The sequence below is a fragment of the Periplaneta americana genome, chromosome 13 (genome assembly GCF_040183065.1).
Source record: "Periplaneta americana isolate PAMFEO1 chromosome 13, P.americana_PAMFEO1_priV1, whole genome shotgun sequence".
Lineage (NCBI taxonomy): Eukaryota > Metazoa > Arthropoda > Insecta > Blattodea > Blattidae > Periplaneta > Periplaneta americana.
This window is the reverse complement of record NC_091129.1, coordinates 34,776,364-34,848,452: the sequence shown is the minus strand read 5'-3', so window position 1 is coordinate 34,848,452 and position 72,089 is coordinate 34,776,364.

Here is a 72,089-nt window from a genome sequence, read left to right as displayed (position 1 = left end):
TGTATATACTAGACCAGTCATGTCAATTGATGCCCATAGGCGCATTAGAGCCCAGGAGAGCCTGAGCGCTTTACAGCAGAAAGGAAAGAGACAGACAAAAGAGGTAGTATATGCCGCTTGGTCGAGCTATATACAGGGATGGCCAGCACTGATTCAGTAGATAAAGGGAAGAGAACTTATTAAAACTGTATCCATGTTAATTTTTAGATTTGCCTGAGAAGTAGCCTATAAGTGCATTATAAGAATGTAAGTTTTAATTTTAATGCTCATTTTTCACAAGTTCGATTTTTTATTAAAAAGAAATATTTTCTCAACTTCTTTTATAGAAAAGTGAAATTTTCAGGTATAGGCCTATTTATTTAGTAGCGTTACAGAATGTTTTCGTAAATCTAATATACCGTAAATACGTATTACTGAAGATAGTGTATTGAAAATTTTGAAAATATTAGCATGGAAATTGTTTCTAAGGAAATGAATTAACAAAGCAACTACTGTTACATCATAAGCAAAAGATACGTGCCCATGTGTTGTAAAAATATTAGCTCTATAGCTCAGCAGATTTCGAGAAAATAATTTAATATTCTGATGATAGGAAGTTGCTCACAAATTTAATATCACCTTAAAAGCATAATGCGATAAGAGTTTTGTTATGTAACATTAGTTACATTTAAAACAGATACAGTACCTAGGTAACTTTGCTTTGTACTGTAATATTGTTTTGATTAGTTTATTGATTACTTTTATAAGGCTAAAGATACCATCAATGTAAATTCCAACTTATCATGTCATACTCAATATCTTTCTTTGGAATATCACTTTCTTTATGAATGATGTGTTTCATCCACTTAATACAGTATAATATTATACTACTATGGAATTTAAGTGAATATTCCTTCTTAACTCTCTATTATGTTATTAAGATTTAAAACACAAGTGCAATATTAAGAAATCAGTGTTAGTATTTTTGTTTTACAGACAATATAGATAATATTAAACAGAAAGAAGCCATATAAAAATAACGACATAAAATTTGACGTTCCGTTTGAAGTTTGTGAACCCACTGTTTTCTTAATCCAACAGGTTGCTTATTCATATACACAACCCTTCCTCTTTCCATACCTGGCGCTTGCTGCCAGCGTACGACGTCAAGGTCAGAAAAATGCGCTTGCTTTGACATCACTGGTCTATGCTTACCTGCTTACAATACTACCTGCTTATCAGCGTATTCCGAATCTCACCGGTCCGGTGGCATCAATGACATCACGTTGCAGCGAAATAAGGAACAAAACTGCTGGAAGGATCGATGGCTGTCATGGCGACTGTACAAGTTGTTGTCTGTGCTACGCTAGCAAAATTTTGCGAAATTTTCGTACTCCCATCTCGTTCAAAGAAAAGATAGCATAAACAATTTATTTCTTGAACCGGTAGTAATAACTGGTCCGTTGACATGTTCGCTCATAAGCCATTAACATATTGTTTTTACATTGTGCTCATTACAAACAATACAGCAGAACTAAAGCAGAACACACCGCCATTACACAACAGTGCACGATGTTATTGGTCTGCTAATTCCCGCCCTATACAAGAACCAATCAGATTCACTGATGGCGGCTGATGGAGACTGCCACCACCTCTGCAAGTTAATGGCACCGGTGCGACACCGGTGGAGCATCAATGACGTCATCGGTGGAATTCGGAACACCGTGATGCCATCGGATTGCTCACCGGTGAGATTCGGAATACGCTCTATGCATCCGTGGCTAACGAGCCACGTTATGTATTGACGTGACGTAATAGATGTACCAGAAGAAACTACGCCATCCGCTGTACGTTTGGGAACAAAAATGCGCTATCTGCTTATGAGTTTTATGTTGTCGTAAGCTTCTTTCAGATCTGCCATTTCCCGTGCAATACATGTGGGCGTCCGTACAAAATAATCTGATATAACTGTCTCCGACTAAAATAAACATAGTTCTGCTCAATCGTGTGAACAGCGCATAAAGGTACTTGTTCGGAATGAAACAGAGGGCAGAAAATTCTCACTAGAAGTGGCTTTAACAATCAAATTACCTCCTAAGTAGCACGGTTAAACCTGCGATTTATCTACATTCCTCTACACCAGGACTACGACCATATTCCGGAAAGTGTAAGAAGCAGGGAAACACGAGGAATGTGGGAAACGCAGGGGAACATGCCGGAGAATTATGAGATCAGACCCTAAAGAATTCCTTACAATCTTTAATTTTTCTCTGTGCCTGACATGTCACTTTCGGAGCTAGTCTTATTACATTTAAGGAAAAGATCAGAGTGACAAAGAATTATATACAGGATGTTCATAAAGTCCCCGTACTCAAAGTTAATACATTTTTTCTTTCACATTGCATTAAACATAAAAAACCTAATGGATATACAGTATACATACATATATATATTATTCTTTCTTTCTTTTTTTCTTTCCTTACTTTACCTACCCATTTCCATCCATCCATCCATCCATCTACCCACCCACCCACCCACCCATCCATCCATCCGTCCGTCCGTCCGTCCGTCCGTCCGTCCGTCCGTCCATCCATCCATCCATCCATCCATCCATCCATCCATCCATCCATCCATCCATCCATCCATCCATCCATCCATCCATCCATCCATCCATCCATCCATCCATCCATCCATCCATCCATCCATCCATCCATCCATCCATCCATCCATCTATCTATCTATCTATCTATCTATCTATCTATCTATCTATCTATCTATCTATCTATCTATCTATCTATCTATCTATCTACCTACCTATCTACCTGTCTCTCTACCTACCTCTCTACCTACCTACCTACCTACCTATTACTATTACATACACAAAAGAAAAACATTTTAAACTCATTGTAGGAATTCTGCTATCTCTGAGGACAAAAATACACTAATTGACTAATATAACAGTAAACCATTTTCCGCGCATTACTTTCGGGGAGCTCTAAGCAAGTGCTGAAAATGACCACCACTGTCTTGCAAACACAATTCCACGCGCCCATGCATGTTCCGCGACACTTCTTTTTAACGTTGCTTGTTTTATTTTGGCAATACGAAGAGAAATTTCGTCTTTGAGTTCGGGCGGCTCCACTTAGTGGACGATTTTAACAAGATACAGGTGCAACTTAGCTAGTTTCAGAGCTTTATATGTGAGTACATTGTTCTTCTCAATGGTACGTGAATAGTCATCGTCGTTCTGTGGAGTGCAATAACGACTGCTGTGTTGCAGTGTTGAGTGGAATACCCATTGTTGACGGGTAAATAAAAGTCACGTCATTGTTGTTGTTTAAAAGTTAAAATATTTTAAAATTCATTTACCTCATTGCACATATGCGCATATTTTACATAGGAGAAGCACTGACTTATAAATGCTTCTCCTACAAAAATTAATTTTTATGACATGGGCTTCTTTTCCACTGAGCCCTTCAATTTCAAAATATAAGCTAATTCCAGCTTAAGGTTCAATAATAATAATCTTTATAACAGAACTTACAATAACAAATACAACACAATTAAACGTTCAACATTAGTGCATTATGCAACGAGCCTATAATTATAGTAATTAAGACGTGAGTATGTTTGTTTATGAAACGAGCGCCAGCGAGTTTCATAATTTTCATACGAGCGTCTTAATTACCGTTATAGACAAGTTTCATACGACTTTTTATGCTCAACCATATTTCTAACTTGAAATTATTCAGAAGTATACATTTTATTCGTATCTGACTGAAGATCGGAAGTGACCTGGTGCATAGCTCGTAAATTGTGAGATGTGCGCAGACGCGAAAGTATTGATTTTTTCCGAGGAACAATAATGTCATTGACCTTGATGTAGTCTAGAGAATAACATGAACTATTTTGATATAACCTGGAAATTGATTTATAATTAAAAAACGAGATGAAAAATTGGATTTATTTGAATATTATTTACAATTATCGCTAATTATTATAGTAACAGAACATAACCTTATGCGACAGTATTGGATTTCCAGCCTCCGTAACGTTTCCCTCGTTCTCTTTCGATTGCATATCTGAGAATAATCGAAAACCTGAACTTTAATGAATAGGTGTAATTTAATGACATGCATTAAAGGACTGCTACCAGGTATATAATTACTACATTTCGACATGGTCGAGCATAAAATATTTAGTACACTACTTTTTCACTTATTAGCCCTCGTAAAGTAGTAACACACAAGGGGAACTTAAGTTTTTTTATTCCATTTCATTCCTAATCTCCTTCCCATCACTATTAATTTTGGAAATGAAGACACATTAGTATTTTCCCATACAAAAAAATCATATTAAAGTTGATTTACTTTAATTTTAAAGGGATGATTAAAGATTAATTCAATGGCTTGCAGATTCCTAGTGGGCCTACTCATGCACACAAATCTTTCCTTATCTTATTTAATCTTAAATATATTATTTGTTTAAATCGCATATCACAAAATCACTTCGCCGTCTCAGTCTGTTTCGCCTGAACATCTGAGTAGTAATGAACTCATCTCAACCAATACCGGTACAGTTTCGTAGAGGAAATGTGAAGTCTCCACTTACAAATACACTCATAGCCTATAACTGCGTTATCCAATTAGCTTCCTAAGAATAAAAACTGCGAGTAAAGAAACCGGGAAAGAACCGTCATACGAGTATATTCTCTGCTGACACTTTTCCTCTTAATAACAATGAGAAATATGACAAAAAAATGGAAAGTCACATTTAATTCTTGTTAGGAAATATATTCTTAAGAAAATATTTAAATGATATGTTAAATATAGGGCTATAAAAAAAACTAACATAGAAGATGAAACGAAAGAAAAAATTTAGTTTTGAAAGGAAAATATAGAAATCCCTGTAAACAATGAATTTAGGATAAATCACCTCTATGTTTCAAGAAGGTACTCAAAGGGTATAAATCTCTAAGGTTGGCAATACTGCATGAAAGGTTGAATAATGTTGTATGGTATATCGTTACCATAGTCTTAGTCCTTTACCTACAGGTTTGTACAGGGACATCATTTTATTTTTACTTCAATTTTTATTGTACCTGAGTTTTTTAATGTACTTCACTCCCACCCCTTCTACTAATTAAGTTCAACCGTCCTCCACACAGATCCAAGACAGCATAGGCCTATACAGTCATAGTAGCCTTACGGTCATAGTAAACAGTACGTTCCAAAAATATGTTCGCGTTTTCCAGTGACGAAAGAGCTTTCAATATTGCATAATTTTCGCACAGGCACTGTCGTCCAGTTACCTATGTCGTATTCGGTTTCCCCCACCTGCTTCTATTCGCCTCTCTGTAAAGGCGAGTGGCTGGGCTGTCTTAGCTCTTTTCTGAGAACATTAATTTCTGTTAGGAATAGGACGTCTACGTAATATTATACTCATACAACTGTTTAAAATAACTTAAATAAAAGGGCCTCGTTAAATAATTAACTCTCACGTGATTTCCGCCCTTTCTACGATCCTGCGACATAACCACTTGGACGGACAGTAGATAGCATGTCTGAGTAATTATACCTTTTCGGATCGGGCAGAATGAAGATTGACTTTACAGTACGTAAGGTACTCTTTTACAGAGAAGGTACAGAATTAGTTCAACATGAGTTACTAGTACGAAGGACGAAACAGGTAATTGGAATTACACACATTAGAACTGATGCCTGTATCGAAATGAACGGCCACCATTTAAAAAAATTTGTTTAAATATCCATATTATGATTATTTTTCAATTTAACTCATTCTCTATAGTGTACGCTAACGTGCTGTAGACAGTATAATATACACTGCATAATGAATACTTCCGCATGGACAGCTCAGTTCGTGAGTAAAAACACTCATTGTTAATACTGTACTGTATTTTCATTAAACAAAAACCTAATGAAAATTATCAATGTCAAAAGCGTGATATTTCCTAGTTTACGTAAATGGATGAACTACTTTTCTTCCCTCCTATACCTAGTAAAGTGATTTGTTTGTATATTACGCCAGTATCATCGAACTCCAGTCGTTGAAGGGGGTAGCAAACGGTGTTTCAGGTTCTCAACCGTTGATCCAAAGGCATAGCCAGGTTAATATTAGAAATGTTAGTAAAAATAAAATGATGTCCCTGTATTTGAGCATTTGTTTTGACATCCGATGGTCTATATGTTTAAAATACTTACTTCTAGTCTAATATTTTCTCTGTTTTTTATCTAAATGTGCATAGCGTACTATGCTTCTTAGGAATTTAATTTCAGCTGTTTATATTATCTGTCCATGTACCTTTGTCACGGTCCAAAATTCAAAACCATCAAGAAGGACTAGAACTCATAAAATTATGGTATAAAATGATTAAAGCTAGTTTTCATTTTTACCACATTATTTGAACATCATATCTTTAAAAGAAGATGCAATAAAAATTTGAAATATATATAAAATGTCATCCTAATTTTCTTCATAACCCTCTCTGAATTAATCCTGATTAACGTCGGAATTGTTCTACAAAATAACTTCACCACAACCTTCATTATTATAACTAATCCATGCGTGCTTGTACTGACGATTAACATTGTTAATAACCATCCTCTTCAATAGCTAATGATGTCTAGTTTGGTCCCTAGTATGGTGATATCGGTTGAATACACACTGAAGGCTAAACACGATGTTGACGAGCAACCTCTGCTGAAAAGGGGACAAATTTGTGTCGTGCGCACGCAATGTGTACATTGCAAAAGAGCTACCAAAATAAAAATTTACAGAGAAATATGTAACAAAATATGAAGAAATACACAGATTGAATCCGGGAACATATTTATATATATTGGACTATATGAACTGGTAATGGAAATTACGGAAAAACGGCGAAACGGATTTTAATTAATGGCCCCTCATTTTGAAGCTTGGGGTACAAGGATTTGCGGAAAAATAATAATTTTCAGTAAAATGTCAATTTTCCTACATAATTTTCCCATTTTTCAAAATCCATGTGTCGTTAGTTTTGAGAACTAGTAGCTTTTCGGAATAAAATAAAACAATAAAATAAAAATTATCAAGAAAGCCATGACTCCAGGATTGCCAACAGATTTTCTGACATCATAATGCCAATAGGTCGATCCTCATTTATCTAATTTACTGAGAACTTCAAAACTTATTACGAATCTTATATTATCATGAATTTACAGAGCTGATTGTCTGTTGTGTAATTTTTTAGTACAGTTGTATACAGGCTATTAAACACTATAAAAACCAAGAAGGTCTGTTGACATTAACACCATTAAAAATGGTAATTCAATGGTGTGAGCATTTGTCATTACACAGTAATACTATTATTCATGATATGAAAGTGAAACCTTTTGGAGTTATATAAGTAAACGTAGAGGATATCTTACATTATATCTTCATTTCTATAATATTCTGAGTAACGGCTTTATATATATATATATATATATATATATATATATATATATATATATATATATATAAAGCCGTTACTCAGAAAAAAAATATATATATATATATATATATATATATATATATATCTGTGTGTGTGTGTTTTACTAAGATATGTTACTAAAAGCTACAAAACGTAAGTAAGACATACATATTGTTATTAAAAACGAAATAATTTTATATTTACTTTCAGTTAATAATGGCGGTGGGTGTAGATAATTATGTGCGATTCTCTAATTATCCTAGGTAGAGGCATTAGTAACTGAGTCATTCTTTCTATTTTAACTGCGTCTTTAAAACTACAACAAGATTGATTTCATATTCGTTTGGTTTATTCGATCAGATTCGTGATCGCTGCCAAGTACATCATTTTATTGTAGGAAGAATAGCAGACCATCTCATAACTTCCTGACATGAGTTAGTTCATTTCCCGCAACCAGCAACGAATAGAACGCTGAAACAGCTAAAATGATTTTCTATGAATAATTTTACTTATGATATTGACCTCTGTGAGAAGTTTCAGACTTATATGACAATAACTGTTGTTCAAGGACTTTTTTTTTTTTGCAATAAACTGTTTAAAATTTTATAGTCGCGTAAACAGCATTAAAAAAAAACACTTCTCTCAATTCATGCACCGTATGTTTGGCCACACTTCAGTACATGGTTTAGATCATAATTATAATTACGATTATAAAAACAAAAAACAATGGATTTTCTTAAATTTTAAGCACCATTTCACCACAGTGTTCCCTTAAATGTTAGTTGCACCTATGTTGTCTTGTCTAAAATCAATTTCTCTTTTATCCAGAATAATGTCTATATCTGTGTTTGTGTTGTGTTTCGTACTGACGATTGACTTTTTTTTACTTATTAAACACTGTAATTCAATGCGATGTTCATTGTATAAAAACAGATCCTTGTACTTATCATTAAAAAAATCTTTATTGTACTCTTGCTATCGATCTGACATGGTCTGCAACGTTGTATGTGCTGTACACCCTTTCTTACTGTTGTATGAGCAATGTGCCTCAGAGAGAAAAGCGCCGCGCCTTTAGAGAGAGCTTAAAAAAGCTCGCGCTCGAAACTACTAGTAAGCACCGCATCACTACTGTATGTGTAGGCATATTTCATGGCTGGATTACAGGAAAGGTAAAATGGTCTTCAATACCTTGCAAATGTAAGACTGGAGATGTATGCGTGTACTGTAGTTAATAATATAGGACTTGTGTAAAATAAATACAAAGGGTATTATATTGAGTACTTCTAATTAATATGTGCGTTTCATGGTCTCACCTGCTCGTTGCTTCAAGGTTATATTTTAGTGCGCCTGAAGGTTCTGTTTTAATCGAAAGTGCTCTTCGCGGACGCAGCGCTCGTCGCTGTTACTACTTTCTAATTACGTGAACACTGATCGATATTGCAATTAATTTCACTTCCACTACCATAATTAGTTTGTAATAAAAATCTATCACACAAAATTAAACATGTAATCTCATTGGTTTCTGCAAGAACGCCTCCTCATTCATTTTTACTAACCTGGAAGAAATGCTTTATTTTGTGTCTTATATATCATCTAAGCACTTTCCAGGCTGTGCATAAGTGTTTTGTAACCTGCAAATTAATGTTAAAATAATTTATTTATTAAATAAAGATGTGATACGTATATAGTATGTAATGTTCAAGAACCACTATCACTAAGAACCTGATGATAGTTATTATAATTACTTGTTTTTTAATAAGAAATATCAATACTTAGATGAAGATGACGTATGCACAAATTCCTCCATGTTAGACACGGCAGACAATTAGAGAATACATTGACATACTCACCAACTAACTACAAACAACGACGTTTACATCTAGTATAATTCTGTAACTGCCAAACGAATTTTAAGACAACACCAAAAACACTATAAAATTATTGTATGAGTATCTTGAAACCTTTGTAGGCGAAACAGAAAAAAAAAAAGATTAATATACAAAGCGTGGTAAGTGTTCAACGACAATCGTTTCAAAAGATGAATATTGAACATATTATGAATTGAAAAGTCCTCTACCATCTTGTTCCTTTGCGCTTGGGTTTCCAAAAAATAATTATTTTATACGATAAATTCTAATCCCATTATCTTTTAAGCATATTTTATAAACGTCTTTATATTACTCAGTTCGACATATACTTTGCATTATGTTTCTGTAACGCTTTCGGTTTAAGGGTATTTTAATAATTCAATTATTAATAAATTACTCTAAGTAATGGATGTTTGGCAACGCTGTTACCAGACGCTTGCTCCAACCTAAGGCCTTATTGCCGTAGGGCTTGAAGGCACCAATCTCATGAGAAAATTGTGATGTAGACATGGTGGTCTACATAAAACCCTCACACTGCTGAGGAAAAAGTGTGCTATAGGTTGGAAAAAACGCTACCGTAATTACTGCACAAGGTCAATTTCTTGCTAAATTAAACTAAATAACGGGAAATGGTAAAGAAAAATTCTATTGCTTTGGTCATAAGGATTTACTCTATGAAGTTACTGTCACTGAACACCTTCCACCCTGCAGAGCAATATTTATGAAATGGAATGGAATTTACGGGGGGGGGCCATTGTAATCCACTGCGACCTGTTACGATTCACTGCACTAAACCTCAAGTATGCGCATTCCCAAACCCACGCCGTCTGATTATGCTAAGGTTCGATATGTACACAGGTTACGAGCAGACAACCCCTCTAGTCCCTAGGTCAGCTCCCTCCGTGTGTCCCAGCCGATGATCGGAGAATGCTATGGAATGTTGACGAAATGGAGAAATGGTGACAGAATGGGAATATATAGGGAAACGGGAGAATCCCGAGAAAAACCCAAACTACGACCTTGTCCGCCAGACCTGATCGGGATTCGAACCCGGGCCGCCAATGTGCCAGACCAGAGGTCTGACCACTCGGCCACCGCAGGAATTTAGCAGTATTGATTATTATATTTATTAATCAGTATTCTGTCATCGGAGTAGCCTACACAAAGGCTGCAGGAGTTCTAACCTGCTTGGAAGCCTCGATAGCGAATTCTAATTCCTCTAGCACATGTAGGCTATGTTTGTCCATTCGCATGTGATGTCCTGTTTTATTCGTAACAGACATCTATTTTACTTTCAACCTATCATCATGATTCAATTGCATGCCCTAAAGCAGCGGTCGACATTTCATGCGGCAAGCGGCAGCTTACGTCATACTTTTGCAGAGACAGTTTCTGAGGGAGAGTACATAGACAAGTAGTTGCAATTGGCGATCACCATGTCTGTTTCCAAACCATCAAATATAAAGAATGTAACAAAACGAATATTTGTAGAAGAATGGGAAGACAATTCTTTTGTTGTGCAATATGTTTATGTTCTAAACTACTTAAAGTGTTTCATATTATCACCATAAAGAGGCATTATATAAAACTCCATTGTCACTTGTACTTTGCCATAATATTAACACTGATTAAGAAAAAAGCGTTGCCGAATATCATTTTTTGATACTATAAAAATGTGAGACTTCGCAAAAAAAGCCTAAATAAGGGAAAATTGCTCAGATTTAAAAATTATCAAAAAATTCACTACAATTCAAAATATCCATTCCTGAGGTCATTTTGTGCTAACTTTATTTCAATGTATGTATGTGAACAATTTGTTTCAAATATGAGACACGTTAAATATAAAGCACGCTCCCGATTGGCGGACCAACATTTATTTGAGCAATTACAAATTGCAACTTATTAAGGAGAATCACATTTTACTTCACTAATTAAAATATCAAATCCATCAGAAGGATGCGAAGACATCACAATGTTCGGTTAATTTATTTCCAGACTATATGGACGACGTTGAGTTCTCTCCTCCCCTAAGCCTACTGCTTTCTACCACCCCTCGTCTTGCAAGGCGGGCTGCGTTTCATATGACGTCACCTACGTTGACGTTCTGCCGACGACTGCACTGAAGTGCTAGGTTCTAAAGGAATGATTATGGTATAATCTCGTAAAGATCGTTAACAACTCTCCAACGAGAAAACAGGGATAAATTCATGAAATTAAGTGTTCAAAATATACAAATAGCAAGAAAATGACTCATCCATATGAAATAAAAGAAAGTAACGAAAGAAGGAAATACAAGATGATAGAATGAAAGAAAGAAATAAGAAAGAAATACAGAAACATGAGTAAAATGAAAGCGCGGAAATAAAATTTGAACAAAGGTAAAATATAAAACTGGAAGACATTAAAGAAATAAATGAGCAACGAAAAAAAAAAATGGAAGAAGAGAGAAATATATACATCAAGCAAATAGAAGGATATTAACATACAAATAATGAATATGATAGAGAATGAATGAGTTTTATACAGAAAGAAGAACACTAAGGGAGAAAGGAAGAAATAAAGAAGAAAGGAAAAATTAAGGAGGAAATTAAGTTAGAAGAATGCAATTACAGACCGATTATTTAGTCCTGACAGCTTAGCGACGCGAAAGAGGGGAAGTAATAGGAGTAGTGGGAAGAGTTCCGGAATAGAGATAAGGGTGAGCGGTCGGTAAAGGAATGCAGTACAGCTTAACTGTACTGGAAACACAACGCTATACCGTATGCGTGACATCCGATCGCTCTGACTGCAAACAACAGACTAACCTGAACATCCCTTGGCGTAACTTAATGGACTCGCCTGACCAAGGCGCACATTGCCGGCGACTGTCAGGACTAAATAATCGTACTATAAGAGATAAAGAAATAAACTGACAAATAAGTAAAGTAGCTCAGAAAAAACAAATTTAGGGAAGGCAAAAATAAAAGACTTATGACGTAATTAAAAGAAGAAATGAGACGTAAAGAAGAAAACTGAGAGAAAATAGACCCACAACTACGGAAATAGAAGAAAAATGAAAAATAAATTGAGATAGAAAAGAGGGAATCCAGACAGAAAGAAGAAAACTACGAAAGAAAAGAAACTATGCAGAGGAGGAGAAGGAAATGGAGGGAGAAAGAAGGAAATTCAGGGAGAGAGGAAAAGGTTGAGAGAGAGGGAAAGTAAATTATACCTAAAGAGAAATTCAGGAGTGAAACAAGAACGCAGAGAGAAATAAGAACATTTAGGAAAAGGAAAGTAGACTACAAGAGAATGGCATTAAAAGATTATTCAAAGAAAAAGATAATAAATGAGAAAGAAAGAAATTAAGAAAGAAGATAAGTGAGAAAGAATGGACATTTGAGTTAAATAAGGAAATCAAGACAGATGGAATAGAGATAGTCAATACAACTGAAGAAGAACGAAACTGAGAGAAAAAGAAGTAAACAATTGAAAAAGTAAAAGACTGGGAAAGCAAAATAAATTGAGAAAGATTAAAATGATGGAAAGGAAACTGAGAGAGAAAGAAAAAAATTGTTAAGGAAAGAAACTGAGAGAAGACAAATTTGAGAAAACAGAAGATTAGCATGAAACAAAGAAAACAGAGAAGGAAAGGAGGATGTTGAGGAAAAAATAGAGTAACAGAATATTTAAGAAGAAATAGGGAAATTAAGGACAAAAGGGAGTTAACGGAAAAGGGCAGAAAGAAACAAAGAGACAGGAAGGCCAGAATTGAAGCTAAAATAAAGAATAAAACCAAAGTGACAGATAAAAGAAAGATAACAACAAAGGAAGGATGACTGAAAGGAAAATGGATGTCGATTATACAGCCTTCGAACTTCAAAGTTTGAATCAGTTTCTTTCGAAAGTCGCATAGAATGGAACTGTTATCTGTACAGAAGAATGACAGCGCTCGCTGTAACGTCTGTTCATCACGCTTACAGGAACCAACACTCCGATGGTGTCTCTGCGTCACAGGCTTATCAGTGCGCGTGGGGTGATACTTGGAAACAGGCTTCTCAGTTATTTCCAGGCTGGGCGCTTTTTATCCCCTCTCTCCTTCACTGCGAGCACCAGCTTAACCTCTTCGTGCCACCATCCCTCGTCTCTGGAGAGTTTGAGACAAGTCCAACTAAAAGTTGACATATATCTTCCTCTCGATTCGCCCATTATTTCTTCTTATTGAATTAGTTTCTCCATTTCTTTTTTTATCGGAAGTTGTTTGAAGGCCCATAGCTGTTCCATTGTGAGTATTCAATACTGTAGGTGATTATAATGCGACTGACATTTATTTCCTGCTTTTAATCATAAAAAGATGAGATAATGGTACGTCAGTAATTCATTCATGAAAGGAAGTAGCATTGGACACTAATTACTTAATTAGTATTGTTCATCATGCTTGTTACACACTAACGAAATATTTTTCTAACAATTCTTGTTAACAATAATAGCTCTTTCAGGTTTCTCAATGTTTAATATTTAAATTATCTCATTATTATTATTATTATTATTATTATTATTATTATTATTATTATTATTTCTTACCAATGTTTATTATTGTCACACTAACATTATTCATTCAACTTTCAATATTTACTTTCATGTTGTTTTATGGTCTAGATATTAATGTAATAAATATGTAACCAAATGAATTCTATTCGAATTAGAGTCTGGCTGGGCGGAAGAGAAGGCCTACTGGCCTTAGCTCTGCCAGATTAAATAAATAAATTATTATTATTATTATTATTATTATTATTATTATTATTATTATTATTATTATTATTATTATTATTATTCGGTTGAGCTTTTATCATCCAGTCTGCTGTCAAAAATCTGAAAGTTAGAATTTATAAAACAGTTATATTACCGGTTGTTCTGTATGGCTGTGAAACTTGGACTCTCACTTTGAGAGAGGAACATAGATTAAGGGTGTTTGAGAATAAGGTGCTTATGAAAATATTTGGAGCTAAGAGGGATGAAGTTACAGGAGAATGGAGGAAGTTACACAACACAGAACTCCACGCATTGTATTCTTCACCTGACATTATTAGGAACATTAAATCCAGACTTTTGAGATGGGCAGGGCATGTAGCGCGTATGGGTGAATCCAGAAATGCATATAGAGTATTAGTTGGGAGGCCGGAGGGAAAAAGACCTTTGGGGAGACCGAGATGTAGATGGGAAGATAATATTAACATGGATTTGAGGGAGGTGGGATATGGTGATAGAGACTGGATTAATCTTGGTCAGTACAGGGACCAATGGCGGGCTTATGTGAGGGCGGCAATGAACCTCCGGGTTCCTTAAAAGCCAGTAAGTAAGTAAGTAATCATGCATCTTAGAGTACGACATCCAAGATCTGCTCGAATCCATTTTCGATCTCGATTATGATGATGATGATGATGATGATGATGATGATGATAATGACAATAATAACACTGTATTATTATTATTATTATTATTATTATTATTATTATTATTATACGCAAACAAAACGAAGACCATGGTTGTCACAAGAAAAATTAAAGAAGGTAAATTTGCGAAGTCTAAATGAGGCAGTAGAGCAAGTGAACAGCTTCAGATACTTGGGGTGTACTCTAATATGCAGTAACATGAGCTGCAGCCAGGAAGTCAAAACTAGGATAGCAAAGACCAAGGAAGCTTTTAATAGAAAAAGGAGTATCTTCTGCGGAGCTCTGGAAAAAGAACTAAGGGGGATACTAGTGAAGTGCTTTGTGTAGAGTGTAGCATTTTATGGAGCAGAAACGTGGACATTACGGCGAAATGAAGAGAAACAAATAGAAGCATTTTATATGGAGAAGAATCTAGCGTGTGAATTGGACAGATAGAATAAAACATGAAGTTGTGTTGGAAAGATTGTGTGAAGAAAGAATGATGCTGCAACTGATCAGAAAGAGAAAGAGGAATTGGTTGGGTCACTGGCCGAGAAGAAACATCCTACTGAAAGATGCACTGGAATGAATTTATAATACACTTATATTACCGGTTGTCTGTGTGGTTGAAACTTGGAGTTTCACTTTAACAGAGGAATAGAGGTCAAAGCTATTCGAAAATAAGGTACTTAGAAAAATATTTCGAGCTAAGAGGGATGAAGTTACAGGAGAATGGAGAAAGTTACATAACGCAGAACGGCTCGCATTGTATTCTTCACCTGACATAATTAGGAACATTAAATCCAGACGTTTGAGATGGACAGGACATGGAGCACGTATGGGCGAATCCAGAAATGCATATAGAATGTTAGTTTGAAGACCTGAGGGAAAAAGATCTTTGGATAGACCAAGACATAGATTAGAAGATAATATTAAAATGGATTTGAGGGTGGTATATGATGGTAGGGACTGGATTAATCTTGCTGAGGAGGGGGGCCGATGAGGGCTTGTATGAGGGCGGCAATGAATCTTCTGGTTCCTTAAAAGTCATTTGTAAGTAAGTACTACTAATATGTTTGTGGATTTAAAATTTTCCACATGTTCTCATTCCTTAAATATGGAACTACAGAACATTTAAAATTGAGTACTACGGCCAAAAATCTAGGGTAATAGCCTTATAATAGAACAAATATAATTAGAACACTATTTGTTCATCAATAATAATAGGTATATGGTGTAGCGAGATGGGACAAGTTTCATCATCATCATCATCATCATCATCATCATCATCATCATATTCCAGGCAGGAAATTAGGCCATTGTTGGCCTGTTTCGGTTCCAGCTCTACAGGATAAAATAGACGTCGTCGTCGTCCTTGAGGCTGGTATTTTAGCATTTCTTGGGGTGTCCGGCCAGCTTCCATACGAGAAATGTGTTCAAGCCATCTGTTTCTGTATTCTGTAATTTTTTCTTCTAATGGTTGCATGTTGAGTTCTTGCAGTATATCATCGTTCCTTTTGTGGTCCAGAAGTGTGTATTCTGCAGTTTGTCGCAGATATTTCATTTCAGCTGGTCTTAATCTGTTGATATCTCTTTGTTTCAGAACCCAATTTTCGCTTCCATAGAGGAGAGTTGGTAGTGCAAGTGTTTTATATAGCTTTATTCTGGAATGTTTATGTACTAATCTTGGTTTTAGGGTATGGTTTAGCAGTCCTAATATTTGCAAAAATTTTAATTTTTCTGCTTACATCATTCTCTCCTTCGCATTATATATTACATCCGAAGTATGGAAAGGAATTTATCTGTTCTGAAATCATATTTTCAACAACAATTTTGCTTCGAATTGGGTTTGTACCTTTAAATGCCATTATTTTGGTTTTTTTCTGGTGAAATCTTCATGCCATGTTCTTCTATGATTTTATTTAGTTTAAATATACCCATCTGTAAATTTAAATTAATTTACTTCCTTAATTTGGAAAGGTAATATTTTATTCACACAATAGAGGAAGTGCTTTTGTTCGGAACAAGTTAACAAGCGCTATCTGTGATGTGGACGAAGTCTGACTGATGTAGCTTATGGTGGTAATAATAGTGGGTGGCTACATACCTTCACACTAATATTGTGCTTTGGTAATTTATCGTATTTTCTCTCAGCTAATAATACTTTTACGACTATGTGCGGACTTCAAATTGACATATTTTTAAGTTCTTTCTCCATTAGCAAAGAATACAATAAATGGTAATGGGACCCACACAACAAATGGATATCGTACCGACTGTTCCCTGGAATGTAGTCAGCACTTGGCGTTCTGCCAGTCACTACGGCTGGATTTATCGCCTGATGGAATTGTTTCATTCGTATAACGTCCTAATGTTTTGCACCGAGATTAACACCATTGATAGTGCTCCATGATGAACAGCTTCCACAGGGTGTAAAGTAATTAGTTCCCCTTGACGTCTCTCTCCTGAGGAGTGCGTCACGTCGTCAACGTATAATCATATTAGAAGTATCTCTCAGTTCGTCCAAGAGGTTCAGAAACTATCCATGATCAGGATTATCTTCTACTGTCATCCTCTGATGAGTTTAGTACTGAGAGGAATGCGGTTCCGACTAGTCTAGCGCGGTACTGGAGTGGGAGGGAACAGTGACAGCGGCAGCCTGGAAGGAAGTACAATCATACTGAAAACATTCGCCCAATTTACGAGAGCAGTATGCCTATTAGTTTTCTAACGTATTTTTGGCGAGATAGAGATACAACCATTCGTACTTACGTGTTCAGAGAAGGAAAGTATTGTAGAAAATTTTATTTATTTATTTATTTATTTATTTATTTATTTATTCTGGTGAAGTTAAGGCCATCACACCACCATAAATACAAATACAATAAAATAAATAAAAAGAAAAATCATAATACAACTTCAATAATATAAATGAAAAGAAGAATCATACTATAAAATTTAGTGATTAATAGAATTGAATAAAATGTGTAAAGTAATCAATTTAAATATACTGTACTGCTGAATTCACTTGAGAAGTAAAACTACTTGATTTGTATTTTAAGATATCATCAACAAATGATTTTCGCATGACATTATAAGAATCTGTTTTTCACGATACCTATCACACATATTCTAAAATTCCAATAGAATAAAACAAAAACTTTTCCACAGCATGTTTCCTAAAAAATGACTTGTAATGGTGAAATATTTAATATGAGTAATTCATATAATATTAACATAGCTACCATCAGGGAGATGTTTGAGCAAACATTGCAACAATATATTTAATATATTAATAACAAAACCATATAGGCCTAGGTATGAAATATTCACACACTACTACAAACTGAAAACTGCATATTTTTGGACGATTAATACTTCCCACTCCGCTCGGCTCGGCTTGGCTGTAGCAACAAAAGAATCTACCTGCAACCCCCCCCCCCCGCACCGATGGCAAGAATACCTAGCGCTAAACTCGTCGGAGGAAGATAGTAGTAAAGTTCATCCACAGCTCAGTTTCAGTTAACCGACGATTTCTCACCAAATCTGGCCGAAATTATAGTCTAGAGAAGTTTTATGAAATATTATAGTTAAGAAAAGGACTATAAAGCAGATTTCAGTATTCCATGCCTGGGGCCTGTTTCACAATGTTTACAATCTTTGTAAATTGTAAATTTTGCTTGTAAATTGTAAACCTCTGTTTCACAATCTTTGTGAACTTTACAAAGGAAATCAAATCTTTACAAATTAAATTTTGCTCACTTCAAAAGTATTCTGTTTCACAATGAAGGGTAATTTTACAAACGTGTAAACTTTACTTGTAAAGTTAGCACATTTTCTACAATACCTCTGAGATGTGTAAAGTTTGATATTGCAAAAAATTATGAATAAATACAATAAAGAAATACTTATTAAATTAATTTTTGAGTAGCTGGATAATATTAAGAATTAAACTAACGGAGTTTTGATGTTATTAAGGAGTTCTAATGACTCAGACGAAGATATTGAATTTAGGCCTAATCAAATGAAGACGTATACGTAAAATTATCCGGTCAAGAATTAATAACACGTTCGTATCATTGTATGAATTTAATGAAAGGTTTCCAATGAGTGCTGCGCTATATTTCAGAATACCGCGTAAGTATTTATTTACGAAGACTGTATTTAATAAATACTCGCACTTAAAAGGAAGTTCCCTGCACCAAAAATAAATAATTCAATAATGGAATAACGGCACTACTTACGCGGTATTCTGAAGTCGTTTCGAGTCCCGTTTCGCTGGAATCTCTCTACAAGCTATGTGACATCACATGGAAAATTGCTCTAACCTCAAAGCGAGAACTGTATTGTTTAACATTGGTTTAATATACTAGCTGTCAGTTCCGTGCGTTAGCAGATAAGCACGGAATTTCTAAGATATGTGTGCAAAAGTGTCCATAGCGTAGTTGATGTTATTAAAAGAATTAAATTCGTGGCAGGCTTTTGATCACAAAATTGTTATTTACTGCAGCACATAATTTTTATGCTGCTGCTGGGATCACTAATGTTTGTGAGGTTATGGATGCAACATTAATAAATACTGATTGATCAACACAAAAAATTAACCTCATTTTGTAGTTAGACATCGTAATTATTTTATCAATTGCATATTTGTACGTGGATTAAATCTGTTATTTACTTTTTTGACTGAATTTGGCGGTAACTTTGGTCATTTAAGTAATAGACGTATTGGTATACTCACATCACATGAAACTCCATTGTCGCCAATATATAAAAATCTAAATATTTTTAATTTTCTTTAACAATACTTTATATTTTCTGTTTGTGAAATATGAATCAGCAAGCTTAGAATAATCTATTTTATACATCTTGATTACACAACTTTTAACACTGTATCACTTCGGAATATGTATGATAAGAACTTTCTTGAGTTAAACATTAACGTACCTTGTTAACATGTTTCGACCTATTTTCGGTCATCTTCGGAACTGGTCGTTGTTGGTCTTGGCGCCTCTTGTTTCCTGTGTGGGTGCGTTCGTAGTTAGAGTCAAAGAGTGTATGTGTTTTGAAATTGAGTTGTGTGTTGAGAATATTGTTGGGATGTGTTTTCGTGCGTCTGTATATTTCATATTGTTCTAGTGTGTTGAGGTTCTGGCTTTTTGGTTGGATGTGCAGTATTTCCACATCTGTGTTGATGTCTCTGTAGGTGTGGTTGGCATTTGTGATATATTCTGCATATGTGGAGGTGTTTTGTAATTTTGTAATGGCTGTGATGTGTTCTTTGTAACGTGTTTGAAATGATCTGTCTGTTGCAAGTGTTACATTTGAGTTTGTATACGCCTGTGTGGTTGTATTTGTTTGTTTGTGTGTTGAGATGTTTTTGTAGAGTGTTATTTGTTCTGTATGCGATGTTGTAGTTTAATTTCTTGAATGAGGTTGCAATTTTATGTGTGTTTTTGTTTTCGTATGTTAGTGTGATGTATTTTTTGTGTTCTTGTGTTTGTGTTGTATTCTTCTGTTTTCTCGTGGTTTTGTTTTGTTTACGTATTATGTTGTCTATTATGTTGGGGTTGTCTCCGTTTTCTTGTGCTATGTATTTGATTGTGTTTAGTTCTTCGTTGTAATTCCTGTTGGTTCATTGGTATGTTGAGTAGTCTGTGTAAGATTGTTCGGAATGCAGCTTGTTTGTGTTGTGTGGGGTGGCTGTGTGTGTTGTTGTTGTGGGTTTTCTGTATACTTTGAATGTGTGTTTGTTGTCTACTTTCGTTATTGTGATGTCTAGAAAATTTATGGATTTGTTGCTTTCAATTTCTATTGTGTAGTGTAGCTTTGGGTGTATTTTTTTATATGTTGATGCAGGTTTTGGATCTGTCTTTTGTTTCCTTTGTATAGTATTAGTATGTCATCTACGTATCTGTGTCAATACATGATGTCTGCGTGTTTGATGTTGTCTTTGTTTAATGTGTATGTCTGTTCTATGTGGTGTAAGAATATTTTCTGCTAGTATGCTGGAAATGGGTGACCCCATTGGTAGGCCTTCGGTTTTTGTGTGTATTTTAGTACAAAATATAAAGATATATCTCGATAGTAGTAAAAATACAGCGACATTAGCTCTGCTCCTTAGCGATTTTTGTAAACTGTCGTTGGCGATATTCTGTAACCAATAATGCGTATTTCTAAATTTCTTTAGCTGATTTTGTAAAGTTCGTCAAACTTTACAAAGTAATAAGATAGCATTGTGAAACACAATTTACAAGCATTTGTAATCTTTTACTTGTTATTTGTAAATTGTTAATTTGTAATTTGTAAGGATTGTCAAACGGGCCCCTGCTGTGTTACACCGTATCGTCTCCTTCCTGCGGGGTTTAAGATTGATTTTTTTATTAAGCGGCTTTGCGGGTGCTTTGACTCTAATCAGTTGGCCCCCAGAATCCTCCTTTTGGAGAAACGCAATGAAATTTGAGATTATTAAGCAGTGCTTGCCTTTGTGCCGTGGGAGATAATAGAGAGTTCTTGCCATAACGTGTTTCTTGTTACAGTAAACCATAATGTCACGTGAGCGAATGCGGTAAATACAGTAGCGGGGTTTGCCATGAAAGTAGTTTTTCCCCAGTCAACTGTCACCGAATACGACAAAGACAAGTAAAACGGAAGAAGAGCATACATTTCGTATTTTGTATTCAATTTCCCATTTTATCAAGGATTAAAAAGCTACGCTAACATAACAAGGCTCGTACAAAAGACATTTCCGGTTTCGAACATACATAATTTACATTCTATAAATCTCAGGTGCATGAAAATAATACCAATAGAAACATAAACTTTAAAAGTTTAGTTCCTTACCTTAAAGATATTCAATCTGTTCTGCCTTAATAACACGGCACACATCAAGCCTATAATCAAGTTCCACGTAGGTACGCGGATTTTCCGACCCCCAGATTCTGAGGTTATGTCTGTTAATCTTGACGGAAATATGAAAAGTGGCTTCGTCAGAAAACACCATGGAACGAATAAATTCATTTATTTTCAATTAAGGTCTACATATTTATGCAGAAATTCCTTCGTAGCATTTTGTCCTCTGGTTTTAGGGCTTGCAACAACTGTAGTCGGTACGGATGAAATCGCAACCGCTTACGAAAAACATTCTCTTTATGTCAGGTTTAAAGATTTATTCATGTAAGTATATTAACATAATATAGAGACGTGAGATGGAAAATTTACCATTATATATTTTTCTAGAAAATTTTTCCGCCTTGCAAATAGTTGCTTTCTTCGCTCCTTACAACCTCAATATCCTCACATGCATTCCTCACTATATTCTCATCACTTATCAGCTTATGAAATGGAAATCGTCGTAAGTCGTCTAACCTTTGATGGCTGTGTTAGTACAGACTCCAAAACAACGCCACTGTCAAGTTTGATTTGCCGTGAGAGTACTGATTAAGAAATAAGCGCTGGCAATATCATACTTTGAGGACTTTACTAATCTGATCTAAACTGTCACAAGACTATTACCTCGACATGGGCTGATGAAAGTCTTTCATTTTAAAATAATTATTGTTGGCTGAGGAAAACATTATAACAATTATGTTATACGATTCCTGATTCCTCTTCTTCGTTATATCTGTGAACTCCTCACTTTATTTTTCATAACTCATTCACAGACACATCCAAATCAGCACCTGTATTGATTTGTGTTACTGAAACAAAAGCTGGTCTACTACTGAGGTACTGTATTGCCCTGACTCGCTCCCCTCCAACCTGGTTCACTCCCTCCAGGTAGGGGAATAAGAACTGCACATCGCACAGATACAGTTGCACAATGTGCGCGACTGCATAATGTGCAGTTTTGGCATGCCTCCTTTATACAGTGTGGAAGTGAAATAACCCTGCCGATTTTCAGAGTGAACAGCGCATATTGTAAGTAAAAAAAAGTGTCATACCATTTTGTTGGAAAGCTCATAGTATTCTCAGAAAAAAATATTTTTTCCTAAATGTTTAACACCCTCTTATTTTTATTTTTTTAAATTTCTATATATTGCCAGAGGCCATTTTCCGAAAGATTTCTGTTTTTTCAGGTTTCAGTTTTTCTGATTTCTGTTTACTAAACTAACACAAACACAACACCCATGCCCGAGGCGGGGCTCGAACCCACAACCCTTCGGACCAAGCCGTAGAATCATTGCATGCCTCTAAGGCTTGCGCCACCCGGGTCGGTTATTCGGATGCTATTGTTAGTAAGATCGTGATTTTCATCCATACCAATAGAAAATCTAATGATATATCATTTATTCTTCTGGAGTATTTCCATAGCGTGGACGGTTTTTGTGTAAATTTAATTAAAAAACCGCCAATTTCAAACCACAGAAGGATGCGATCAGTTTGCAGCGTTGTAGTCAGAAAGAGAAATGGAAGGTAGGGAGATAGACCTGAGTTCGTTTATCTCTTACATCTGTATTACCAGAAGCAAGAAACTGCGTTGTTGCTAGGCTGCTGAAATTTCAAACTTAATTTTCTAATTAACCGTGCAGTAAATCAAAAAACGTAATATAGGTTTTCTATTCATTTAAGTACCGTATATAACTTATCTGACATACTAATTTCCATATAAATTGGCTCAGCCATTATCGAGTGAAAAAGTAACAAACATTCAGATATAGAAAGAAAATTTTCAAAAATGCGATTTCCGATCTCAGAATAGTTAATTATATTTGTTAACACAAAATTGACTGAAAAGCCAAAACACTGCAATAGGCCTTCCATGAACGATGACGTAAGTTACGATCTGGGTTAAGAAAGGGCTCGATATCAAGAGTAGGAAGGCTATAAATCATCCTTTGACATGAGAAATCCGTCACAAGGGAGGAAAATATTGCTGTGAACAGAAGAAATTGTGTAAACGATGGGGAAACGTTTCAAAGAGGTGTTCTTATGTATTATTTACAGTGATAGGTCTACTTCCCACAGCATTACTCCACCCCGTTCAGTGTGTAATTTAGAATAACGTAAGTACTCATTAAGCTGGTCCTGGTAGCCGCAACGATTAAGCTTTGACGCTGCGGGTGGGTTTTAATCCCGCTCAGGCCATGGATGTGATGACTTGTGTCGTCATAGGCGGACACGTAGCGTCGTGCTGATCCCATATCACGACAATCCAGCCATTTGTGTGAATTGACAAACAAGGGTTATTTACTTATTTATATACTTACTTGCTCATTGACTTACTTAATTACTTACTTATTTATTTTCTTAGTTATTTATTTATTTGCTTCTTTAATTACTTGCTTAATTACTTATTTACTTATTTATTTACTCAGTTACTTATTTATTTTGTTACTTGTTTATTAATTTAGTTACTTATTTATTTACTTAGTTACTTGTTTACTTACTTGCTTATTTACTTACTTGCTTAATTACTTATTTACTTATTTATTTACTCAGTTACTTAGTTATTTATTTATTTTGTTATTTATTTATTTACTTAGTTACTTACTTATTTATTTACTTAATTACTTCCTTAGCTATTTATTTACTAAATTACTTCCATAGCTATTTATTGGCTTAATTACTTCCATAGCTATTTATTTACTTAATTACTTCCTTAGCTATTTATTTTCTTAGCTGCTTATTTAGTTATTTATTTTCTTACTTACTTAGGCCTACTTACTAGTTATTTATTTTCTTACTTACTTAGGCTTACTTACTAGTTATTTATTTTCTTACTTACTTAGGCCTACTTACTAGATATTTATTTTCTTACTTACTTAGGTCTACTTACTAGTTATTTATTTTCTTACTTACTTAGTCCTACTTAATAGTTATTTATTTTCTTACTTACTTAGTTATTAGTTTATTTATTTTCTTAGTAACTTAGTTATTAGTTTTATTAGTTACTTACTTATTGGTTTTATTAGTTACTTACTTATTTATTTGTTTCCTTAGTTATTTATTTGTTTTCTTAGTTACTCATTTATATATCTTCTTACTTATTTATTCTTTATTTTCTTATTTATTTATTTTCTTAGTTATTGATTTTCTCACTTCTTTACTTACTTATTTACTTAGTTACTTATTTATTCATTTATTTATTTATTTATTTATTTATTTATGGACATATTAGGCTAAGTCCAATTACAATGTTCAAGACTTAAAATTTACATGATTTATAAAACATAGGCAACGAAAACAAAACATACTCTTATTAAAACAGGAACAAAATATAAAAGCGAGAAAGGAAAAAAGAAATAGACAATAAGGTGTGAAAGTAGCTTGAAATTCACTAATAACATTATAGAGCCACTGCTGAACGAAATGAAAGCAGTGCTCGTTTAAAGTGAAGTAATTATTATCATAAAAGGAATGCTTGATCACGGATTAAGTTACGTACTTATATACAAGTACAGATGAAGAGGCGAGACCTGGCATGAGAGCTGTGCGAAAAGCGAAAGAATGAATTATCAGAAAGAGAGTTTGTTTCATGGTGGTTAATATTATACGAATCTACTGACACGTAATTTCATCTCAGACTAAAATCTGTCTTCTCTCTCCATATCCATTTTGTGATATAGCTACGGCGCAGTATAAAGTCACAGGGCAGGTCTTGCCTCCTCTACTGTCTGTGTAAGGTTATACACTTTTGGTTTACATAGTGTGATACCAACTATAGTCGGGTTGAATTTGAATATCGTTTGGGCCGATTACTTCGTTGAAGTTTCATCCAACTATGAGGCTAATATTAGGTAACTCCATGGCGAACCCTCGAGTCAATGTTAACATACTTTCTCCCTGCCATCAATTCCACCGACGCACAGTAGTCTAGAATGCAAATTTAGCGGGACGTATTAATAACTTTTCAGCTACCCAACAGATTTTTATGAAATTTTACACAGTAGTTACAGGTAGCATATATGTTTTGTATGCAAGCTCTCGTTACGTTGGTATAAGGGGAACTACCCCTTATAGGGGGGCGCATTTAGACAAAATTAGAAACTTTTCTCCTATCTGACAGATTTTTATGAAATTTTACAAAACAGTTACAAGTGGCATATATGTTTTGTATACAAGCTCTGATTACGTTGGTATAAGGGGAACTACCCTTATAGGGGGCGCAATTAGACAAAATTAATAACTTTTCTCCTATTTAACAGATTTTTATTAAATTTTACACAGCAGTTACAGGTAGCATATATGTTTTGTATACAAGCTCTCGTTACGTAGGTATAAGAGGAACTACCCCTTATAGGGGGGCGAAATTAGACAAAATTAGTAACTTTTCTCCTATTTAACAGATCTTTTTGAAATTTTACAAAGCAGTTACAAGAAACATATATGTTTTGTATACAAGCTCTCATTACGTTCGTATAAGGGAAACTACCCTTTATAGGGGGCGCAATTAGACAAAATTAGTAACTTTTCTCCTATTTAACAGATTTTTATGAAATTTTACGTAGTAGTTACAGGTAGCATGTATGTTTTGTATCCAAGCTCTCGTTATGTTGGTATAAGGGAACTACCCCTTATAGGGGTAGTTCCCCTAGGCAATTAAACAAAATTAGTAACTTTTCTCCTATTTGATAGACTTGTATGAAATTTTACAAAACAGTTACAAGGAACATATATGTTTTGTATACAAGCTCTGATTACGTTGGTATAAGGAGCACTACCCCTTATAGGGGACACAATTAGACAAAATTCGTATCTTTTTTCCTATTTAACAGATTTTTATGAAATTTTACAAAGTAGTTACAGGTAGCATGTATGTTTTGTATGCAAGCTCTCATTACGTTGGTCTAAGTGTAACTATCCCTTATAGGGGGGCGCAATTAGACAAAATTAGTAATTTTTGTCCTATCTAACAGATTTTTATGAAATTTTATACAGTAGTTACACTTAGTACATTTGTTTTGTGTACAAACTCTGTTTACGTTGGTACAAGCAGAAGTGCCCCTTACAGGGGAATGCTTTTAGACAAAATCTTATGGGGGGGGGGAATGTAACATTTTAGGTACTATTGCACCTTTTGGACACTCGGGAAGCTTATTTGGTACATAATTAACAAGCTGTCATCTTGAATTCCCTGAATTATACTGCGGAAGCAGATTCGGTTCACAGATATTGAAATAACTGCAACCGAGAAAAATTGCACTACTGCACCTCGAAAGAATAGTGCTCATAAATTATTACTTCCGCAAATCTGCGCACTTTAAGACTAGATTTAAAATAGAGGTAAATAGTGGAGGAAGTGAAAAGAAATATTTTTCGACGAACCAAAGGGTTTTTTTTTCTCTACCTTAGCAAAGCCTGCACTCAATGGTTATATATATATATATATATATATATATATATATATATATATATATATATATATATATATATATATTGTCCCGTGTCTATTCATGCTAATTTTACACACTATAATAACATTAAATGTAACAAAAACAAACAGTGTTACATACCTAAAGAAATACTTGACACGTTGATACCAAATGTGAATGGAATCGAACACTTACAATAGAGTTACAGCACAAGGAAAACGGCAGACTCGCGGCGCTTGCTGAGTAAGAATTCTGGGTGGCGAAATGTGGCATGTTGCCGGCTTCTTATCTCGCTATGCAGCCACCTCCGCTGATTAAGATAATCAATTGAGTGTTACTCGGTTATATAGGAAAAATAATTTCAGGGTTTAATTTCATTTTTTTACATGTCATTTTTCTGCATTTGTCCTCCTAAATATGGATTTTAGACCACTGTGCGACGGACGCACAGTGATAGCATTTGTGGATTTAGATGGAAAAAATTATTTTCGAAAGGTTTCTTGTCAAATAAACACAGATCAATGAATATAACGTTTTAAATCGCTTCTTGAATATTATACAGAAAAATACTATCGAATGTGTAGGCATTCACGTTATTTTTCAAGAAGTTGTAGTCTGATCTTATTTAATAAAAATATTAAAGAAAGTGGGACTGGAAATTTAATGAAATTGTAAAAACTACTTCGTCTGAAAATATACAGATTAAATTAGTTTGAATAAGTGGTCGGTGAACGTTAGCGATTCAAGTGAATAAATAATTTGGCAATATGGAAGAGTTCAACTAAGTAAACAATGTAATGGTCGGCAAAATTATTAAGGAATTCAGAGAAGCGATTGTTTAGTTAAATGAGATTAGTAAGAATAAGAAAAGGGGAAATGGTCCTAATAGAAATCTGCAAAAAACGTGGTTTCGTTATTTCCAAGAAAGACATCTTCTGTGTACTTAATAAGATTGGTAAAGCTCGGATGGGATTAATTTGTATCATGTTCTGGGGTAGTGCGGCTAGTGACGAGAGGTGGATTTTCTTGCTTTTTCCCCTATGGAATAATTAATCTCATTCGAGATTTGTCAGTCTTATTAAGTACACAGAAAATGCCTTTCTTGGAAATAACGAAACCATGTTTTTTGCAGGCTTCTATGATTTTCATTTCACGATACTTGGAATGGGAAAGGTTTTTAATGTACTCCTCCCAAAATGGCTCGATTTTCTTGGGCATTGGTGCTGTGAGACACCGTGCACTCTGACTATGAAATCACTAACTACTGGTCTGTCACTCTGACCACAGTTCAGTTGTCATGTGACTCCTGACGCACATGACGTCATTCAAAAATCGTTATCAGAGATCGGAAACAATCCTGTATATGTAATAGTCAGATGTTAAAAAAAAACGTAATTAGAATATGTATCCAAGGGAGTGATGGCACTGTATACAGAAATGTGAAAGGCCATCACGACCGATGTAAACTGGTGGAATGGAATGGAATATCATATCATATCATATCATATCATATCATATCATATCATATCATATCATATATCATATCATATCATATCATATATCATATATCGTATCATATTTCATACCATACCATACCATATCATATCATATATCATATCATATCATATCATATATCATATCATATCATATCATATATATTCCATATCATGCCGTATCATACCACCATATCATATCATATCATATCATATCATATCATGCCGTATCATACCACCACATCATATCATATCATATATATTTCACATCATACCGTATCATACCATCATATCATACCATATATAATATCATATCATCCCGTATCATACTCCATATCATATCGTATCATATCATATCATATTTCATATCATACCGTATCATACCACCATATCATATCATATATCATATCATATCATAGGCTATATCTATCATATCATATCATGTCATATTATATCATATATCTATCATATCATATCATATATCATATCATAATAAAATATCTACTTTCTACTTTACTCATACTCACTATTTCACACATGACTCGAACAGAACTTGATAAAATAATTAGAGAATGCACTACCGATGTGAATTAGAGCTGCCAGTAATTTGTAGACCTAACAAAATATTTCATTTCCCATTATATAATTTACATTAATTTCTAAATAAATGCCTATCGAGTAATATACGTAGGCCTACCGATATATATATATATATATATATATATATATATATATATATATATATATATATATATATATATATTCAGGATGAACTGTAAGTAATGTCATTAATTTTATGGAGTTATTCTTTGAGATATGTCAAACAAAGAAGTTCAATTCAATTTTTCTCGTTTTTGCTTCCTTTCCAAGATAAAAATTGTTTCACGTGAAACATTTCATAGAATATTTTGGGAAAGTCATTGATTTTATTCCAAATATGCTCAGTGAGAGCAGTATACAATTATAATAAATGATTGAAATAATTTTTGTTTTGTCCTTTAAGTGTGCAGAAATTTGATCCGGACTGATGTAAACTTTCGTTCTACATAGGAAGTTTACAATTTAACATTTGTTCGAATCTAGTTTCTGCACATTCAAAGAGCGAAACTAAAATTCGTTCAGTCATTTATTATATAATACACTGCTCACTTAATATGACTTAGCATATTTAAAATTAAATAAATAACTTTCCAAAAGCACGGTATGAAATATTAGATATGAAATAACTTTTTTTTATATCGAAAAGGAAGCAAAAACGAGGAAAATTATATTGAAATTTTCGTTTGAAATATCTCAAAGAATAACGCCCTGAAATTAACGACAGCATTACTTACGGTTCACCATATATATGTGAGTGGACAAAATAACGAGAAAAAAGTAGGTTTAATGTTTAACACACAACCACACTCTAGTATATACAGTCACGAAGCTCAATACGTAGTAAATATGCATCCATAGATAGTTGCTACCCACTAAGATCGCTAATATTGCCTCATTACAGACAATGCAAAATAGCACCTGCACAGTCTCTTGTTCCTAGCACCCTCACAACTAAAGCTTCGTGACTGTATATACTAGACTGTGATACAACCTAAAACCGTAAATTTACTGCTAAGTATATATATATATATATATATATATATATATATATATATATATATATATATATATATATATCCCAGTAATTAATTATCATGAATCGATTAAAATGACATTTTTAAACTTTGAAAATATCAATCTTACTTTATATAAACGTGGAGTTGTCACAATCACTATCACTTTCGTAACATTCTTCGGAATGTTGTAATGGTTCAAACATTATTTTGCAAACTATTATTGTTTCGTTCGTGTCATACGTCTGGGTGTGAAAGTCATAGTTGAAAAATTAAAGTTACTAATATGTCTGTGTGTGTGTTTAGTTAATTGCTCGATACGAAAAAAAATTCTGTTCATAGTATTTTATCCACGATGAAATATGGCTTTTCAGGTATAGCTCCCAGTAGAGATGACTTGAATAATTACAAGGGAAAAATTCCCGGGACAGGGCGTCGAACCCGGGACCTTATTCAAGTCAGCTTTACAGGGAGCTACTAATACCTGAAAAGTCAGTTTTGTATAATACACGTTACTGTTAAATAACAGAAAACCACAAATTTAAGCACATAAAGTGTGCACTCAATTTTGAGTCTCTGACATCTTATCAACCCCCTTGAGGTTGTTGTTCAGTCAACTGTCCGAAGACAGGTCCGAATCTTACAAGTGATACCAAGAGGGCATCACTTATGAGGCAACTAAGCCAAAGAGATAATGGGGTAGAGTGGCCAGTCCCTTTCTCTCTCCATTGTATACATCGCCAATTAGCTACGTATTGCACTAATCAGACTTCAGATGCATACAAACAATTGTTTTTCCTCCGACACATATCGTCAAGTGAGATATATAGGCTCCGTGCGTTGCAGGGAGAAATGCACCGCCGCGCTCTGAGTGGCGAAAATTGTAAGTTCTTGCGTACTACCGCGCGAGTATCAGCTGTCATCTCACAGTGTACTGCCACGGCAGATTTAATAATAACAGTGGGATTTCAAAGTATTTTCTATGACAATAATCGGCCAAATTCTTCTAAGAAAGGTCGTTTACTTGCAGAAAGTGTTCATGTATTAAATTTACAAGAAAAATATTTCGCTGGAATTTGCAAGAGTGTAATAACTGCAAATGTAATAAGACAGACATCAGTTAGCCTGAAACCTTATCATATCACCATAGAGGTAACGTAGTTATTTATGTATTATTACTATTTGTGATTGATGTTAATTTATACATTAAACGATGCTGACTTAAAAAGACGACCTCATGTTATCGTAGGTTAATGCTGCTAGAGAAGCGACTAATAGTTCCTGCGAATGTCCTGCTGGATCGTCAGGAAAGTGTAAACACATTTCCGCTGTTGTTTATGCAGTTAACTCCGAACGCATCACTTCGCGAACTGATCAGCCCTGCGAATGGTCTCGACCCCATATCTCAAATGCGGGGAAAGAGAAATATAGCAAGGGGAAGAGATTAGAAGAACTTTTTCCCCCAAAAAAAAAAGCAGAGGCTTCAAGTTGAAGCAATTGAAATTCCTGCACTGAAAACCCCATGTATACTGACAAAAATTTTAAACGAAGAGAAAAAATCAGAATCACTTAAAGTTGTCAATGAACTGCTGGGACATTTAATAACAGATATCACAGCTATTGTTGAGAATAATGCATGTAAAGGGCTAATTACAACATTATTAATGAAACAAGAAACTAGGCCTATAATAATTAATGAATGTAGTAGCAACATTTCTGCATTAGAAAATGATTTTTATGATAATCATGTCCTAATTGATAAGACCAGAGCAACTGAAATTTGTGTAAAAACCTTGCATCAATCAAAATCAGACTTATGGTTTACAGAAAGAAAAATAAGGATTTCTGCGAGTAGGGCACATTCAATTAAAACTAGAAAAAAAGATCATGAGAAGCTGGTAAATACCCTCATGAACCCAAAATTGCTTCATGGTAGGGGTCTTAGGAATGTAACTTTTGGAAGTAAATTAGAAAAAACTGCACTTGACAAATACACAAATTCATATGACAGAACAGTTGCTGGTTGTGGTCTTATCATTCACTTAACCCAACCTTGGTTGTGTGCTAGTCCTGATGGGATAGTAATGATGAATGGTAAGCCAGAAAGAGTATTAGAAATTAAATGTCCTATTTCATGTAAAGAAAAACCCATTGTCGGTGAGAATGGGGACATTAATGTATCCTATATTATAAAAAATTCACAAGGAAATTTGGAACTAAAACAAAGTCATATATATTTCATGTTGTATGATTTATCCGATAAGCAGGTTGTAATACAATGTTAAAATTGAAATATACCGTCTATACTTATCTATACTAGATAAGTATAGACGGTATATTTCAATTTTAACATTGCATACATATTTCACTCAGTGTCAACTGCTGATGTACTGTTGTGGCGTTGATTTCTGTGATTTTTTCATTTATACAGAGAATCATATTTCCATTCTTATAGAAATTCAAAGAAATGATATGTTCCTGAAGGGCTGTATTGAAAAGTTGCAACAGTTTTACTTCACACACTATTTAAAAGAACTGACATACCGTTCTAATAATGATCTTCAGATATCAATGGAGGCTGTACATTAGTCATAACACAACACATGTGCACAATGTCATGACATTTTTGAAGTATATTATACACTTTCACTCTTTGAATGCAGCGTTCAACGTGGATCCGCACACTAGCAATATTATAAGCATCATCAACTTGATCAGGTGTTAAGTGACCTTCATTCATAAAGGGTGGCATTACCAAAATTGCATTGCTCTCCTCCAATACAGTTTTTATTCCGGGAAAACCTTTAACTGCCATAATTTGATCTCCTGGTTCTATTAGTTTCAAAATTCCACAGTCATTTGTGATAAAACTGTCACTGGCTCTACCTCCATAACATTTGGAAATAAATGTTACCATACCACAAGGCGCAATTCCAAAAATAACTTTTGCAGTATATGCAGACTTATAGTTAGAGTACATATATACACGCTGACTGATTTCAGGAGGTTGTTCTGTTTTAATTTCAGTGCAGTGAATAATAGCTCTACAATTCGGATAATTATCTTTAAACACAGTAGGCAATGTTGCATTAACAGTATCTTTGCTGGGCCAGAAAACAAAGTTTTTAGTTGCTTGTGCAAGTGTAGGTAAAACAGATTGGAATATTCTAGAAATAGTACTACGGTGAACATTGAAAATTACAGCAAGGGCAACAAATGGCAAGGCTAACTTCATTTTCATTAAGAATATTAAAAGTTTATTTTCTTTACTAATTTTACGCTGGGTACTGTCTGACAGTAAGTTCAAAAATAAATTAAAAATTTCTGTGTTAACACCAGCCAGGACATTTAATTGTGATTCATCAGAAATTGAACTATAATAAAAAAATCCTCTTTTTTCATATGGGGAGTCAGACCCAGACAGTTTACTGGAACACTTAGGTTTGGCATATAATGCGTGGAAGGCTGCTATGCATGCTTGTGTGCTGACATTGTTTCCATCCACCATACAACTGAATTCAAACTTGCTTTCTTTGTCATAATTTCTATCTGTCTGAGTTTGGGCATCAGTTTTGGTGGTCACTAGGATAGGCCCACTATCTTCCAAAGGGTCTGATGTATCCGGCTGTGAAATTATTTCAGTTCTTTTCTTCAGTCTTTTAAATCTGTTGAGAGAGTCTGTTCCTGTTGACTCCCTTTTGTAACATTCAGGAAAGAAGCTTGGAACATATGCTGGACTAGCAGGATTTTGAGATTTACACCCTCCTATGAAATGTTCGCTACAGATTCTAGATGATTTGGAAGGTGTCCATAAAGTGCCGTCTGCCCTATAATAATAATTCGTGTAAATGTGACATATTAATGTAAACATATTGTTTAATGTTTAACAAAACAATAAAGGCAGATGATATTTAGAAAATCACTTCAAATAGATTTCATAAAATGTAGCTTTGGTTTCTATTAAATGTTTTGTAATTTCTGTTGTAATGAGTATAAATTATTTTTTGTTATATGTCTTCGTAATGTTATATCTTTAGGGCTATTACAATATTGTAATGTACTTTCATTTATATTATTTTTCTGTATTTGTAATTCCTTCTATATTCATAATATGATTCTGTAATTGTAAAATATGTATGTAATGATACTATGTTTCCGTATTTGTCATATAGGCCTATTTCTGTAATTATATAATACAGGCTATCATAAAGACTTTGCTATAATTACTGAATATAATGCGCCCTACTATTATGATGTGTTTACAAATATGGCCTACAGCTGCTTATTTTGTAAGTATAACATTAACGTGATTATTTGCATGCAACAGTTACTGTAGGTTTACTGTAAAATCCTCGATTACGATAAGTTCTGTAAAAACTTAATTAGGTATTAATTAAAATACTTAAATCCCAAATACTTAATTTAAACTCACTCTTTCCGATTTACTGCTATTATCCACCGTCTTTTCAAATCCATTTCGTGGGGTCGTGATGGAAAACTATAAAACTTCACATTTTGCTTTGTATTACAATATCTATTATTACAGCTAAAAACACAGCATATAATTTTGCTGGACTGCTTTGACATTTTTAAAATAGCAATCTAAAGGCAACACTTTATGAAAGATTAAATAACTGCGTATAAAATCACTCCTACTCGAATCTTCCAGCAGTCGGCTGTCAACACAGATCACACACAGCTGTTGAAGACAAGCCTACAAGTAGTTCTCGTGGTGTCCGCCTGCAGCAGCAAAGTGCTATACGCACGGAGCCTATACTGCCTGATAATAGATATAGGGTAAAGTTTCCTATTTCCGTGATACCCCAATCCCGTGATACTTTTAAAAAAATTGAATGTCAGTCAGAGCTTTGCCGTTGGACCTTAGCGCCAGACATATTTCTCGAAAGAGTTCATTTTTCACCTACTTTTAAGACGTCGGTGAACTTCCTAGCAAGATACCCAATCCCGTGACATTCAGTGAAAGAAAACGTATCACGGAATTAGGAGTATCACCCTACATATCAGCGAGAACCTCAATCAGAGAATCCAATTGAGGTATGTTGATAAAAAGGAATAATCTAGCCGTGGTCGGTAGAGCGTTGGCGCGCTCAGCCAAAGGTTCGATTTCTGGCCCTTGAACATTTTTCCCGTAAAATTATGCAGTAAGGAAAATAGTTAAAGATTTGATTTGCGAAGAATAAAAGTGAAGTATTTTTTCAAAGCGTTTGATAAGCATAATATACTTTTGTAAATTACAATAATAAACCGCTGCAGGGTCTAGTATAGATCGCATTACATCAAGTAGAGCGATCTATCAATCCGTGTGGAATGAGCAGTGAATAGTCTGAACCTCTGCCCGCTGGAAGTGTAGATCAGATTTCCCACAAAGATTCGTGAAGCAGAAGCAATCTGTGAATACAACTTCGCAAAGCGAATCCATGTGACAGATTGACATTGTAGCTATATGCTATACGAGTATAAAGCCTTCGTTTTTTCCTGAGCCGACGCATGCGAGTTGCGAGACCAGCCTCGCACGAATTTGGACTACACGAAAGATAGTGATAATTTGTAACAATATCTTGGCCGTGACATAAGTTTAATAATGACGTAAAGTTAGTAAATTTCAATACTGTAAATTTTGTAAATTTCAAGAAATATGTATGATCACTGAAAAAAATGTAAGGGGTTGATTGTAACCTATCTACTTGCTCATGTAACGCTTTCAGTATATCCTCAAAAGTTAAATATTTAGGCATTATTATTGACCAACATTTAAAATGGGACAAGCATATCTCCTTTCTGTGTAACAGATTGCGTAAAACAATCCTCAAATTTTCCATTCTACGCTATTATTTATCTGTTTATGTTATGCGTACAGTGTACTTAGCTCTGTTTCAATCAATAATTCAGTATGGTATTTTCGGTTGGGGAGGAATGGAAAAATCGACTCTCCATCCTTTAAATTTGCTCCAAAAGAGAGTTATCAAAATTTGTTTATATAAACCTTTTGATTACCCAACAAAATTAATTTTTCAGGAATTTGGTGTATCAAATCTAGAACAAATTTATAAACAAACATTGCTGATTTACTTCCATAAAAACCACAATAAATATAAATTTGATCCTCACGAATATCATACGAGACAAAACTACAGTTTCTTTCTAAATACTCCCACATGCCACACAACTGTGGATTAAAACACAGCAGAAATTTTGGACCCAAAATATATATTGCTTTAATTAGAGCTTACCCTGAGCTAAGTATACTTAACACACATAGATTTAAGAAACAAACCAGATTACTTACTTACTTACAAATGGCTTTTAAGGAACCTGAAGGTTCGTTGCCGCCCTCACATAAGCCCGCCATCGGTCCCTATCCTGTGCAAGATTAATCCAGTCTCTATCATCATATCCCACCTCCCTCAAATTCATTTTAATATTATCCTCCCATCTACGTCTCGGCACCTCCCCAAAGGTCTTTTTCCCTCCGGTCTCCCAACTAACACTCTATATGCATTTTTGGATTCGCCCATATGTGCTACATGCCCTGCCCATCTCAAACGTATGGATTTAATGTTGCTAATTATGTCAGGTGAAGAATACAATGCGTGCAGTTCTGCGTTGTGTAACTTCCTCCATTCTCCTGTAACTTCATCCCGTTTAGCCCCAAATATTTTCCTAAGCACCTTATTCTCAAACACCCTTAACCTATGTTCCTCTCTCAGAGTGAGAGTCCACGTTTCACAACCATACAGAACAACCGGTAATATAACTGTTTTATAAATTCTAACTTTCAGATTTTTTGACAGTAGACTAAATGATAAAAGCTTCTCAACCAAATAATAACACGCATTTCCCATATTTATTCTGCGTTTAATTTCCTCCCGAGTGTCGTTTATATTTGTTACTGTTGTCCAAGATATTTGAATTTTTCCACTTCTTAGAAAGATAAATCTCCAATTTTTATATTTCCATTTCGTACAATATTCTCGTCACGAGACATAATCATATACTTTGTCTTTTCTGGATTTACTTCCAAACCGATCGCTTTACTTGCTTCAAGTAAAACTTCCGTGTTTTCCCTAATCGTTTGTGGATATACTCCTGACATATTCACGTCATCCGCATAGACAAGAAGCTGATGTAACACGTTCAATTCCAAACCCTACCTGTTATCCTGAACTTTCCTAATGGCATATTCTAAAGCGAAGTTAAAAAGTAAAGGTGATAGTGCATCTCCCTGCTTTAGCCAGCAGTGAATTGGAAAAGTATCAGATAGAAACTGACCTATACGGACTCTCCTGTATGTTTCACTGAGACACATTTTAATTAATCGAACTAGTTTCTTTGGAATATCAAATTCAATAAGAATATCATATAATACTTCCCTCTTAACCGAGTCATATGCCTTTTTGAAATCTGTGAATAACTGATGTACTGTACCCTTATACTCCCATTTTTCTCCATTATCTGTCGAATACAAAAAATCTGATCAATAGTCGATCTATTACGCCGAAAACCGCACTGATGATCCCCAATAATTTCATCTACGTACGGAGCTAATCTTCTTAAAAGAATATTGGACAAAATTTTGTACGACGTCAACAGAAGTGATATTCCTCGAAAGTTACCATAGTTGGTTTTGTCCCCCTTTTTAAAAATAGGTACAATTATGGACTCATTCCATTGTTCTGGTACAAATTTCTTTTCCCAAATAGCAAGTACAAGTTTATAAATTTCGCTATATAATGCACTTCCACCCTCTTGTATTAATTCTGCTGGAATTTGATCGATACCTGGAGACTTGTACTTTTTCAGATTTTCTATTTCAATTTCGACTTCTGAAAGCGTAGGTTCGGGTATAAGTGGCTCAGCAGTTTGTATTTCAATTTCGTCCCGATCATTTCAATTTGGCCTATGTACATTTAGTAGTTGCGCAAAATAGTTTTTCCATCTGTTTAGGACTGATGGAGAGTCTGCAAGCAAGTCACCATTCTCAGCCTTGATCACGTTCACCCTTGGCTGATATCCGTTCTTAAATTCCTTTATACCCTTATATAAATCTCGAATGTTTTTATTCTTAATTACTATTTGTTTCTATCTAATTCAGTTTTTTCTTCAAGTAACCTCTCTTTTTATTCCTAAGCGTACGACTTGCTTCCCGTCTTTCATTGAAATAATTATCTCTCATCTCCTCAACTGGATCCTGTAACAATTTCAATTTTGCCTGTTTCCTTTTTATTACTGCAATGCAACGATCTTCATCAAACCACAGTTTCTTTTTCTTAGTTTCATAATAACCTATGCTCTGCTCAGCTGCAATTTTGATACTATCTCTGATATTTTACCACACGCTGTTAACATCTAATTCTTTCTCAACTTCGTCGGAACTTTCTAAAGTGGCAAATCTATTCGAAATTTCGACCTGATAATTTTGCTTAGTTTCCTGGTCCTTTAATTTCAAAATATTGAATTTAGTAATATTAACTTGTTGCTCTACTCGCTTGGCTACTGATAATCTTTCTCTTAATTCTCCAATTACCAAATAATGGTCAGAATTACAGTCTGCACCCCTGAAAGTTCGAATGTCTACTATACTAGTATGTCTCCGTTTATCTTTCAAGATGTGATCTATTTGGTTGTGTGTCAATCCATCTGGAGAAGTCCAAGTATATTTATGTATATCCTTATGGGGGAATGTTGTACTTTTGACAATTACATTTTTCGATGTGGCAAAGTTGACTAATCTAACTCCATTGTCACTACTAGTTACGTGTAGGCTCTCTTTTCCAATAGTTGGTCTAAAAATATCCTCCCGTCCTACTTTAGCGTTGAAATCCCCCCAATAAAATTTTCATGTGATATCTAGGTAACTGATCAAAAGTATGTTCAAATTCCTCTTAGAAGCTATCCTTCATATGGTCGTCTTTCTCTTCTGTAGGGGCGTGAGCATTTATAACTATGATGTCGCATCATCTACCTTTAAGTACTAAATATGATAACCTGTCACTGATAAATTCGACCTTTTTTACTGCTGATTTTATTCTTTTATGAACAAAGAATCCTGTTCCTAATTGGTGATTATTGTTTCCTTCCCCATAACACAAGTAATCTCCTATTTGTGATATGCCATTCCCATCTAACCTAACCTCTTGTACTCCCACGAAGTCTATTCTATATGTAGCTAGTTCTTTAGCTACTAATGTTACCCCCCCCCTGTTCCATAAAGACTAGTTACGTTCCAAGTGCCAAATATCAAAACCTTATTCCTTTGCTGTGGTCGTGCCAGAGAATCAGTCCTATTCCGAGGCTTATTGTAGGGATTCGTAACAAGCTGTTTTTTTACCGTGATGGGTTGTTAGCCCTTCGCCCAACCCCCAAGCTGGAGGACCACCCCTTATCGGCTGTCCACGACTGCTTATTCAATATATTCGCAGCTACCCTCCATATCTGGAGGCCGTCTCCTCTATCCGCAACCTGCTGTGGTGATAGGGACCCACAATACATGGGAAAAAATCAGATTAAGTATTTAATTGTTTAAGCTAATTGAGTTAAAAATTGATACTCTAATAATGATGTACTTTTGTATTTCTATTTGTATATAGACCCTATTATTATAGGTCGCGCCAGGGATTTCGGCAGATGGATTTTCTTAATGTGAACTGGAGAGCGAGTCCTCACCGCTGCAAGATCGGCTGTTATCTCTGTCGCAGTGGAATGGGAGGACATAGGAGTAAACATGCACGCCCGAGTATTTGTGCACTCTGGACAGTCACCTCTAAAAACTAAACAAATATTACAGTAGTCTATATGTGTCTTTGGTATTTCCAAGACTCTTGTTCGATTAATTAAAATGTGTCACAATGAAACGTACAGCAGAGTCCGTATAGGCACCGTGCATGGGTCTCAAAATCGTACGGGTGGCGCCGCGCACTGTCTCAATTCCTAATTAACTACAGGCTCGCAGTCATTCACTAGTCATGCGTGATATCAGGGGCGTATTTTCCGGACTACCGGGGCTACCGGCGGTAGCCCAAGGAAATTACAATAGAAAAAGTTTATAATATAACATAATAATTTTATATTACCGTATTAGTTTTACCACAGTAATTAAAATTAAAGTAAATGTTAGATTTATATGCGCTCTCTGCTCTCGAAAAGAAACAAGTTGTCAAGGCGGCATCACTGGAGAAACCGCTGCTACAAAGGGTAGCCTGTGACCGTTCTGCTAAAGCTGTCTGGTCGCACAACTGCCCATCCCCCGCTCCCCTCTGTTTCCATCGTGCAGTGTAGGCGGGGTGAGTTGCCGCTCTCGTGATCGGTTTCTTCGCAGGCGCGAAGCAACATTACGCTTAGTACGCTAGCTCATTAATGTGATTGTGTTCTTGCAGTGCAGTATTTTAAATTTGTGATTTGTTCAAGTGTCTAAGAGTTATATTAATTGTGAATTATTAGTTTTTAATTTCCCAATTAAGTGATATTGTGAAAAATATGGCAGAACAAGTTTCTGGAGAGGTTTGTGTTGAAAATGACTGTGTAATAGTAGGTTTATTAAAAGTGCCTTTTAACCGTCGTACATAACAACGAGAAAGTTGAAATTGTGAAAATGGAAAGACCAACTCCTGAGTTAAATTTGTCCATGGACGTAAAAGAAAAACAGCGTGAGTACACACGCCATTTCACTTCAACATCATATGGTAAGTGGAATTGGTTGTGTGGTACTTCTAAACTGTCTAAACTATTTTGCTGGCCATGTTTGTTATTTAGCCGCGAAACTAATGTGTGGTCAAAAGAGGGGTTTTCTAATATGAACTCCCTTCGAACGGCAGTCCTAAAACACGACAAATCAAAAGCTCATATTTATACTAGCATGAAGTTTGCAAACTTTGGGAAGACAAGAATTGATTTACAACTAGATAAGCAAAAAGCTCTACACATCAACCAACACAATGCTCTTGTGAAAAAAAATCGGGAGATTTTACTGCGTCTTATTAACGCAGTCTGCTTTCTAGGAAAACAAGAATTGGATTTTCGGGGTTATAATGAGAGTGTGGAATCAGACAATAGAGGAAATTATATTGAATATTTAAGTTCCTTAAGTGAATTTGACCATTTACTGGCCAATCATCTTGAGAGTTCAACAGTATTCCGTGGTACTTCTCCCGCAATTCAGAATGATTTAATATTTGCTATAAGTGGAGTTATGATAAAGAACATAAAATCTGAAATAGAAGAAGCACCTTTTGTGGCCATTGTTGTTGATGAAACAAGTGCCTGCTCTAATCAGAGTCAACTGTCCACTGTTTTAAGATACGTCGACAGTACTGCCAATGTTCAAGAACGGTTTATAGGATTCACAAATGTCAGTTCGGGCAAAACTGCTGCTGCTTTGTTTCAGCATGTGGAAGGTGTTATAGCAGAATACAATGTCGGCAATAAGTTAATTGCACAGACATACGATGGTGCTTCAGTTATGGCGGGAAATATTAATGGCTTAAAAACAAAATTTCAAGAAAAGTATCCTCAAGCACTATTTGTCCATTGTTACAGCCATGTTCTCAATTTAGTTTTGCAACAAACTACTTCATCCATTCCAGAATGCCGCATTTTTTTCAAAACACTTTCGGGTTTAGCTGCATTTTTCTCATCATCTCCTAAAAGATCAGAAGAACACAAGGAATTTATGAAAAAGAAACTCCCAAAAGTAGCACCAACTACATGGAATTTTACATCTTGGCTTGTAAATACAGTAAAGAAATACAAAGAACAACTGACTGCTTTCTTTGAAAATATCATTTGTAATGACTCTGAAGAAAACTGGGATGATGATGATGTAATTGTGCAGGCTCAAGGATATTTGTATTTTTTCAACAGTTTCAGAATATATTTCTTCTTGAAGTCTATGCTAGAGTGTTCGCAAGTACAGATGAGCTCTACAATATTATTCAGACAAAAAGTCTAGACTTAGCATACTGCTTGCAAGAGGTATCAGAGTTAAAATATACTATATCCGAGTTCAGACGTAGTGGGTTTCCGTCCATATGGAGTAATATGGAAAATGAAAATTCTTCAGACAATACAATGGAACCACCATTAAAGCGAAGAAAAGGAGATGATGAATTGAAATAGAGGTAGCTATACTACAGCATACTAGATCGTATGCACATGGAAATTACGGACAGATTTTCTGATTATGGAAAGCTTCAGTTCACAAATCTTCCAGATTCTAAAAAAGTTTCTGATTATAGAGAAAACTTCCCGAATGAGGCACTAAAATTATTTCAGTCCTATAACAGTCACTTTGATCAAGTACGTTTGAAAAATGAATTAAGTGTAATATATTCAGCAGAAGTCTTTGATTTTCCGAACAAACCTATCCATGAAATATTATCTGCCATATATGAAAACCAGCTGAACCAAGTTATTCCTGAAGTCCTTAAATTGGCAACATTAATTGTGACAATACCAGCTACGTCAGCATCGGTAGAAAGAACATTTTCTGCGTTGAAGAGAATAAAATCCTACTGTAGATCAACTCGTGCACAAGAACGTTTATCCGCCTTGGCACTGATGTCCATTGAAAAGTCATTTCTACAGAAACTTCGCAAGCGGCCCAACTGTAATTTCAATGACGAAGTCATCAAAGTATTTTCGTCCCAATCAAGACGTCTGGAATTCACATATAAATAGGTAAGGAATTTTATTATAGGGATTTTAAAATATATTTTGTGTAATAATAGGGTCAGTGGTAGCCCAGACCCTTAAAACAGTATATGCCACTGCGTGATATAGAAATTACATACGGCTTTCTGCCGATAAAGAGTTGTAATATTAGTAAGAATGGGTTCATTGATTCATAGTGTTCTGCCCAAGGGCAGGTCTTTCACTGCAAACCCAGCAATCTGCAGTCTTTAATTATTTTATAGACTCAGTGGAAAGTTCAGTACTGCTAGAGGAGTGTACAAATGTACCTACAAAGTTCCTGAAATATCAGTGAAGTTGTTTTGGCATTTAAATCAGATTTCAGACCATTGAATGAGGGTGAACAGTCATATTGCGAAAACATTGATATACTTATATTTGACGTCATGACGTGTGTAATATTTGTGTGTATAATGTCTCCATAAATTATGTATTTGAATGTGATTTAATTCTAAAAGTAGTCTTAATTATAATTCCTGAATAATGGCGACTGCAAATTCTCTAAAACACAAAACATAATGAACAATATCATCAACATACTACCTCTGATTCAGGTTCTGGCTGCTATGTACATCTGTTATCAGGCTGTACATCTCACTTGACGATATGAGGAAGAAAAATATTGTTTGTATGCATATGAAGTCTGACTAATGTAATATGTAGCTAGTCGGCGATATATGCAATGGAAGGGAAAAGGAACTGGCCACTCTACCCCATGATATTCTGGCCTAGTTGCCTCATAAGTGGTGCCTTGTTGGTATCACTTATGAGGTTTAGACTTCTCTCAGGACAGTTGCATAAACAACAAGATCAACATGCGGAAGCAGTTCAATTGATAGTTTGTGTAAAATGTTATACTGTATATTTTAATTCGCTGAATGCACCTTTCAACATGCATTCGAACACTGGCAACGCTGTAAGTAGTTTCGACTTCTTCAGCTGTTAATTTACCATCGTGCAGATACGGTGGAGTAACAACAATGATCCCTTTATCGGAGAGGTTTGTTATTATTCCGGGAAAACCTGACTTCATCACCACCTTCTAATAATCAGTTGTTATGAAAGTGTCACTCGATCTGCCTCAGTAGCATTTAGATTTGAAGGCCACCATCTGATTAACATTGGGTGGCTGTTCCACTTCTGAACAATTAATTGTCGCTCTACATTTTTCAGTATTGCAGGCACTGTTTCGTGAATACTTTCTCTGCTAGGTCAAAATCCATAATTACAGTAACCATTGTGGATGTAAACAACATTAAAGTGGCGGTAAAAATACGTTATAATTGTAATTGTACAATTAACTCCGAACATCACCCTCATAGCAGAATACGACAATCCGGTTTTCATTTTAATTGGAAAACATGTGAAGACGATTTTCTTTACTAATCTTACTATTGGACAGAATTTTTCGAAAGCTTTCGATGTGAAATCCACTAATAAAAATGGCAAAAAAGAATATGTATGATCTACATCTTGGGGCGTTTCGACTATCTATGGTAGCTATTTTTGGGTTAAATGATAGAATTGGAAATATTTCTTATTATGATTCTACGGGTATGATTTGTGTTTCAATTGGCAGCAATTTTAACAATATATTCGAAACCACAAATGTCACTCCTATTAAGTCTGGTAGTTCTGTCTCATATTTTATTGTAGAATAATTTCGGAAACCTTGCATTTCATTAAACATATCATCTGTTCCTGAACGCTTGTCATAACATTTCTTATGTGACTTCAGTTCAGCATGTAATGGAATAGACACTTAAGTAGACAATCACACAATTCAAATGTTAAAGAAAAAAAAATCACTAAGAATGGTTTCATTTACTTCTGTCTGTATGACTACTTCATTTTTCGAAATAACACTTGTTGAACATTCGCCTTCCATAAAACTTAAATTTTCATCTTATATTCTTCTTTATGCGTCTCTTTCGTACCTTTCCGGAGCTAGTTGAGATGAGGTAGTCTTTTTCTTGTAATCTTTTATAAAATACTGGGAACGGTATGCTAGTTTCGGAGGTGTTCTGATCTCGTTCCCAATAAAATGAATACCGCAAATTCTTGCTGCAGGTGTTGGTTTCCAAGGTGAACCATCAGCATTTGAAATCAGGAATTAAATATCGATATGAATACATTTAAAAATAAGTATATTATTATTTATTGTTGCTAATATTATACATAATATATATGTATAGAACTCAGTAATTATGTACTTTTTGAAATTTAAATGACAAATTCCTGTTGTTGTAATGGTTATTTATAAACATAATACTATATACATTATAATTTTTATATCAGGCCTAGTATATAATAATCAGGGAACGGATTTATATGGACTAAAAATATATGAAATATGTAAATATATATGTAGTTATTTTTACCAAAATATGGAATTAAATATGGATTTTTACCAAAATATGGAATTAAATATGGACTTAAAATTATAAAAAAATGACTATGTACGTTAAATATTGGTACATTTTAATCAAACTAAACAAAAAATATAATGGACGTACCTTATCTTCCAATGTAGTTTCAACAAAACACAATTTTTATTGTCTGTTACCATAACAATAGGTTACAAACATTTCTTTCAAGTGCTGAAAAGTGAATCTTCTTCTATTGTCTCTGAGGATAGATTTATACTGACTAAAAGAGCGTTCGACGTCACAAGAAGTAACTGGTACATAATTCAATTTCACAATGTCTGCTGGGGATAAGTCCAAGTTAATCTTCACTGTTGATTCACCACTCATCACAGCAACAACCTTTTGTAGTTCTTCATATCCAGGGTTTTTTGAAAGTACAGTGTCCACCTTAGCTCTTACTGCATCTGCAACTTTACCTCTACCACGATTCAGTTGTTCCACAGTACTATTTATAATTTCAAAACTTTCAGATAGTGAAAGGTGCCTATTTTGGAGACTTTTGAGCGTTTTTATGATGCATGAAAATGTATGCTGAATGTGAGCTAAGTCATTCTTCACACTTATGTCACAGGTAACTGTTTTCGCAGTATCAATTGAGACTGCATCTTCAGAGTCCAATGCAAGGAGAACATTGTTAATAGAGTCTATATGTTCGGCATAATATTCAACTGCTTCTAGCCATGTACCCCATCTAGTTAAAATTGGCTTTGGTGGCAATGGAATTTCAGGGTACATTTCTTTCAACACGTTAACTCTACTGGGAGCTTTGAGAAATACTTTTTTCACTGATGAAATCAACAAATCTACTTTAGGGAAATTGTCTCTGACCACTTCTGCCACACGATGAAATGCATGCGCCACACAAGTAAAATGAGTCAATTTAGGATATACAACAGATAATGCTTGTCCAGCTTTGACCATATAAGGGGCAGCATCGCTAATAAAGAATAACACATTATCGTACATAATACCCTTTGGCCACAGGATACCCATAGCTTCGTTGAACAGTTTAACTATAGTTTTGTTATTGCACTTTTCTAGAACATCACAATGTAAAAGAATTCGTTCAGAATATTGTTCACTTAACAAACCGATAACTACATTACCAACAAGTCTACCTTCTTTGTCGGGAGTCTCATCAATGGAAACCCAAATTGAACTATCTTTAATTTCATCTCTTATCTTCTGTATTGTCTCATCGTAGATGGATGGAGCATGCGTCTTCCTAAGTGTTGACTCATCCGGGATTGTATGTTGAGTATATTTTTCAAGGAATTCCCTGAAGACCTTATTCTTTAGTTTGTAGAGAGGAATATCAGCAGAGATGAGAGAACGGCACAGGTCGATGTTAAACTCAGATCTTACATTCGATGTTGTTGGTTGTGTTAAAAACAATTGTCTCTGCTTGGAATTTAGTTGTTTGTTGGCCTGATGTTTACTAGTTGTAATGTGTTGTTGCACCAGGAACTTTTGTGTAGATGATACTGCACACTGACACAAATTACAAAATAATATTTTATTGTCAGTTGATAAACCATCTTCTTTAAATTCTGAAATGTAACTTGTTAGTTTTGATTTTAAATTGACTGAATGACGTACTTTTGGCATATTTACCGTCTTTATAGTATGATTTACAAAACTGAACCCATGTGTACTCTGACTGGCATTTAACTGTTGAGCTGCACAACTGAAGTCTGTTAAAAATTTTAAATTAAATTAATACAGTTTTGTAACTTACTTTCCCATTGTTGATAGGACTGCTAATTTTCAAATAACTCTGATGTTAAAGGGATTACTGAACATGTGTTTAAATCTCTATTGCTGAAATGTATTTTTAAAAGTTAATGGAATTTTGTTTTGTTTTATTGTTAAACCTAATATAATATGGACTGTTTTATATGAAATATGGAAAATATATGGAAATTAACGAAAATATGTACTAAACTCTAAAATATGGAAAAATATGGAAAATAAAAGTAGGATTTTTCAACCCTACACATTGTGAAACATAAAGATAATGCAAAATATAAATTATATTAGCTTTATAAGTAAATATGTATTTACATATAAATCCTTTCCCTGATAATAATACTATGATTACAAGCAATGTAGCCTTATTTACTTTCGTCTGCGTACTGCTTGGATCCACAATTAGCGTCTTTGCGCTTCAGTTTTCTGTTTTGGGAATGAATAAAAACAATATCGGTTGGTGTGTTCCTATAAGCAGTACTACACACAAGAACACAGCAATTTGCATTACCTTTCCGCTTTTTAGGATCATATATATTTCTAATCATTTAACCTGAGATGTTAAGTATATTCATACGCTTCAAGCACAACTCTATCGCTGCTGTCCAGCAGTTAGTAACAACAGTCGCCACCAGAGGAGCGTGCACGGTGCCTATAGGCCATTTCGTATCTGATGCTTTTCCAATTCACTGCGGACTAAAGCAAGGAGATGCACTATCACCTTTACTTTTTAACTTCGCTCTAGAATATGCCATTAGGAAAGTTCAGGATAACAGAGAGGGTTTGGAATTGAACGGGTTACATCAGCTTTTTGGCTATGCGGGTGACGTGAATACGAGTATGTTAGGAAAAACTCCACAAACGATTAGGGAAAACACGGGAATTTTACTTGAAGCAAATAAAGCGATAGGTTTGGTAGTAAATCCCGAAAAGACAAGGTATATGATTATGTCTCGTGACCAGAATATTGTACGAAATGGAAATATAATCCGTTTTATATATATATATATATATATATATATATATATGGAAATAAGTTAATCCTTAGTCAATAGATAAGACTGAGTTTTACGAAATACGAACATTAAGGGATGGAAAATGGGAGGCAGTAATGATCAAAATAATTATACCGATTTATTATTTTTAATCAGCAGACGTACAGCCTTTAAATTTAAAACAAAGATTCACTCATAAAATTGGGTTAGAATATTCATCTCATCTCTCTGAATTGTTTCTCAAATGTATAAGGAAAGTAAAAAAATTCAATTTCATGTAGGCTACTCCCTTGAAATAACTTCAGTTTTTTTTTACATCCGAGTAGAGAGGAGAGAGAAAGAAGTCGACGATTTTAAAAATTCACTAAACTATATTTAACTAGATACATAAAATTTAAAATGGAGGTTACTCACTACAATATTGGTTAAACATCCTTAGATTTTTTAAATACCATATCCTAAGGTACTGATGAAAAGGTAGAAGGGAGTGAGAAATCTCATGTCATCCGATCTCGCTGAAAGTCGATATCTGGGGATCTTTGCGATCACAGAATACGACTAAGGTATTATTTAGTTTGACTTTGTCCCTAAAGTGGTGGAGTGGGACAAAATGTGTGAAAAATAAAATTAGAAATCTTAGGGGTTTTCGAGACGAAAATTACGAATAATACAATTTGTGCGAATTCAATATTGCAGTTTCAGTACTATGAATTACAGTATAGGCACCGTGCAGCTCCTCTGGTGGCGACTGTTGTTACTAACTGCGGGACAGCAGCGATAGAGTTGTGCTTGAAGCGTATGAATATACTTAACAACTCAGGTTAAATGATTAGAAATATGGATGATCCTAAAAAGCGGGAAGGTAATGCAAATTGCTGTGTTCTTGAGTGTAGTAATGCTTTTAGGAACACACCAACCGATATTGTTTTTATTCATTCCCAAAACAGAAAACTGAAGCGCAACGACGCTAATTGTGGATCCATGCAGTACGCAGACGAAAGTAAATAAGGCTACACTGCTTGTAATCATAATATTACTATATACTAGGCCTGATATAAAAAACAGAATGTATATAGTATTGTGTTTATAAATAAGCATTAAGTTAACAACGACAGGAATTTATCGTTTAAATTTCAAAAAGTACATAATTACTGAGTTCTTAACATGTATATGTATAATATTAGCAACAATAAAAAACAATATACTTATTTTTAAATGTATTCGTATCGATATTTAATTCTTGATTTCAAGTGCTGATGTTTCACCTTGGAAACCAACACCAGCAGCAAGAATTTGCGGTATTCATTTTATTGGGAACGAGATCAGTACACCCCCAAAACTAGCATACCGTTCCCAGTAGTTTTATAAAAGATTACAAGAAAAAGACTGCCTCATCTCAACTAACTCCGGAAAGATACGAAAGAGACGCATAAAGAAGAAGAAGAAAAGATGAAAATTTAAGTTTTATGGAAGGCGAATGCTCAACAAGTGTTATTTCGAAAAAATGAAGTAGCCATAAAGGCAGAAGTAAATGAAACCATTCTTAGTGACTTTGACTTTTCTTTCACAATTGAATTGTGTGAATTGTCTACTCAAGTGTCTATTCCATTAGATGCCGAAGTGAAGTCACATAAGAAATGTTATGACAATCGTTCAGGAACAGATGATATGTTTAATGAAATGCAAGGTTTCCGAAATTATTCTACAATAAAATATGAGACAGAACTACCAGACTTAATGGGAGTGACATTTGTGGTTTCGAATATATTGTTAAAATTGCTGCCAATTGAGACACAAATCATACCCGTAGAAATATAATAAGAAATATTTCCAATTCTATCATTTAACCCAAAAATAGCTACCATAGATAGTCGAAACGCCCCAAGATGTAGACCATACATATCATTTTTGCCATTTTTATTAGTGAATTTCACATCGAAAGCTTTCGAAAAATTCTGTCTAAGAGTAAGATTAGTCAAGAAAATCGTCTACTCATATTTTCCAATTAAAATGAAAACTGGATTGTCGTATTCAGCTATGAGAGTGATGTTCGGAGTTAATCGTAGAATTATAATTATAATGTATTTTTACCGCCACTTTAATGTTGTTGACATCCACAATGGTTACTGTAATTTTGGGTTTTGGCCTAGCAGAGAAAGTATTCAGGAAACAATGCCAGCAATATTGAAAAATGTAGAGCGACAATTAATTGTTCAGAAGTGGAACAGCCACCCAATGTGGATCAGATGGTGGCCTTCAAATCTAAATGCTACTGAGGCAGATCGAGTGACACTTTCATAACAACTGATTATTAGAAGGTGGTGATGAAGTCAGGTTTTCCCGGAATAATAACAAACCTCTCCGATAAAGGGATCATTGTTGTTACTCCACCGTATCTGCACGATGGTAAATTAACAGCTGAAGAAGTCTAAACTCCTTACAGCGTTGCCAGTGTTCGAATTCATGTTGAAAGGTGCATTCAGCGAATTGAAATATACAGCTTTAACATTTTACACAAACTATCAATTGAACTGCTTCCGCATGTTGATCTTGTTGTTGTGTAGTCAACAGTCCAAAGAGAAGTCTGAACCTCATAAGTGATACCAACAAGGCACCACTTATGAGGCAACTAGGCCAGAATATCATGGGGTAGAGTGGCCAGTTCCTTTTCCCTTCCATTGCATATATCGCCGACTAGCTACATATTACACTAGTCAGACTTCATATGCATACAAACAATATTTTTCTTCGTCATATCGTCAAGTGAGATGTACAGCCTGATAACAGATGTACATATCAGCCAGAACCTGAATCAGAGGTAGTATGTTGATGATATTGTTCATTATGTTTTGTGTTTTAGAGAATTTGCAGTCGCCATTATTCAGGAAGTGTAATTAAGACTACTTTTAGAATTAAATCACATTAAAATACGTAATTTATAGAGACATTATACATACAAATATTACACACGTCATGACATCAAATATAAGTATATCAATGTTTTCGTAATATGACTGTTCACCCTCATTCAATGGTCTGAAATCTGATTTAAATGCCAAACAACTTCACTGATATTTCAGGAACTTTGTAGTTACATTTTTACAATCCTCTAGCAGTACTGGACTTTCCACTGAGTCTATAAAATAATTAAAGATTGGAGATTACTGGGTTTGCAGTGAAAGACCTGCCCTTGGGCAGAACACTATGAATCAATGAACACATTCTTACTAATATTACAACTTTTAATCGGCAGAAAGCCGCATGTAATTTCTATATCACACATGACTAGTGAATGACTGCGAGCCTGTAGTTAATTAGGAATTGAGACACTGCGCGGCGCCACCAGTACGATTTTGAGACCCATGCACGGTGCCTATATTTTTAAAAATTAAACATCGGATATCGCACAGGTAACACATGTACAGTATTTAAGGGGGTATGTAACACCTTTTGATAGTAGGCCTATACATTTAGTAAAATCGAAAGTGTAATTTCTACATATTCTGAATGAATGTTGTGCTGGAATTTAATATAGTCGCCAGCCAATACCTCTAGATTAATAAACAACTTTTTAGAATCCATAAAATACAGTATTTATTGTGAATGGTAATTATATTTTTCAATTGGTGCAATTTGTGCAGGAAAAATTGGTTTCTCCGATATTTTGTACGATTTCGAATATTTTAAAATGCTGTCTTCTCTGTTCTATTCACAATGTGCGTGTGAAGAAATTATTGCCCCAGTAATATCCATTACAATTCTATTTATTATACTCTTATATAAATCTAACTTCCGAAGCATGCAATTTTATCCAGTTTACCAAATTATATTTTGATTCTTAAGAAGAATCGTAATTTTATTAACTTGAATTGTCGCACCACCAGTAGACGATCCCTAGATTATTACTGGTCAAATCTTGTATATTGATCTGGTAAGGGTAGGATTTTCCTTTTAATTAAGAATTAATTTAATTTAGAAAATGTAGGAGACCTATTTTGTAAAATCATTGCGAACGGAAGTCATTTACATTTATTAAAGGTATTCTTTGAGTAGGACTGTACCGTGGTGTGTTTCATAATAAGGATAATTGATATGAGCTGCTGTTATGAAAATATGAACGACTCAGAATGTTATCGCATCTCATTCTCGCAGCTTACACAAACAATATTGGCTCGCCTACTGGAAATGTCATCGAGGTCATCTGCCAAAATCGGTGCCTCCGACTATACATGCTATATATGTTTTACCATTTATTAATGTTATTGTGCTCAATGAACTCTCTTAATTTTGTGATATATTTTGTATAACTGATTTGAACTGCGCCCGAGCACGAGCTTCTGCTCTTTCGGGCTGCAATGCCTAATGTAGCTCAAGTGGAAAGTATTAAATAAATACATTTAATTTAACTTAAGAAAAAGGTACAGCTTACAGCAGTAAAATTTTTTAAAATATTCAACATTTTTTTCTCCATTACTGTATCCTGTACAATAATGAAAATTAGTATGTGTAAAACGCTGTCCTTCTGTTATATGAAAAAAAAAAAACAGTTTTACGATTAAAAAAAAATTATATCTAATTTTTTTTTTCAAAATTCAAAATGTTGGTAGTTCACTGTGCAGTGATGAAACATTACCCTCATAACTCAAAAACTTGTTAACTTTTTCATGTTCTCTCTTTTATTTTATTGCTGAAACTCGTTTCAATACATTCCTTAATAAATAATATTTATTTTTATTTTGTGTAATAGAAAATACTGATATTTGACCATTTCTAAAAAATAAATTTATTTTTATCAGATAATCTATCAAAGGTAGAGAAGTGATCTTGCATCATATTGTACTCGTAGATATGACATGCATAAATGCACACAAACAATTTCATTACAGAATGTTGGATAGTTTCTGAGTTATGTGGAAAAAGCATCATCACAGCACAGTGAACTGAAATTTTAAAGAAAAAAGGTAAATGATGAACAACACAAAGGAAACTTGGTTCTGTTCACTAAGTAAAGACGGTTGTGCACAACTCAGAGACAGTTACTTTCACTGGATATTTTCAAGTTATGTGGTAATGAGTATTGTGACTTATTTTGTTGTCCCTTATCATTTATAGTTGCTTAATTCTATAACATAATCTTACATTTGTCACTTTTTCTTATAAATATGTTTCTTCGTTCTAAAAAATAAGTGGCGTTTTGTCTTCACAGCAGGTAATAGCGCCAGCATGCGTCATACCTTTATTTACTTGTATTGTTGTAAAAGCTTGTCACAATTACAACTTATAAAATGTACATTCCATAGGAAAGGCTACAGATGATTAATATCTAAAAGGTCAATATTATTGTCCGTATTTCTGGTCAGTTGTAACCAGGGTTTAAGCTAGAAAATAAATGACTATCGCCAAAAATGCACAAATGAAAAATTATATCTGCGCAAATTGCGAAAAACTTGAGCAATATTCTAAATAATTGTATAGAAAAAAAAATTAACAAGGTTTTCAGAAACGAAGAGTTATCTATTCCTTGGAGTTTTATTACATTCAATCCATCTTACCACACTCTATATCAGGCATGTCAAAACCCTGCACATTGTGCAGTCGCTCACATTGCGCTACTGTCTCTGTGCGATGTGCACTCTCTATTCCCCTACCTGGAGGGAGTGAATCGCCTTGGAGGGGAACGAGAAAGGGCTATACAGACCTGCAACAGCTTTTGTTTCAGTAACACAGTTTCAATAAGAGTGCCGATTTGGCTGTGTCTGTGAATGAGTTATGATAAATAAAGTGAGGAGTTCACAGATAACGAAGAAGAGAAATTATGAATAATATAACATAATTGTTGTAATGTTTTCCTCAGCAAACAATAATAATTATTTTAAAATGACAGGCTTTCATCAGCCTATGGCGAGGTAATAGTGTTGTGAGGTGACAATTTAGATCAGATTAGTAAAGTTCTCAAAATATGATATTGTCAGCGCTTCTTTCTTAATCAGTATTATCACGGCGAAAGTACTTGACAATGGCGTTGTTTTGGAGTCTGTACTAACACAGCCATCAAAGGTTAGACGACTTACGACTTTCATTTCATAAACTGGTAAGTAATGAGAATATAGTGAGGAATACATGTGAGGCTCTTGAGAGAAGAAAACAACTATTTGCAAGGCGGAAATATTTTCTGGAATAATATATAATGGCAAATTTTCCATCTCACGTCACAATATTAATTGAATATACTGATATTAATAAATATTTAAATATGACATAAAGAGAATATCGTCGCTTCACAGCTTGTGAACTACACTTCTAATTTCTTTGAGTAATGCTCCCAACTTTTCGATACTTGCTCTCAACGTTTTCAAATAAACTATATGTGAATTTAAATTCCAAGCTTAATTTACATTTATTAATATTAATATTAATTTATATTAACATACAGCAAAGAAATGATTTCAGTGTAGAAACTTCACAATATCCTACTGCATGTAATTAATTGGGAGTATAATATTTTCTTCAACATTTGTGTACCAATGGTCACAGTAAATAATAATGCTTGACGAACAATGAAAGAGTAGGGTGTATTACTTTAAAATAATTAGTACCTACTACGTAAAATGAAATACTTGTTCGTTTCTTCTTGTTTCGAAATTACCGCAATTTTTTTCTTCAAATACTGTATAAAAATCATATTAATAAATTATGCTGTACAAACCACTACTTTGTGAAGTATAACTGAGTAAGCCTAAAGTTTCTTGTATCACAATTGTCAAATATAGGCACTGATAATAACTGTGTTTTTTTCGTTCTGCTAATTATGTTTATAATGTCCAAATGTCTATTTAATCCAACCCTAGGAGCGCAGAATAGATTATTGTACACCCCTCCAGCTAAGAACGGGTAAGAGCAACGCTTGATTGATGCAACCTGCACAGACCGGCGATCCGCGCACATAACTGCACATTTAGAGTCTGATTTCTGACATGCCTGCTCTAGATATACTTATGTAAGTAAATAATTAGACGTATGTATGTTTAGAATTAATTACTACCGAATTTGCGTCACATTAAAATACGTTATATTATGGCACTCTAAACATTGAAATTCTTTACGAATAGGCCCTTCAAAATCTGTATTGCTAGCAGAAAGATGGTTTCTGATTACAGATTTTACAAAATTTATTTAACTAAATCCTAGTTCACAATTTACAGTATGCCATGGAATTGTATAAATCGATTAGAAGAAATTTTTACTTAACTTGTTAACTTATATGAATTGTACCAACTCTTTGAAATCAATTCCTGAACATGTATTGCTCAATACCTTCTTGAACATTGCCCATGCCATTAGCATTTCATTTAATTCAGATTCTCCAGAACTAATTACTTCATAAAGATCTCTGATTTCATGTCCTCCATTACCATCTTCGTTTCTAAAGTCAATGTGGTTGTAGCATATTTGCACATTTACATTGGAAGTTTGTTGAAATTTTAGAAGTCGAGTAGCAAAATGCGACAAATGCGACTGTGGCTTAAACCCTGGTTGTAACGCATTTTTTGTAACTTGATGACGTTAATACGTTTACTTACCCTAATAAGTGGCAAGAAAACTAAATTTTAAGTGTAGGATATTTTCTGAATCAGAACACCATGGTAATTATTCATACAGATGTTAGTTTTGCAAAATGCTAAGCAAGGAGACACACTCACGGACCGAACAACGCGAATTCGATTATGCGCAATGTTCAAAACATACAGAGGTGAGCCTGCCTGGAGCGAAATAAAAAATAGGTTGCAGCTGCCAAATTACTCTTCAAGATAATATAAGTCCTATTGCCAATGGGTGTCTTATTTGTGTAAAAATTATTCTTACAGTTAATATAACGACCACTCATATAAATTGAGGGAAAGAAGACAGAGGACGGACACTGGAAAGTTTTCTTTCCTCAATCGTACTATCAGGGACTGGAATGCTTTACCTGCAGACTTACTAAAGACTTTACCAATAACCAAAAATTTATTTAAAAATAGGCTTAAGGACTTTACTAATAGACAGTAGTATATTATACACACTACTTAAAGTGTGAAATTGTTATCTTGTTATTTGAAGTGTTCTGTCAGTGAGGAAGTGTGTTGTGTCAGTTAAGTGTGTAGTGTCAGTGAAGTCTATTGTGCAAGTGAAGTGTGTTGGTGTCAGTGAAGTGGCTGTGCAAAGTATTTGAACAGTGAAATGGTTTTGAAGTGTTAGTGAAATCAGGATAGAATCAGTGCAGTGAGTGAGTTGACAGCGAAATAAGTGTAGTGCCGAAACGTACTTGTGCAGGTATGAACCTGTCACACTCGTGGGTCTTAGTCCGAACTTAGGGTTAAGATACGAATTAGATTTACTTTAAATGTTATTTTAAATGACCATGCTTAATTTAATTTGGGATGCTCCTTGTTATTATTTTATTATTATTATTATTATTATTATTATTATTATTATTATTATTATTATTTATTGTTTTTTATTAGCTGTGTTTATTATTAATTGTCATTATTGAGTGTAATTAGTTACCACTGCCAACGGGTATATACCCATTTGCAGTGTGAATAAATACATACAAGATAATCAATAATAATTAAAATTCGGACAAAGATTATTGCTCTTTTCTGTACTAATACAGGCAGGAAAAACTTTACGTGCATTTGCTAATAAATTTCACTCTCTGAAATATCTTACTCTCACTTTTGATCCGCAGCGAAGCAATACGAACTGTCACAATGAGGGCTCGCCGGAACTTTCTTTCACGTGATGGGTCACAGTAACAATGGAATCCCAACACGACAGCCAAGGTAAAGAGATTGCCACACGAAAAGAATGGAGCCACTCGCCTTTCTCGTTATAAAGAAGGATGCTCTGGCTGTCACGTTGTGCACTTCTCTATTAAGAACAAGACAACAAACATTTTAAATTGATGGACATCGCACAAAGGCGTGGATTCAACACAGGAAAACTGATCTAAGTGGAACTATATGAAAACGTAAGTTAAACAACTGTGTCAGTTTTACATTATTCCAGTTTTACGTATCTGTCACTATGTTACACAATGGGGTAAAAGCCTATTCCAGCACAGTAAATTAAAAAAAGTACATTTATATTCATTCATACTGTTCTTCCCAAGGGCAAGTCTTTCACTGCAAGCCCAGCCTTTATCTACGTCTCGGCCTCCCCAAAGGTAATAGGCCTATACAACAGTACTAACAATAAATGTTCAATAATTTGGTCTTACAATGCTCACAGGTTGCTGAAAATGGCCACCGTTTGCTGTCACACATAACTGACATCTTCTGGTAAACGAATGAACAACACTCTGAAGTTCCACATCATTGTTAACTTCGATTTCTTCTCGTATATAGTTTTTAGATCATCTATAGTATGAGGATTTTTCCTATAAACTCTAACTTTTAGTGTTCTTCATAAATAAATATCACAGGATGTTAGATGTTAGATCTGGGCTTCGTGGGGCCCTGCAAACACTCTGGAATTCGCTACCTGCTAACATCAGGGACTGTCGAAATAATATTGAATTCAAACGACAACTTACTATTACTAGACACTTGGACAGTAATTGAGACTCGTTCTATCACAAAATATTTCAATATCCTGTAATTTCATCACTATACAATAATATTAAATATTAAAATGGATTTGAGGGAGGTGGGATGTGATGATAGAGAGTGGATTAATCTTGCACAGGATAGGGACCGATGGCGGGCTTACGTGAGGGCCGCAATGAACCTGTGGGTTCCTTAAAAGCCATTTGTAAGTAACTGTTATACATGGGAGAAGCGCCGGAGAAATAGTTACGAGCTCGACGGAAACCACGCCAGGCCAGACGGTGTTTTCTGGGACCATTGATAATAATGGCTCTGTGTATATGTGTATATATATATATTTTTTATTATTTATTTAATTGTAATATTTAAACCGTACTATAATCAGAAAATTAATACTTTATAAACTTGACATTGAGTTACATTAATAACAACGTACTTATCTGAACATATTTCATGTATCACAACTCAATAAATTACTAACAATTGGCTCCTTTTTATCCACATTCCGTTGATACTTTATTCAGTGAAACAATCAAACTCTGGAAAAGAGAAACTTTTTACAACAGTTCATCTAATAATTTAATACCGTAAATTGGAACTTGGTTCAATACAATGCCAATATAAGAATCTAATATAATTGTGCTACAGGAGTCCCTTCACATCTTATATTTTAATTATGTAATGAAGAAAGCAAAAACCTTGTATGAATTTAATTTTCGAGTTTAATCTTCCAACTTCAGAAAATTTTACGCATTCAATCCCTCTCTATAGCATTAGATTGTTTCATATTTTATTTCAATTACCAAATCCCCCCTTGTACACAAAGAAGCCTGCAGTAGGGTGAGAGGGTAGGTGGGTGGGTATTATAAAACCCCCTTGCGACTTATCAATTCCATCTTCTCCCCCTTTTTCTTTCCTTTACACTCAAGTACATAGCACCCCATATTTCTTCCAGCCCTCTTCACCCTCTTGCACCAGCACCTGCATTTCTTATTCTCCTTAAATTCTTCACGATATTTCATTTAAGATCTAAGATTCACTCTAGTGCAATGCTGTTCTCCTTTTTTCACAGACAAAAGAAAATCACAGTGCAAAAAGAGGAAGACACAATATCCTCCGCACTCCTTCGTCACCTCTTCTATTTCCTCTCCCCTTGTCTTACTTTGCGGTTCAGAATATTAAAGATTTCTGGTACATGCTCTCATTCTAGTCATAAGGTTCTTATCATACAGCACCGAACTGCCTAATCTAGTTGAGTATATATACAGGGTGTCCCATTTATCTTGTCCACCTATTATAACTTTTTTGTTTGGATAGGTATTGGAATTTTTGTTTTTGAGCGTTATATTATAACGATGGGCTAACATGAGTATGGAGATTTGGTGCATGTAACTACATTATGGTACAAGATACACGTGACGTCATCAATTTTTGAAATATCACTACATACCTTAATCATGTTACATTGATTACACACATTAAGACGAGTTCAAAAATGTATCACAAATGTCACATTCTTAATCAACAACAACAAAAGGAAACCAAAACGTACTCCAATGTGATAATGTTATGCTGTGATAGTCACAGAAGATGTTCCAAAAGGTAACCATTGACATTAATGCACATTCGATGGCGTTCCCCGAAAGATCGTATGACTGCCCTGCAAGTTGCTGGCTGAATGGACACACAAGCCTGTCGAATGCGCTGCTGCATATCGTCTGGTGTTGTCAGAATGTTCTAGTACGCACTGTCCTTTACAGTTTCCCACAGGCTGAAGTCGAGTGGCGATAGGTCCGGAGAACGTGCAGGCCACTGTACTGTGGTTTGTTTACATGTTAAGACAGCAAACACACAATTTTATTCTTCATATTATAGTTGTAATCCCCTGGTAGAGGGGCAGAGAAGGCCTAATGGCCTTATCTCTACCAGGTTAAATAAATAAATACTAATACTAATACACACACGACGTGTACGGACGTCAATCGTTTTTCCATTTGTGTAAGTTAATGCACAATATGAATGGGGCACAACAACAAATGGCATATTCTGATGGCTTTTAGTTTGCATTTTGTCGTTGTCATTGATTGGGAAGTGGTTATTTGAGAAACTACACAAGTCCATGTTTAGCCAAAATGATTTTATATTTATGCCCTTAATTTTATTCATGTGCTGCATTTGCACGTCTCTAGCGAAGGGCATGTTCGCCTTTTTTAAGTTATGTCTTCACATTACTTTCCTGAAGATGATGAAATCAAAATATTTTAGAAATATGTACTTTCAAGCCTAGTCGTAAGAGATGGTGCACCTGAGAAGCTGTAATGTGGGAATTTAGTATGATATCAGTTTTTTCACTTTAAACCTTTTTACATTTTCTTTTCATTTTGTAATATGAAGGACAAAAGACACTAAGTACTCAATTTGTATTTAAATAGCTTATGTTCTCATTAAAATATATGCAAAATAAACACAAATTAATATAATTTTTTAATGAAAAAATTGCGATTTTTGAGAAACAACACTTGTCCACGAATTTTAGGGCACCCTGGTGATGTCAGTCATAATTAAATGTTTCTTTAAAATATTTATAAATACTTACTTACTTACTTACAAATGGCTTTTAAGGAACTCGGAGGTTCATTACCGCTCTCACATCAACCCGCCATTGGTCCCTATCCTGTGCAAGATTCACCCAGTCTCTATCACCATATCCCACCTCCCTCAAATCCATTTTAATATTATCCTCCCATCTACGTCTGGGCCTTCCCTAGGGTCTTTTTCCCTCCGGCCTCCAAGTAACACTCTATAAGCATTTCTGGATTCGCCCTTACGTGCCACATGCCTTGCCCATCTCAAACGTCTGGATTTAATGTTCCTAATTATGTCAGGTGAAGAATTCAATGTGTGCAGTTCCGTGTTGTGTAACTTTCTCCATTCTCCTATAACTTCATCCCTCTTAGTCCCAAATATTTCCCTAAGCACTTTATTCTCAAACACCCTTAACCTATGTTCCTCTCTCAAAGTGAGAGTCCAAGTTTCACAACCATACACAACAACCGGTAATATAACTGTTTTATAAATTCTAACTTTCAGACTTTTTGACAGCAGACTGGATGATAAAAGCTTCTCAACCGAATACTAACAGGCATTTCCCATTTTTATTCTGTGTTTAATTTCCTCCCGAGTATCATATATATTTGTTACTGTTGCTGCCAGGTATTTGAATTTTTTCACCTGTTCAAAGGAAAAATTTCCAATTTTTATATTTCTATTTCGTAGAATATTCTGGTCACGAGACATAATCATATACTTTATCTTTTCGGGATTTACTTCCAAACCTATCGCTTAACTTGCTTCAAGTAAAATTCTCGTATTTTCCCAAATCGTTTGTGGATTTTCTCCTAGCATATTCACGTCATCAGCATAGACTACGAATACAAAATCAGGATAAAATGAAAAATGAAATATGTGTCAGCTGGGATCTTCTTCAAATGCCTTATTCAATTGTCATACGGATGAATTTAGTAACGAACTAATGATAGCAATGGCTTCGTGGTACATTTTTAGTAACATCATTCTATTGCCTTTCATAATGATGAAAATATTTGTAATAATACTGAAACAATTGTATCATGTGGTTATAAATGAATCTGTGAAACAATATCACTAGAATCGCGAATCGGGATACGTAATATTTGTTCTACTCTTCATTTCTAGAACAAATCTCTCTACAGGAAATTCGCATTACTTTGCTCAATGTTCAACTTCCCCACACAACTGATGTTGAAACCATAGACTCCCACGCGGAGCTCATCTCTCCATGTTTCCACTTTATGCATGACATACTATGAAACATTTCATTTTCTATCCCATCCCCAAAGCAACCGATCACGTGATATTAAAACCAATTTCATTACTGTGTTCACGCAAGCATACAGCTATACACTGTTTTTGATGTAATAAAGGAAAAGAATGAACTCTGATTACCTGCGTATAAAATCCGTACTAGTTGGAAGCAGTTTTAAAGATTCAATAACCTCCCGCACAGATCACAATAAGTCTGTAAGCACAAATCCTGAAGGGAATAAAGTTTATTAAACTTACAGTATTATATAGTTAATTGAAAACAACAATATTATTATCAGCCTTTACGTTGATGACTTTCATGTCAGTTTGTTTTAGGACTACGGCATTCTATAAAAAATATTTATGGTTGGTAATCTTTTTATTTATTTATTTACTTATTTATTTATTTACTTACTTATTTATTTATTTACTTACTTATTTATTATGTATTTACTTATTTATTTATTTATTTATTGAGTATGCCTCAACGACGATAACTCTATGTGTGGACTGTAAAAGAACACAATACATTTTATTTATTTTATTTTATTTTATTTTATTTTAAATCCACCACCAACAGAAGCAGGCTTCCAATTACAGGTGGCTTACGCAGATATATACACAAAATACATAATAAGAGAAAAAAACAACAAAACAAACAACACAAACGAAAGAAAGAAAATACATAATGGTAATAGATGCTAGAATATAATATTACAGTTAATATAGTGCCAAATGTCAACATAATGATGCAAAATTATTTAAAAACTAGAGTAAAAGCATATTACACTTCTTCATAATTTAAATATCTAAGGAAATACAATGCTTTTTAATATTGTATGAAATTTTTCAATTGTTAAACTGAAATCCAATTGAGAATCACAGTTTAAAGACAGAGAGTTGTAAGTATTACACATAACAAACAATGGAGAGTTCTTGAAGAAAACAGTTCTAGGAATAGGAATAATAAAAGGTTGCCTATGACGTAATTCTGTTCTTTTTACATTCAACTGAATGAATTTAAGAAAATCACAGTTATTCAATATACCGTTAACAGTCTTATAGAGTAAAATTTGTCTATTTATTAATCGTCGAGATTTTAAAGTTTTATAATTAAATTCAAAACGTAACTGATTACATGAAATTTGCTTGTCATAAGACGACACGTGATGTTTTTTAAAATATAAATAACGTAAAAATCTTTTCTGTATCCTTTCTATTTGCATCTGATGGGACTGGAACTGAGGTGACCATATTACAGACGCATACTCTAGCTTACTTATAACCATAGTTTTATATAGAGTATCAATAGTATTTATATTTTTTAATTCTTTTGCATTTCTGATTATAAATCCTAATATGTTGCATAATGTAATTTAAGATGTCATGAAACTACAGTCTGTGGAAAACATACAGTATCTCAAGAATTAAAGAAAGAAAGCAAAGAAGAATCAGTAGGGTAACATAAAGTTTCGGATAGAAAGGAAAAAAAAAGTTTCAAACCATGAAATAAATTAATCAACTAAGAATTAAAATATGTCTCGTCACCAAAATATTGTATCAAATGGATATATAAAATTTGGAAATTTATACTTTGAGGGAGTGGAAAAATTCAAATATCTTGGAGCAATAGTAACAAATATAAATGACACTCAGGGGGAAATTAAACGCAGAATAAATATGGGAAATGCCTGTTATTATTTGGTTGAGAAGCATCTTATCATCCAGTCTGCTCTCAAAAAAGCTGAAAATTAGAATTTATAAAACAGTTATATTACCGGTTGTTCGTTATAGTTGTGAAAATTGGACTCTCAATTTGAGAGAGGAATAGACGTTAAGGGTGTTTGGGAATAAGTTGCTTAGGAAAATATTTGGGGCTGAGAGAGGTGAAGTTACAGGAGAATGGAGAAAGTTACACAACGCAGAATTGCTCGCTTCACCTGACATAATTAGGGAAATTAAATCCAGACGCTTGAGATGGGCAGGGCATGTTGCACGTATGGGTGAATGTAGAAATGCATATAGAGTGTTAGTTGTAAGGCAGGAGACAGAAAGACCTTTGGGAAGGCCGAGACGTAGTTGGGAGAATAATATTAAAATGGATTTGAGAGTGGTGAGATACGAGTGTAGAGACTGGATTAATCTTGCACAGGATAAGGACCGCTGCCGAGCTTATGTGAGGGTGGCAATGAACCATCGGATTCCTTAAAAGCCACATGCAAATAATATTCCCAAAAACATATTTTTAAATAATTCTTAAAACACCGGGAATTTGGTCAAACTTTGTAATCTAAAGGAAGCTGGTTGAAAGTTATTAAAACTGCATAATCTCTTTCGTTCCATAAGTTACTGAGCCATGCTGAGAGAAAAATAAAGTATTTTCTTTCTGTCTTTTTGAGTAAGTATATACACTGACCGGCAAAAAAAAAAAAAAAAAAAAGGAATAACTTGGATATTTCCAGGTAACACTTAATTATGGAAATTTATTGAATTATTATGAGTGGAAATTGATTTCTGAGGTAAATTAAATGACTCTACTATACAAATATCGTAAAATATAAACAAAATGTCATAAAATTAAGGCTTGAATTAATTTTTGTAAATTTATACCTGTTCACACGTTAAAACAATTTGTTGCTGTTACGAGTAACCCGCATCAGGGACACCACCGAATAGCGTTTGTTTCCTTGCTCTTGCTCTGATGATAGCTTCCATTCGGCTTGGCATGCTCCTTACAGTACTAATGTATTCTTGCCTAATGTTTTCCCATTCCTGCCGTAAAGCTTTCCTCAATTTTTGTATTGTTTCTGAAGTGTGATCTCTGCCTCGAACATGTAGCCCAAGATTCGCCCATACGTGCTCTATCGTATTTAAGTCCGGGTTGCATGATGGCTACCCAAGAAACACGATACCAACCTCATCCAAAAAATCCGATACACACCGATCAGCGTGAGGACGGGCATTATCATGCACAAGGATTAAGTTTTCTCCTGCAAATATCGAAAACGGAACCACATGATAATGAAGAACGTCATCAATATATATTGCTGCCGTCAGTGATCCATTTTCGATGAGGAAAAGCTCTGTTTTCTCTTTGGTAGATATGCCCGCCCAGACCATAATAGAGCCACCTACAAATGGTGTGCGTTTAGAGATCATGCAACAAGATAGCTTTCTCCTGGTCTCCTCCATACTCGTTCCCTTCCATCTGGTCTTCTTACACAGAAACTGGACTCGTCTGTAAAGAGTACATGGCTCCAGCCTTCATGTGTCCAATGTTCGTGGTTCCTTGCAAATGCAAGGCGATTTCTGCGTTGTTCTGCAGACAGCAGAGGGCCAGTTGCGGGCTTCCGAGATCTCAGATTTGCTTCATCAAGCCTTCTTCAACTGTCCTTTCACTGATGTTGATGTACGTGGCCAATTGAAGTCGATTACGGGCTTCGACAGCGGTGGTGTGCCGGTCCTGCAAGATCTGATGCACCAAAAATCGACCATCTCTGACTGAAATATTTCTCTTACGGCCTGAACTCGATCTCCTAGTGTACTGCTGAGTTTCCCAGAAACGATGCAATGCCCTGTGCACCATAGAGGGGGCTGCATTCAACGTTCGGGCAACGTGTCGAAGATTGTGGCCGTTTTCCAGCAATGCCACTGCAGTTGCTACTTCATGAGATGAGAGAGGCATATTTGATAAAAACACACAATGACTGTTATATATCAAATGAGAAACGCAACAATGGACTAATAAATTTTGCGTTATTCATTTTTTTTCCTAGATCTTCAATTTAACAATTTCTGCGAAGAAACGAAGTTTTTAATGTTATTACGTAGCAGATATTGCTATTAAAGTGTAACTTGAAGTTTTTATATTCTTGAAGTTTAAAATTGAAGCAGATAAAATTTTTTACCACAACTGTTGATGAATGTACAATTGATTTAGTTTGTACTAAAGATTTCAAAGTGTTACTTTTTTTTGCCGATCAGTGTGTTTTTATTAAACTTAAATATAATACTGCTATCTATTAAATTGTTAATAACTTTGTACATGAAAATAGCAGAACCTTTTTCATAAACTGGTAGAACGTAATAAAATTGATATAGATATTTAACTGGAGTCAAATAATGGAAGCGTAATAGATTTCTTAAAGCTCTATTTTGAATCATTTGTGAAAGTCTCAAAGCAGTTTTCTTGTTATGTCTCCAAATAAATGACATCTACATTAAATGAGAATGGATAAATAATTAATTCATATAGCCTAGGTCCAAAACCAATGTTCTTCTTACGGCCAAGATTTTTTTTATTTCTTTTTACTTTTTACTTTCTAATAACTCTTTGTACATAATCACGAATTTATTTCCAGAGCCATTTTCCTCTACACCACCTAAAGATCTTAGTACGTATTTCGAGCTAATTCTGATTCTGTCTTGCAGTCTGCAATTAAAAATGTTTTCGGCGCTTCATGCTTGAAATAGTAATTCTTGCTAATTTGATTTCATCTATAATATATGAGGGTTTGCTTATGATCCGTAATTGTTCTTACCAACCTTCTACAGTACATTGTTCACATCACAGTGTAATAGTAATATACGTTACAAGAGCGGTATGTTGACGTTTTCATGGTCGAGGAAAAGATTGAAAAAGCGAAACGTAGTTGAGCTTTTTAATTTCCGAGAACATGAAAACAAACATACCGCTCGTGTATTGTACATTATTTTGTGCGAAGATCGTTTATTACATACCTGAAAGACGAATTTCTAATTAGTTGCAATGAAATCTCCATGTTGGTTTCTGTTTAATGACGGCAACTTCGGAAAACCAAAATATCTTCCTTCAACATTGTTGCTATAAAATGCTTTCTGTGTTTACCATACTCCAACAGGCCGTCATATACATCTGTCTTTTTTTTCTCCCAGTCTATCAATGCGAACTTAAAACAAACGGTAAGGTTATGTAATGATTTATTTTTCATTTTAATATTTTAACAATATTATTTATATAACATATTGCAGTAATAACATCGGCTTCTGGAATCTTGTTGATTTTTTCACGGCTTCCTTAATGTTACTTGTATCAGGAATGCAATAAGTTTCGTGGAGTAGTAGACTTTACTTAATTTTTGCAAATATTTAAAAACAATAATTAACATTGCAATTTAGGTGAAATTGCAGTGGTAAGTTTCCAATTTATAATTATTACTATGTTAAACGTCTCTAAAATTAATATGTTAAAAGCCTAAAGCAGTAAAATGAATGTCGCGCTTAAGCGGTAAGAAGAGGGAAATTGTTATGTGTGTTACGTTGGGAATACTGAATGTGGTATTTCACACTTTCCGCGTATTGGTTCTGTACGGAAAACAAGCAAATACGCACGATCTCGGACAAAAATTGTTTCTTTTAATTGTTCTTTCCCGCGTCATATATTGGATGCTTTTATCAAAGTGAAGGCTTTTATTATAACCTATTTTATTTATCTTGTAACTTTATTCATGTCACCAAAAATGATTATATGTTCACTTTAATCTATAGGCTAAATATCGGAATTTTTAACATCTTAATCATTCAATTCCTTCTTCTTATATTTCGTGTCCAGACGCTTTATATTTTGTATTATTACGCAAGCATTCTGTTGTATTCTAGTGATATTTGATATTTGTAATTATTTCGTTTTCTTTCTTTCACAATATTTTGTACTACATACAAGACGTGAAACAAGCCGGGAATGAGTTAATTCTTAGAACTCATTAGAACAATTCCCAAAGGTTATATTCAATCAATATAACGTGTGATAACGTCGGAATTGTCCTCTATCTGACGATCAAACACAATTCGAAATGCATGCAAAGGTCACCCATGTTTCCGATCTCCAGTCACAGACTTTATATTAGTTGGAAGAGAAAATAAATAATCGTAATACTTCGAAAGTCAAATGTCAAATTAAATTCCTGTACGTATTGAAATAAATTATAAATTGTCCTAATTCTATGTTTTTATCAGTAATAACCAATTCTGCGAAATAATAATAATATTAATACCATACAGCATGGAATATTTGGACATGATATTATGACTTTTACACAAACGTATAATAAATAATACACAAGACAACAAAGAAACATTTAATATAGTGCGATACATTAAAATGTAACAGAATTGGGGTTATTTGCGAAACAAATCTACAATATTGCAACTATCAACTTCCGCCATTGTTCGGAAATAATGAAGTTAATATGTAGGATATTGTGAAAGTTATCAAGATGTTCTCCAATGGATCCAACATTTTCGACAACACAAAATAATCAGTTTAGCACAATAGTAAATTCTGACATCACAAAGAATATAGATATTCTCTTAATTCTTAAAAAAAAATCCCAGCATTAATGTGTGTATTACAATCAATATACAGATATATCCACAAGTGAAAATGTCCAATATATGGTATGTGTACATATATCTTTTGGAGAACTATACCACCAAGAATTACACCTCCTATATGTGGAATTCCTGTAAAGAAACGGTCATGGAACCAATAATGTAAAGGAAGGTTTCCACTCTACATTTCAAAAAATGTTTTCTAGAAATCATGTCAGTATTTGAAGATTTTACAGAAAGCATAACTCAGAAACAGAATGAGACAGAGAATAGGCATACCAAAATCAAAGTTCACAATAGTCACATAAGCGTAAGGCACCCCGTAAAAAGGCAAATTGAAGGGATTGTACACCGATACAATCGATATAAGGACAATAACAATGTGAAACAATATCTGCGGGCACTTTCATATCATTCGAAGCTGCATGCTGGCCACGATGAAGAAGAAAATTAGACAATATTTTAAATTTAGCTTACATTTTATTCTTTGCATTATTAATAAATAATGTTATAGATAGATAGATGGATTTATTGACTAATATTATACATACAAATTTTATATTATCATAATTTTGTCTAAAATCCAACGCACGGGTCTTCTGACAGTACGTGCTTTGTACCCAAAACAAGTCCTCCTTTGTAGGTTCTCCGCCCACCTATAATTACATCCAACTACTCTCTAAAAGAGCACACATATTAAAAATGGAAATGACACAATAAAACACATTATATAATATATCCTAACCTAAAAGACATAAAAGTGTACAGTTGGATGGATACTATTATCCCTTCCTCATTTCGCGTCGCAAACTTCGACAGCTGCAGCTCTAATCTTCCTCGCCTTCAAGAGGAACAATCCAGTCTTTTGTTCCCATTCTCTATTCCCCATGAGGTCAAGACATGCAAGCGAACTCCTACTCTGACTTTGCATCGAGGGTGGTAAATATTTTCTCCGCACCTGTTCCAATTCGACACACAGCAATAATAAAATATACTTATAGGAATCCTTTCCTTTGCAAAGCGGACAAAGACGTTCCCCTTCTTCGTTGACAATTTTATTACCCTTTCATGCCCCCAATCTTAGCCACGCTTAACCTGCTCTGCTGTCTTTGTTACAAGAATTTATGTAGTCACACCTCCCCCAGTTAAGCATGAGATCTGATTGTAAATGTAGTGAGGACTTTTCCCAACATTGGAGCTCAATCTCTTGCCTCTCGATATCAATTAAACGCATCTTAACATTACGCCATACATTCCTCCTGTTATTCTCTCCTTTCTCCCACACCCATCCCATTCCTATATGATGCAGCCCTCTCTGCAGTTTATAAACCCACCCCTTTTCCCAGCCCTCCCTTTGTTGAACTTTGTAGCAAATCGACCGTAGAAGCGACTGATCCCCAAATATAGTTTTTAACCAGCATTTTATCACCCTGACTTTCATATGAATTACTTCGTTTTGAAGCCCAAACTCCTTTAGCACCCCGCAGTTAGCTGTGCTTCTGCCAATTCCAAGTATTCGTTTCAGGAAGTCAGTTTGTACCTTATTTAGTTTTCATGGACGTCCATGATACCGTACATGTAATAATTCCATTTTTTTTTTGTAATGACCCATTAATGACTATGGACATGTTTGAAACTGGATGTTTAATAACTTACCTATGGACGTTGAAGATAATTGTCATTTATTGACTGTGGACATATTTCATACTAGACATTTGATGAATGGGGACATTGTTGTTACTAGACTTTAATAATAGTGGACATTTTTGCAGTGGACATTTCTCAGTGGCTGATAATCAGAAAAAACTATACAAGCTGTAAAATTTGTCAGTAATTGGAGATTTTATAGAAAATATAACTCAAAAACAGAATGAGACAGAGATCCTTTGTTAATCCTGCTGAGGATCGTCCCAAGGAGACAATAAAATGTTTAAAAACCATTTTATACGCTGATATTTAATTTTTAACAATTATTTTCTTGTACGATCCTTCAATCAAAATTACGATAATTTGGAACCAATTGTGCGATCCAGTTAAGTCTAAGGGTTGGCAACGCTGTCTCTGACGAAACTAAGTGGTTTACACTTCTCGGCACTAGCAACATTTATGAGCACGTTTGTAGAGTCGGGTGGAATTACGGGAAATTAAGGACCCTACCATTGGATTAAAAGAAATATGTTGAATACAAGACCTCTAAATATAAATTAATTTTCTCGTTCTCTTTCATTTTGCCCTTGTGGAAATGGAACACTTCTCTTAAGTTAAGTTTTCTGATTTACGGAGAATAGATATATTGAGGCTTTATCAATACAAGGTGTACATACAACACTCGAGCTCCAAGGCTAAACTTGGGTCAGGGTTTGAATTCCGGTCGGAATGACTACCTTGTTGGATTTCCCCTCCCCCCCCCCAAGGTTTTCCCCAACTATAAGACATTATTGTTAGGTATCACATGGCAAATTATTGCACTCATCTGCACACAACGTCTTGCTCACACTAATCCCACAGACTCTAAAAAAAAACACGTAGTTATATAGTGTCGCTAAATAACAGACTAAAAAGCAACAAGTTATGACCAAAGCTCGGAAGTTGGGGACTTGTGTCTTTGAACGTGGCTAAGCGACCGGACTTCAATGTCAACAAACTCCCGCTTCCAGCACGGAGGTACTGTCAGGTCTGCTATAAAAGTGGTTCCTGGCTGGAACAACATAATGATAATATTATGATAGGTTGAAACACCTAATTTTATAGCATATAAATAAACATGCAAAATACATCAAATTTACAGTTCTGCTCTGTACATTTTATTACAGTGTATGACTACATGCATTCGAAGATTTTCGAACCCATAAATTCTTCGTCTGTTAGTTAAACATGATTTGAAACGAAGGAAACTTATTTCCACGTCACATGAAGTGACGGGAGCAAACTTTAATTTTTTTATTTTATTTATTTTAACTAGCTACCTAGTGAGTACAAATTGCATTTATATAATAAAAATGTTTCTAGCAACTACCGTAAGAGTCAGGCTCGTGTACGGTGTGGTCTTAGTGAATAATATAACATAAAATTTACAAGGACAGTTTACTAAATACAGTAATTAACTTAATTCAAACCAATAAGTACAACACAAGAGCAAGAATAAAGAAGAAATGGAAAAGAGAGAAAAATACACATTTAATATAAATTGACAATCCGACAGAAGCCAGTGATATTCAATAAAAACATGAATATAGTCGATAGAAATAAAAGGTAAAAAAAGTACATTTGTTACTATTATATATCATGGATAATTTTACAAAATTCTTTTTTAAAAGTTTCAATTTTAAAAAATGTCAAATTTGGAAAATGGTTTGAAATTTTATTATAAAGTCTTGGGCCTAAATAAAATACTGAATATTTCACTGTCACTGTTTCCTGTTCGATTTTCAGCAGATCTCGTATCTGAGAAAGATAAGTATATCCTAAATTTTTCTCGCAAGTAGTTTTCAATTAGTGTATCACTACTAGGGAAGGTCCCTCTACGACTTGATCCAGGGCTATGGACAAATTCTCCATCAATTTAAAGGACTGCAATGTCTTTCAATGAATGCCCGTTTCCAGCTCTAGTTTATGTGTGGTACAACTTACAAGATATAAACTCTGCATTAGAAGAAAATAATGTATCTCCTCAGAATTCCTCCACGAAATTCTGTACCTAAAATTTAAGAAATGCATTTTCAAACTTCCATAACACCCATTCGAATAACACGTATTTTCTAATTCCTCAAACAGACCGTTTACCTGTAATTCTCTTAATGTCATTGGCTTCGACGTGACACAGTTTATTCGTTCGTCTTCTTGCCATTCGATGTGACCACTTTCTTAGTACAAACGACTGTCCCTGAGCACTTGCAGCGTGAGCTTTGTGTACGTTATGCCTGTAACCTTACTCAAGCACACGACACACAAGTCCCCAAGATCCGAGCTTTGGTTATGACTTCCACAGTACAGGTTCACTGGGAGGTGTACAAGTATTAACGATAGAATCACTTCTTGTTTCCTGTGAACGAATTCATCACAAAAAGAAAATGCAGATACGGACGTTTGATATACAAGTTGCGAAACTTCATTAATATCTAATTCATATGGATCCTGATGAAAAATAAAATAATTAGATTAATTTCATGCAAATCTCTCAACAATAAACATGCTTATTGGTACTCAACTGACCAATGAGAATCATACTACACTGATAGTCAAAAGCATAGTGCCAAAAAC